General features: G+C 32.3%; 1 protein-coding gene across 1 annotated transcript; it reads right to left on the bottom strand.

Annotated features, from left to right (window-relative positions):
* Positions 1-49,239: 49,239 nt before the first annotated feature.
* On the bottom strand, positions 49,240-69,263 carry LOC147075249 (odorant receptor 67c-like). Its single transcript, XM_085942905.1, has 7 exons — positions 69,088-69,263; positions 66,425-66,924; positions 65,193-65,385; positions 62,135-62,231; positions 57,557-57,658; positions 51,840-51,998; positions 49,240-49,305 (listed from the first exon to the last, which is right to left on the bottom strand). Exons 1-7 carry the CDS (start codon positions 69,261-69,263, stop codon positions 49,240-49,242), a joined length of 1,293 nt encoding a protein of 430 aa, XP_085799031.1.
* Positions 69,264-72,089: the final 2,826 nt, after the last annotated feature.

Raw genomic sequence — 72,089 nt, 5'->3', positions numbered from 1 at the left:
ACTCAAATGGAATAGTACAAAACTTAAATCCATTAGCGGTCAATAGCATTAATATAATAATATAAATTTAGGATTTTATAAAGGCATAAGTATTGAGTAATAGTTAAACTATGCGCCGCGGCTACCAATAGCAAGAGGTTCCGCATACTGTATAACATAATTTGCAAAAAATAATAATTACTGATAACCCGCTCATACACGATTATAATGATAAATCTCATTTTTGCACCAGTTTGTGACTTCCAATACTTTATCTTACAATATTAAATATTTAAGAGGAAGATTGTATGAGAAAGTTTGTATAAATCGTGACCTTAGGGAAAAGATCGTTGCTAGAGTTACATCCCATGTGGTATTGATAATGCGTCGCTTGGAGACGGTTAACTAAGAAAATGATGTGAATGGTAAACTTTTTCAAGTAGATTCCGTCAAGATGGTCCATGTATGTTATAATTTAATGAAATCGGTAGCGCTTTTCCTAGTGGACTGTAATTTTGTGACGGAATAATTATGATGGTGAATGTGGATGCTGGAGGGACGTTACGTTAAGATGCCAGGTACTGATCTTTTGGCTGTTGAGGCTAGCGCCGTGGTCGGTTCACTCGCGCGGTATTGTTTGCTGGGTTACCCGGTGCGCGGCACTTGACGGTATACTTTTGATGAATGACAAGAGAAGTATTGCTTGGACGACGGTCTCACGATATCAAGCTGACCCAGCCGTGACCCACGAATAACTTTTGAATCATTACACGGTGGTTTAGCTGTAATAGGTCTACACGCATCCTTTGTATTGAGGTAACTTGACTTAACTGGCGTTATTTAATCACGGCCGACAGCTGACTTGTCTTCTTTTGACCATGTCCGATCCTAAAAGGATCAAATGGGCCTCCACAGAGTAGGTAGAGGTTTGTATTGACAGATTTTGTTTTTTACGAGAAATGGATGTCAGCCACTTGCTCAACCTATGAGATCCATCCCTGACACCCACAAATTGGAAAACAATATGTGTACTTGCCAGACCCAGGATTCGAACCTGGAACCCACGGCGTTATAGTCTTACGCTTAAGCTGCGCGGCCACCGTTGCTGCTGAATTGAATCAAATATCTGGGGATTTGAGGTAGGTGGGAAAAAGCGACCATAATTGGCCCAACCAGAAATCTTTGCAATTTTTTCTTTTGAAATTCTTTTTAAAATATCAAAATCATACACCTAGTGGAAGTTCTAGTCAATTTCACATACAATAAAGGCATACCTAATTATCGATGTCATGATTTAAGAAACTACGTGGAGAATAAATTAATAGCAAGCTCACCCATTCTATTAATTTATATTGTAAGTACATCACGAGACAAGAGATTTTATAAACCAGTCCTGTAGTTGTTGCCAATAGAATTCTATTGTGATGAAATTTTTGTCATGTTGAAAAATAAATAAATATCTACGTAGGTTGGTCGTAAATTCTGGTGCTGCATTTGCTGACATACCGAGCGGTCAAAGTAAAACCACATCGTTATCTGAAATAAGCGCTGTTTGTTGGTTTCGGTTAGCTTTACACCAGAGATTTAAAACTATGCGTTCAATGTTTACAACGATTAATTTTTAAATTATGTAAAAAAATACTTTGCATTAATGTTTTTCATGCCAATTTGGTTTTGCAAGCAATATTATGTACGCAATATTGACGTTTTAATAATGAAATCACCTTATCACCTTCCGGACACAGACGTTTCGTATCGTTTTCAAACCTTCAAAATCTTTTGAACAACATAAATAGTCAGTCGATAATACCTATATATAATATCATTCATTAATAATGTTCTTTTTTTTGACTGAGCTGAAAACTACAATACATATTCACAAAAGTTGTGCTGAGAGATAAAATGTATACAATTAATTCTTTACATACAAATACAATAATTATCAATCGTCGTCTTGGTTTATATTTAAAACACAAAAAAACTTAGCTTGACGTACCTAGACAGTTTCTGATTATAAAGCTATTAGATAACCGAACGTCGGTTCCGGTCTAATACCCAAAGGGGTCTTCGTTTGTTGGTGATGATGTAATGTGATGTGATGGTGTAATATAAGCGATATATTTTTCAATGACGTGTAAAATCTTAAGCTTTGTTTGAAGTATGCATAGGGTTGCGAGCTTTTGATTTAGATAGCCTGTCTAAAGCACGCAAGCCTTGTTGAAAACAGTCAACTTCAGTGTGAAGTGTTCGTCATTAGTAGTGGAATCCGTTGGGCACTTTAATACGGACTCGATTCACGAAAGATACCTATAAACTTTATTTGGCGTAATGTTTAAATTTTTTATAATAATGAATTGGAAACAGTTTTTTGTAACTAGGTATATGATATTTATTATTATGTTTATTTTAAGTTAACAGCTTTTTCTGGCGATACATTTTCCTTATCCTATCCGTAGAACGATGTGAAAACAACTCCTAGATGATTTATTATAATAAAATTAAAATATTCTTCTTCTAAGTAAAAAGTTAATATTTTTCAAATATGTAATGAACTACTAACTATGTATAATTTAATAACAACAAGGGCAATTATGTTCAATTACAAGGACTATTTCTTGGTTCTTGGATTTACAAAAATATTATATACAGTATTGTCCGATTGCGTTATAAATACCGAGAGCCAAAGAGTGCAACAATCTGTATCCTTGTGGCACAGTCTCAAGATTTTTTTCACCGTGGCTGATCTTCCTTGATCCTGCATCGGTGAGAGTAGTAGGTATACAAGAAAATTTTCTATACGCTACTGGTTGCACATAGCGTGAAGCGTAAGAAAATGCAATCTACCGAATGAAGTGGCCGCAACCTTTTACCTGAATGTTGAAGCACGATAGAGTGATGTAATACTCACTTATACTATGATGTATTATACAATAATGTCTTTTATAATTTACTGATAACATCGTAGCAATAGCAACTCTTTCCCATGCCTGTGCGTCGAACGTAACTTAATAATATTCGGCTTGCGGCATCGCCATTTTTAATTAGGTACTTCTTTCGCTGTCTCTGTACGATATGGTCAAGTACTTCCATGCATATATTGTGATTCTAAATAAAATACTTAATTTAAACGATGTAAGATGGAACCAAAATAAACTAGATCCATATAACTGGTGACCCCGACACGATCGAAGTTTATCTTATTGGTTGGGTTTATTGATTAATTTAATACACAGTTTATTGATTAATGTAATTAAACAGACTGCTAGCCCGAGTGACATCAAGAAAGCGGTCGCGTTGCGGGATCATTGTTATAACTGAGCCATCGTCAACTACCTAGTGACTCAAAACACATATGTTTGACTTACGTTGCACTAAATCTGTTACGGTTTGAGTGAACGTCGTGTCTATATCATCAGCTATCCTTATTCTGAACTTATCATCATTATTCATCAACCTCATAATATATCATCTATCAAAAGTGTAAAGTCCGTTTACCATACCAGTGCGTGAGTGCGTGAACACCAAACCACCCCCAGCACGCGCCAGCCTTCTCAACATAAAGGTCAGTGTCTGGCATCCTGTGTAACCCCTTCCCTAGGTCCGTAATCCACCAATCTAGCATCACCCTCAAATTATAGTCCACTGCTGAAAGCGCCACCACGTATATATTATTATTTTTTACAGTAGTTTATAAGATAAATATTTCCATAGCGCTATGGAAATATTTATCGCTCTTCCCTACAAAATTGTTCTGGAAAACTCCACTTTCGTACAATAGCGGTCAGAGTTCAGATTCTGTTTCCGGTGATTGTACATAAGAGGTTCGTCTGTCTGTTAGGCGAACGCAAAATATTTTGACTCTTGTTTCCGTCCCATGTAATTAAATGTCGTTAAAACAGGTATGGTATTGCTTCTAGTGGAATATTTGCGCAAACATTGTTAGTCAAACGTACGTGAACGATTATTTGATGTGAACTGTTTGTAAACTTGAACAGATTTGAAATAGGTAATCAATTGCACAGATGGATACTAATTAAAATACTAACTCCATGGTATGCACTATGATAATATTACATATTGACACTTCTATTACTGTAATGTCACTTTTGGTTAACCATCCCATTAAATTCCAAATATTTCAGTTATCTTCATACTCCGGATATTCGTAGAATCATCAATATAACATATAATTAACATGTTATTATTTCCAACATCGATAGCATTATTGAGTAAATACGTAATAGGTATAACTGAATAATATGCGTCAGATTTCATTAAATTTTTGATAATTATATAGATAAAGTAAATCACAATAATAATGATGATAAAACATTATGTATTGGACTTATTTATGTTGACAGAATAGGCATTTTCATTTTACCTACTGTAGTATTGTCAATTTTGTACGGTAGCCCAAAGTGAGATCACCGAAACGGACGGAATATATTAGCATCGTAAAAGGAAGGTTAAGAACTTTGACGTATCCATATATTGTTGATTTATTATATTATTGTATTTTTTTCAATGTAAAGTAAGCTAATACATATTATTTAAATATATTACCCACACATAATCCGTTGTTAATACTAAATAGCTAAATAATTATCAACATACCAACTTTTGGCAGCAACCCCACACACACATATATATATATATATATACATGAATAATATATTAAACATGAATAGGTATCAATTATATACATTTTTTTTGTCTTAAATGATTCTATTGAGATATCATAATTGGTACGTATTATTATAGATGTCAGATCTATTGTTGTTTGGTGTGTAGATACAACATTATATTAATTTATGTTACATACATAATATATTAAGGTTACTTTGTGTGTGTGCTTGATATTATGTTTCTTCAGGACACGGTTGAAATAAGACACAGCGTTGATATGGTTTGTTTTATATTGTGGTAAAACATTTAAGCTTATACACGGCATTAAAGAAAACTGTCACATTGATGTTGATGGTTGATTACATTATGATTTTAATTGTATTGGATATCACACGGAGTTGCGCGTGTATATTTTGACTGTACACTTCAAGGCCAAAAATGCAACTGATGTGTTGACTGCCATTTCCGCTTAGTATTATTGTCTATGTTACACAAATTAACATAGACAATAATACCTCGGTAGTAGAGTTGGGTAAACCTCTACACAGTATGCATATTAGTTTTTTTTAATTCTTCATTAAAACAAGTTTCTATGGGGTGTAAAAATGTATGTTTTAGCTAGCATCTCTGTGTTTCGTGAGATTCTAATTACAAAACATCAATAGTACACAATTTTAATTAAACAAAATATTAGGTATTATATTATATTTAAACTAATAATTATAAAAATAAAAAGATATTTATTGTAAGAAATTGAATCATCCGCCATTTTGGAATTTAGGCGCCGCTGGGAAATTTTTATAAAAGTTTGCTTCAAAGTTATATCATAATATCAATATCGATATTTACGTGTCAGTGCTTAGTCCGGCTAAATCAGGCATAATGCGTATTTCTTTGTCTTTTATTTGCATGTTCTATAATTAATTATATCGGCTGGCTTTGAATTTTCTTTTTAGCATACATATTTATATATTATATACACATAATCCATTAACTCTAAATACCAAAATATTATTGACTTACCAACGTTTGGAAGCAATCCTACGATTTATATATTTGAAATAACAGTAAGATAAAATTATAATATTATTTCTATAAAATGCATGCAGTGTTTTATGTTTTCCAAAAATACATAAAATTACGTAATTCTGCTGATATGCCAAAGGTCTTTTGCAGCATACCATATCAAGGTAATATAATCTATTGTATTTTGAAATTTCCATATTCAAAGATAAAACTGATAGCAGGGAAACCATCGAATGCAGCCTCTGTTTTGTATTGCGTTTTATCTTATCTGAAAATTGTGGAAAACCTTGTCCCATATTCGTACGTGTGGAATGCAATAACATTCATATGTATAACACAAATAATGCAAACTTGACAATTTCTACAAAGAAACAAAATTGCACTCGATTCATTATTGTTTGTGAAATTATATTTAAGTATATATTTTTTATCTAGTGCTTTTTTGTAGGTCATAATACGATAATATAAACCTACGTAGCTTTGCGAAATAATAGAAAAATACAAGCTTTGAGATTAAATATTATCTAGCTTGATGACTTTTTATATTAATTTGACTAATTACTACACATCGCTGCCTCAGTACAAGGGTACACTATTTTTTGACAAAACGGTTGTCATATTTTCTTTCTTTCTACAAAATGATTTTTTCTAGTCTGTATTTGCATGAGATGTTTTCAAATTATCTATATATGTGGGAGCCATCACTGTGGGAGTCTTGGTGTTGTGGATGAAGAGGTCGTCAGAAAAAGAGATGAGAAGTCGAGATTTGGTGGTTGTTCCAATAGATGGAGGAGCGAGTTTTATTTGCAGCGTAAACAGTCGGTACAAGAGTATGTTACAGTAGTTATGTTACAATACTTATGATACGGTTCCGTGGTCCAAATCTCGGTAAGATGAGATGTTGTGCGGAGCGCTATAGAGACTGAGATTCTAAGAGGCCGGGAACTTATATTCGAGTGACATGTCCAATCAATTATGATCCGCTATTTATTGATGTACTGACAATCGAAATAATATCTTGAAAAGAATATTAAATAATTGAGTCAGCGACTATATAGAGTTTGCGTCATCGGATATAGCTGACTATGTGAACAAATGGATATTGCGGAAATAATAATTGCAGTAAGCTATTTACTGAGTTTGCCATAATTGGAAACTACGGGAAATGGGTATTTAATATCGCCGATCAATATGCTGACACTGATTGAGTTAGTATAACCATATACATACATTTTCCTCAAAATCAAGGCTTTCAAATTAAAATGAGAGATTCTGCAAAAGGTTCAAACGCCGTTGTCTTGGAGAAAGGTGTTTTGAGCTGTTTTTCTATTAAAAAGTGGTATTGGCATTGTTCGACAGAATATTGGAATTTTGCAATGATATCTATCCATCAAATCTAAATGAAAACCCCTTCGCGAAATGATTTTCCCGCAGGGTGTAATTCAATTTAGTTTTTTTTTATATTTACCGCCATCAGAGAGACACGTTTCACACTTCAGTTTAGTTCAAACGTAGTAGTAGCACTTTACTTGAACGGTTGAACATTGCTATAATATTGCAGACATATTTTATAAGCGTTGGGGTTATTTAATTTACCGAAATAATTTTCATGAAAATTTTCCACTATTCCAAAAGGGTAGTAAAACAAAGAGAGTTAATTGAAAAAAACTTTTCCTTTCTTTATATAAAAAAAACTTAAAGATTACCTACATAACTAAAGTAGGAAAACTTTTCTTTTGAAATGTTATAAATTTATTTATTTTATGGTAATTACTGAACATTATAAATTATTAAGATTTCTGTGTAAAGTGTAAACATTTATGAATTGAAAACGTAGAGACAGATTCCTGATCATACTTAACTGCCTCTAAATCAGCGATTTCTAAACTGGGAAGCGCGGAGTGTTGCAAAGGGAGGCGCGAAAAATTTTACACAAATGTAGCTACAGGTTTTCAGTTTGCAAATGCATATTTTATAAAGAGCCTGGGGCCCGGGCATAACAGACATCACAAATTTAATCCAATAGTTTAAAAAAAGTCGCCTGCGGCGCTACTTTGTTTCAAGACTATTAAGTATTTTAAATCTGTAGTTGTACATTGCAATTTGATGATTGCTATTGGTACCTACTTCAATGATAACTTCCGTTTATAATTTAGGAAACACTACTTTAGAGCGCCACACTGCCCTTAACCTCAGTGATAGGTAGGTGGGCGCCCGCCAAAGATTTTGGCTTGGGAGCCCGCTTCATGATGTGGGGTCCATGATAGAATCCATTTGTCAATGAACGATGATGAATTTGGATCGACTACTATTGAAAAAGAAAAAGAAAATAAAAACCCTAGTTCAATTTTGATTGAATCGAAGTGAAGAAAAAACAGTGTCTGTATTATTTAAAGAAATAAAGGGGGGGGGAGGCGCCAATATTAGATTTTTTTTAAAGGGAGGCGTAGTAACATAAAGTTTGGAAACCACTGCTCCACCACTGCTACTGGGCAGCTGGAATTCGCCATTAAATAGCGACAACACTAATTAGTAGTAGAATTGAGAAATGCAAGTAAAAGCTGTCAGAATACAGGTGAAGACAGTGTTGTATTTTATGCATTTCGAAATTCAGATAGATTTACAAGTGAAAATAAAATTGTATTAGGTTTAGTATAATACAAAGTTATTTAATTGAAATCTTTTATTTTATTACTAATAATTATTATTATCTCTTTTTTATGTTTTTTCATTTACGAAACCAAGAATTGATATCTTATTTAAATTATTTATCTAGAAAAAAATGTGTTTATATCGAAAATTTAGTATGGTCACAATTATTACATGTTTTTATATTAGTGTACTATTCTTCTTATTTTGTCTCTTCTTATTATTCGTGGCTGATGTATTTAATAATATGATTATAAATTACATACAATATAACATAATATACTATATTATTTATGTGTATTTAGCATTTATATTTATGTGTGTATATGATATATTATGTGGATATGTAGGTATGTGTATTTATGTATGAGAATGTCTAATATACATTTTTTTAAATGTAGGTACTTAACATATAATCAGTATATGTGTTTCTATTATAAAATTTAACGCCTGAAATTTTGGTATAGCGATTCAGTTTACCGATTATGGATTATTAAGACCCATTGTTATTTATTATTAGTTGGTACTTATATTATTGACATTTCTCATTAGTTAACTCCATTAAATTCCCAATACGTTACCCATTGCCATTGCTTTCCAGTAATGACAATTAATATACCTATTGATTGTATTATTATTGATTAGGTATCTGATTATCTATTAGGTAGGGTTTTTACAAACACTTATTTATTTACAACAACTATTTATCAGTTGTTTGTTATATATTTTTTTATACTTGATTCTAGACTTAATATGACTGTATTTACCTACTTTATTGTATTTTATTTTATTATATACGTTAGAATGAACTATATCAGTGTGCATTTACCATTGGTGAGTGCGCACAGTGCCTGATGATGTCGAAAAGCGAAACCTGGGGCACAAAATACGTCTCAAATAGAATAGTACAAGGCTTAAATCCATTAGAATTAAAATTAGTATAGTAAAGTACCTATTATTAATATAATAATAATAATATGTCATGTATGTAGAGTCTAGTTTTTGTACCCACTCTTTAAAGTGTAAACCTGCTTTTCATAAAAATGGTGGCGCAAAATATATTCACCGCTGCAACTTTAAAAGTATTGAAAGCTCCTAAATGCTGAACGAAATGCAATAAAATCGTCGCTAAACTAAATAGTGGTTTCTAGGAGAGAGCTTTTAGGGCTTTCAAGCTCTATCGCAGTGACGCATCTAGGCTTTGAGTGAAATTTATAGTTAATATAACAGGTGATTTATTTATAAATTATATGTAGTTTAAATGAAAATGATAGTGGTCTCATATAATGAGGATTGTAGATTACGTAATGATTTGTGACATGAATATAAATGATGAAAAGAACCATTGAACTGAGATCACTGTACAGGTTATAATTTATTTGATTTATTTTATATTTAAAAGTGGGGCGACTTCGATGAAGAGGCGCAATGATATGATATCTCAAGATTACATGACACCCAACTGCCCAATAGAGTTTTGGTAAATATCGGCGTCATTGATTTGGATACACTATCTGGATGCTATAGCGTATAGCATCTGACTATCGGCAACCTAATAATAATTATTGTTATCTTGCTATATTGGAAAGGTTTAATATAATAAACGTTATACTTTGAAGCAAGTATTTCCTAAAGTGATCTAGTATGATACGCCTAATGAAGAATATGAATATTTACTAGAATATAAGTATAATATAAAGACGAAATAATATTGTCGAGTTTTTAAGAATTTGCATAGCTTAATATTCGTTCTAAAAACATATATAAGTGCATATCAAGTGAATTTTGTACACTTTTCTGGAGTTTAGTTGTTGAAAGGACGTGACCATTGTGATTGGGGATGACCAGGAGGTGTAGATGGAGAGTCGTCAGGAGGAGAGATGAGTAGTCCAGATTTGGTGGTTGCTCCGATGGATGAAGGAGCGAGTTTTATTTGCAGCGTAAACAGTTAGTACAGGAGTATGTTACAAGAGCGTTATGTTACAATACTTATGATACTGTTCCGAGGTCCGAGCTCGGTGGAATAGAATGCTGTGCGGAGCGACTGACACTAAGCTTACTGATCGGACGGAAATTATGATTGATACTGATAGGTATTTAGACTGACTAACTCATCAAATATGACCTGCTAATTATATGCATGAATATTCGGTAAATTGCGAGTCATTGTTGATGAAGTTTGCATTTGAGAAATCTGCTGACTTCTGCATTATTGAACTTCGAACGTTTCGATCCCATAGAATAATGTCGCGCGTGTAGAATATGCTGACTGTAGATGCGACGATTTTGCGATAGTTTAAATGACTTGCTAATTCTTACGGTGTCAAAATAATACTGACAAGGCCCGAAGTCATTGACCACTACACACTTTTTATACACAAGTGAATTTTGTGACATTTCCGCTTTGTCCCTAATATGCAACTTTTTTGCGGTGTTAAACAACTAGTAATTTTTGTATTTCTCTTATATTAATGACGCCTGTACACGTGCATGGAATTACTGTCGGCAATTGTGCTTATTTTAAACTTTCATGACAATCACTGTTTACACGTAAAAGTTCTGACTGTCTCTCCAATCTCATTCTTCAAGACTAAGCGAGACGCGAGGTTGTCATTTTATATTACTATCTGACAGGTCGTATTGAAAATCTGAGCTCAAAATGAGTAGTTCGTTTTTTTACCGGCATGCTCTCCCCTACCGTTCTACTGCGCATTCGCAGATCGAAAATAATTTTACTTGCGCGCAATAAATTATCACAATTTGGAATCTTCCAATCTTGTTTGATTTATGCACGCAATCTTGCCAACACTGCAGGATAACACATGCTGCTCCATACATTTTCTTACTGTGCACAGCACATCCATGCACGTGTAAACGGGGTATAAGTTTTCATGTTTCACACGCAAATGTGAGCATTGGTAGCGCACATCGGTTGAACACTTCGCGCTTAAAACACAGTGTGAGGTCATTTTTGAAGATACTGCACTCGATATACATTTTTTACTATCCACAAAGGATTTTAGTATAATGTGTAATAATTCTAGTCGTTTTGGTACCATAATATCATTTTAATAATATAGTATACCTACATACAATTTTATTCTTATGTGAAAAAATACGTTGAAAAATTTTCACTATGCATAATATAATATATTCCTATAAGCTTATTTTAGAACGCGTCCAGAAGAAATTTATTCGATGTCTTTATCTTAAGACATTTTACTATTTTCCTTTCAATAATTCATCCAATGATTATTTTCCGACTGCCTTTATATAAGGCATGCTTACTTTTCACTCTCTTGAATCTCGTCGGTCTCATTTTCTCATGAGACACATTAGCTTGTTAGCGCGAGGGATGGTTTCCAATCCTGGTGTCCTTATAAATTTGAATTTACATGTGCCTGCCAATTACCTACGTGGTCGCAGCCATGATTTATTCTGGATCGGAACCGTTTCTTCGTGTCAAGCCTATCAGGCACGATTAGCGAGGGGTGCAATATTATTAAATGCGCTCCCTAAAGACATAGACATTTTCAGTGATGTACTTTGCATTTTGTTTTTGAAACTTTATTTTTCTGTATTAAATTGTACTAGGTACTACTAAGTATGTTTTGATTTAATTTGTTTTTCTGTTATTATTATATTCTATATTGTAATATTTGTTGTAATGTAAAGCTCATGTTGTGTACGTCTTGAATTTAGATTTGTTATGTCCACAATGTTTTGTATTCTTAAATAAATAAATATAATATAATATATATAATTCATGAGTGGTATATATTTTTAATTTGGTCAAGTCTGGCCTCCATCCCACTCTGTACTCTACAACGCAATATGAATAACAACACGACTCGCGAAGTAATCTCATTTTGCTAGGCTGTCTGGGGACCTTTAAACTCATTTGTGTCTCAAGGCTAGATAAAGTTACAAAAAGTCGCTGATATTATGTTTTATTTATTTTGGATCTATTTTCGAGAAAGCTTAGCGTCACGCAGAAAGTATTTATTTCAAGTATGTTATAAGTAAACATGACGTGTTACGGAGACATTTTATATGTCATGCTACATGAATACTCAGTAAGGGCTGTTTCAGACGGGACACCGGTGTCGCGCTCGTATATAATAAGTAGGCCTTTGTATTCGAATAAAGGGGCCGTTGTATTATGTTTGTGAACGCCACAAAGCTTATAAGTCAACGCGTGTCCGGTACAATTTTCCGTCAGCCGCTACATTCTCAAGCCGCCGATACACTTTTTATTACCGCAGCTTTAATTTATAATGCGAAAATATGGGTTGAATCATTAGCTCTGGGGCGTTCATAAACATAATACAAAGGCTCTTTTATTCGAACACAAATACCTCCTATATTATATCGTCTATGTTCTGGCAGAACACACTAACTGGAGAATACTAGTTTTGAGTCATTTGACTTTGAAGTTGTTAAAATGTTTGAAATGGTTTATCATATTGTGAGTTTATTAAGTAATCGTTAAAAGGATGACTTTAAAATAAAGACTGTTTATTTATTAAGAAGTTTTCCAGACGGTAAAGTTTGAAATAAGGAATATTTTGGTATAACTAACTCAATATGTCATTTTTTCGAATTAGTGTCTTCTGCCAGAACAGTGACGATATACGAGCGCGCCACCGGTGACCCATCTGAAACAGCTCTAAATGCACGGTGTGGCTTCTTGATAAAAAAATATTGGTTTTAACTCAAGTTAGGAGCATAGATCGATTGAAAGCGATATTGTATACAGCAATGGCGCACCCAGGGGGGGGCCAAGGGGCCTTGCCCCCCCCCAAAAACATTGAAACTAAAAGCCAATAGATTAGACAAATAAAAACACGGCAAAAAAATGATTTGAAATTCTCCAGCACCCTCTAGAAAAATTTCTTAGATTTTAATTTCTAACACAAAAATTTCGAAACACTAATGTCAGGTTTTTTTAGAAACCCAATTCCTAATGGAACTGTCAAAAAATTCTCGGTGTCCACCCGAATTCCGGAGTGGTGTAGGTCATGGCTGGGGAGGGCTGACAGGGCTCTAGCCTGGGGGCCCGGGCTGTGGAGGGCCCCGCGTGTCGGGTTGACCAGATAAGTGAGATAAACACACCTCATAAATTAGCTTTAATAGTAAAAAAGTCGCCTGCGGCGCTATTATACTTCATGGCCATGAACATTTTCAATAATTGTGCAATATATTTTTTGATTATTATGTGTCGATACTCGACAGCTCCATTATTAAAGTGGATGTATTGAAAATCGCCAATAATTCACAGTAAAAGTACCCTTAATTTGAACTAAAACACAATTTGAAAAACGTTAATGTAGTATTTCACACTGCCTTTAATCTAAGTGGTAGGTAGGGGGCCCGCCAAATATCCTAGCTTGAGGGCCCGTTTCAGGATGTGGGGACCATGGTGTAGGTACACCGAGTGCAATAGAGAAAATGGCGATAAACGAGAAATTAGGCTGTGAAGAATAAAAAGAGCCTATGGGACTAATTTTCATTCTCCTCCTTGGGCCCCCCCCAATATTAAAACCTGGGTGCGCCACTGGTATACAGAGTAGTGTGACAAATTGATCGATTAGAAAGATTTATTAAATATAAATTAATTATAAATTAAAAAAAAGCATGATGGATTCTATCTAATGTGTTTTGTATTTACCGTACTCAGAATAGGATTTGATTTTTACGTAAACTATTTCGTAGCATTTTTATGTGGAAACGATAAAATTCATCTGTTTATTCAAATATTTTGATTATTACTCATTCATAATTAATTACAAGATAAAAAGAACTTTTTATATACCACGTTTTTAAATTTTCTGTTGAATCATATAAACTTGACAATTATATGTATTAATAATTTAGGACAAATAAGGCAATTCTAAACAAATCATATTTTTGCTATTTTGCAACAAACAAACAAATATAGAATACTGAAATGTCATTTTAATTTCCATAGTAATGCACGTATATATTAATAATTTAGTTGCTAGAACCACCCCCTTAGCAACCAATAATAGTGGATTGGATTACGGATTTCTTCCTAAATAACTTTTCATACAAAATAGAATTAACTAAAAATGAATTCAATTCTACTTAAAAATGGCTAAAAGTATTAAAAGATTGCATTGGCACCGTGTTCTGATATATTCTAAAAGTTTCAAATGTCTAGCTAGTCGGGAAGCTAGTTAAAAATCGATTGCAAGGTTTGTACTGGATAAACAACCACCGGACAAACAAGAATCTCTCTTCTCGGTCATGCACTCATGGCTGAGGATCGTGACCACGTTTAAATTTCGCCATCCTTTGAGCGACCAAGACTTTCCATCCTTCTCGATCTTCTGCTTCTCTCAGGGCCCCCAGTCAGCTCTTTCACTTGGTCGTTCCATCGCGCAGACGCTCTTTCTCTGCTTCGCCTTCCCTAACAAAAATACGAGCTAAGAAAAACGTTGTAATAAAATACAAAAGCCGACTGCAAAAAAGTGAACGCAATTTTATTTAGAAAGCACTCCAGAGAGTATTGTCAAAATTACTTGTTAATTTTGTCGCAATTAGATAGGACGCACAAAGCTTAGTTGTTAGAGGTTTGCATCCCACTGAGCGTCGAATTTTTCATAATATTATTTCTATGACTTGTTTTTAAATTATGTTGGTATGTTCAATAAAAATATTATTTGTCTTATAACACTGATATGACACGAGAGAAATGAAATCTGAACATTAAAAATAATCATTACATTATGGAATGTCTCATAGAGTCAATTACCTTTTAATCATTAAGGTTCATTCGGCACGTCGTATTTTTCAGTCAATTCTGCAAATTATAAGTACTGTTCATTAATGACACCACGTTTTTTCAATCATAATTATTCTCTGAGTATTATTTTTTGCCTGAAACACTTTTGTATGAATATGACAATAGTTATGGCTGAACTATGTTATACGAACGTCAAAAAGAAGTCAAGAAGAAGAAGATTCTACTCAAGATCACATAAAAATATAAGCCGAAATGTTACCGCTCGGCTACTGTGAGCGTATTTAAAAGTGAACAAATAATCAGGTGGCAGCGTCACCTGTCAATATTCTTTTCGGTGCGTTCGAAGATACTAAGTATCCACTTATAATAATAATTTACGTAATATATTTTCTCTCATCTTACCCTTTTTAATACGTCTTATCCCTATCTCTCTTTTTCTTATATGTTTACATATATATTCTGTATTACCATACCACAATATTAAAATACTCTTTCACAGGCGGCTCTCGTGGCGCAGTGCGTAAAACGCTGGCCTTCTATCCGCGAGCTTCGGATTCGACTCCTGGTGAGGAAACAATATATTTATGGAATTTTCTCAAAGCCTGGGTGTTTGTGATTGTTTAAATTACTTACATCCACCTTGTACGAGAAGGCAAGGGCATGGTTAATAAAAAAATACTCTTTCGCTTTCTTACTTATATTTACGTATGTTTTCATCACGAAAACAAATGGCGTTAGTTGTATTAGATCAATAACGCCCTGCATGTATTATAATCGTGCCATTTTGAAACTGATGTAAAGTGTTAAGCCAAAACAACATTTTTTTACTATATTTATAAAGTTCACATATCGTTAATATTATTTATATACTGTGCTAATTAACTAATTTTAAAATTATCATAAATTATCACCAAGTGATCGCCAAACATCTATAAAATACACACTATTTTATTATATGTTTTAAATTTACCAAATTATGATCTTGATGTGGTATTACAATTAATACCCTTCAATCGTTACCTTTTCTCCTCAAAAGCTCGTTGTGGTCTGCCAACTTTTAGATCTTGGCACTTAATATATTTGAAAGTGCATCCAGACATGGGCTATTAGTATGCAGAATAAGCGATCCACGCTGTGTCACTCACTGTGTAGTGAACCGACCTGAGTAAAATAACATTACTTCTTACAATATCAGAAGTTCATGATAGTGTATTATTATATAGTGATATAAAACACTGAAAGTTGTACAATAATAATTGTTAAAAGCTCAAGTACAAAGTTAAAGTTTGTAGGAGAGAATAGATGACACATGTCAGTGGCTCTAGCCAGCATTTTTAAAAAATATACTTTTAATTTAATTTAATTCAATTTATTTATTTTTAACATATTGTGGACATTACAAATTATAAGTTGAAGACGTTTACAACATGACATTTAGAAACAAAGAAATATAAAACAGTGTTGCATAAAAAAAGAGATAGATCAGTATAGAGATAGATAGTAAGTTATTAAACAGTAGAAATGTGTAAATATAAAAAAAAATATTAATTTGTACAAGGAAGTACACCGGATGAGTTAAGCAGGCCGTATTTTAAGAATTTATAAAATAACGTGCACCTATAATACACATCCTCACGTAGGTGGAATATATCAACACCCGAAGCAATTTCGTTGAATATAGTTATCGCCCTCCCAATTGGCATTACCAGTGACAGGTTAGTTCTGCACCTTGGGAGAATAAACAACTGATGCTCTCTATTTCTAAGATAGTTATCAAGGACACACATATCAACACTGCCCAGAATGGCAGAGTTCTCATTTATGCCTTGTATAAGTCGAAAAGAATACGTAGCTAAATAAATATGTCTTCTAAATTGCAGACTGCAGTATATAAGCATGCCTAAGAGAAAGTCAGTTGGATAAAGCCACGAATAGTATCCATACAACCTCAAGAAAGGAGTCTCAAGAATTTCTTCTGAATCCTCTCCACGATAAGGCCATACTTAAACTAAACTTTGTAAATTCATGCGTTATATATTTAATTTAATTGTTATTTAACAGAATGCAGTAAAATATACTAACGCCCTAGAAAGGCAGTATGGGATTGAAAAGTAAAGATAAACCTTAATAATATATTTCGTAAACTAGTGCAGATTATTGCATATACGATTGACATGTACATAATTGCCAGATAGAGATTTGGGTTTCTAAAAGCTTTCACTACTCTGGAGAAATCTGCAAAAATATCGGATCGATAATCAATGAGACGTAAACAAAATATATGCCTATTCTGATCAACAAGTATGTCATAATTCCTCCTACCTCCGAATCAACGACTAAATTATTATAGTTTTGTTTACCTTCGTTCCCAGGTAACTAAGAAGAATGTCATAAGCAAGGAAATCAAATGGAGAATCATATAAACGAATGGGTGCTATTTTACTACAACACATCTCAAATCCTCTCCCATCGTATAAATATTCAGATGTACAAGACATTTATATAGGATCTCCACAGCCTACACCCACCCTTTTCTACTGCATACATGGTGCATGATCAAGAGGAGTTTTAGAAATAATAAGAAAGCTGTACTGCCCTCATAAGGAAAAGGCAGCTTTTCGACAAAAATCACAAATTGAATTAATATACAGATAATGCTCTACGTGAAATTCTGAACCATTTGAAATAAAGCCAAAAGCAGTAGAAAATTTATTTCAAAATAAAAATCGACATACTATTTTTTATTTTTTCGCAAAAACGGCAGTTATTCTAAGCAAGAAAATAGGATAAAGAGATTCATAAGCAAAACAAAGCATCGATTGAAAATATACTGGTTCTTACCATAAATCAACAGCAGCCCACATGCTCAGCGTAGGTCAAAATGGAGCTTTTATGGTATTTTCAGAGTATAACCCTGGACATTCCTTAAACGTTGTAGATAACACCACTGCACATGGATGTACTGAAATATGAGTACCTATATTCTAAAACATTAGATCGAGAAATTTTTCATTGTAACTTTGAAAATTATACTGTATTGGTAATAAAACAAGTTAAACATTAACAAAAAGTTCATTTTTTGAAATAATGTTGTATAAGGACTCTAAGTTTGGAGAAGTAGGAACCTTCACCAATACCAATGGCGAAGGATGGAGGTAGGCTATTAAGATCCGCCTTAAATAGTACACACTAAACATTGTCACTCATACGTATTTGTTTTCATTGAAATATGACTACAATTTTGCAGATGGTGTTGGTTAGTTTTTAAAATTCAATTAAGCCCTGCGAAAACAGAGCCATAATAGATATTTATTGTCAAAAAATACTAGTCTATCTTAAAATAATTAAAAAAATAGCATAAGCTATTAATCATACATAACTTTGGATATTTTATTGATAGAATAGTAATTTTTATCCATTATACTTTGATTAGGCAGGGCTTAATGAATTTAAAAAAATGAACCAACAATATATTATGTAATAATATATTATTGTATTCTTAATCCAACGAAAATAAATAAGTATGAATGAAAAAGTGTGCACAATTTTGTCGAATTCCCCAAAATATACCAAAACTATTATGGTTTTGCTTAGGCAGGGTTTAATTGATTTTTAAAAACAAACCAATACCGTCTGTCTTATTTCAAGAATAACAAATACGTATGACTAACGAAATTTAATGTGCACTGTGTATGGCGTATCTTAACAGCCTACCTCCACCCTTAGGTACTGTAATATAGTTACTATATAACCTTCCACTGTGCCTAAAGTGCAAAGTGTTCAACCAGTGTGTGCTTCCCGTGATCACATATGCGTGTGAAACATGGACCCTAAGTAAAAGAGAGATCCAGAGTAGCACAACGTGGTATGGAGAGGTGCATGCTGGGCATAACGCGAAACGAGTAGATAAGGAAGCAGACAAGGGTTTGCTATGTAATAGAGTTTATTAAAAGCCTTGACACATAGCTCGAAGAAGAGACAATCGTTGGACAAATCTAGTCATCCAGTGGTATCCAAGAAGTACAAAACGTCCGCAAGGTAGACCTAGAGGCCACTGGATCGATGAAATGACAAAGTTCTGCAGAAGTACGTGGCAACGCAATGCACATGACGAAGAGAAGTGGAAGCAGCTTGAAGAGGACTTCATCCAGCAGTGGATAGATTCAGGCTGATGATGATTATGATGATATTACTATAATTTATTATTACTAGATACTCACCAAATTATATAATATGCACGTATCATAAAATGAATACGTGTATTAAATAAGGCTCTAAGTACCAAAAAGTAGTATTGCCTGTAGTTACAAAATACCAAGTCATTGCAGTAAAATTTCATGAAGCAGACCTTTTGAAAAATGTAGTTTTACAGTGTGAAGCAATTACGGCAGCTTCTATAATTTTATGTATTAAGAACTCGCAAGTGTCAACACACCATCGTCAGCTATTTTATATTGAATGCCGTTGACCACTGCAGTGCTACTTACACCATTATAAATAATACACGCCAACGGACTTACAACGTCGACAGGTTTAATTATTTTGCTGTATTTTTTTGATTTGCTTGAGGCACTTAGACTATAGTTGAAGTTATTGGCGTTGGTATGTAGAACATTTTTCTATAAAAATGTCAGTTTTTATTATTTTGGTACTTAGTGTCTTAATTAATTCACGTATTCAAATGATTATTATTAATTACTATAATTCTTGCAGTGTTCGATACAAGTCACGGCAACACTATGATTATATTGTTTTATGTTTCCACTTTAAAATATAGTTTTGCGCAGCCAACCTGTACAGAGTTTGGGCTTACATATTTGGAAAATTATAAATTATAATATGTATAATAGTAACAAACCTGCGACGAGGTTAAATAAGTTAGTGAATCCATCGCAGTAAAGTATCTTTTGTACAGAATTGTATAATAGGGAACTGCGCCATTTTCCTGTACACATCTGCCTGTTCAAGAGAAATATAAGTAACGTATAAAACTTTGAAAATCTCATTAAAAGTTGGTACGTGGCTGACTTTCGGAGCCACTTTGGAGATAGCTTCTCCCATGTCCATTGAATAAATAACGTGATTTTAATTGAATAGGTAATTTAGATGTTTTAAAATAACGACCACGTCATGAGTAGGGATTGCAATACCGGTATTTAAAAACCGGTATTCCAGTATTTATCAATACCAAAATACCGGTTTTAAAAATCAAAAAATACCGGAATTCTCGGTATTAAGAAAGCACACTCGTTTATGTTTTGAAAATGAATTATAAGCTATGTGCTGCTAAAATGCAAATATATTGAGTGACTCCAACAGAGGTGGAAAAATAAAGCAAATTTCATCAAATATATTATTTAAATAAGTAATGGTTGCGATGAATTATCACAATATTATTTCTAAATAGAAAACATCCGTGACGAAAATGTTCAATTATTCTATAATAATAATTATTGATGACTGTACAAGCGTTGAATTTAAGAAGCTTTTCCTGCAGCCGGACTTATTTGCACTTTTATTATTTGAACTTTTGAGGGTTTTAGTGAAAATGATTATCAATGTATTCAAATTATTTGTATATAAAATTGTAATAAAATATTTATTGATAAGTATCTACTTCTGTTTTTTTAAATGTTTAAAGAAATGCCTGTTTTATTACCGGTATTGAATAATAAATACCGACAAACCGGTGTTGTCATTTTCATTCGGAATTGTAATCTCTAGTCATGGGTATGGAATCTAATCCCGAGCCAAAAGTCTGATCCCGGGATTTCGGGATTACAATTTGACAATCCCGGGATTGGAATTTTTTACATTGTTAATATAACATTTTTATATTTACAAAAATAACATTGATAAAACTGGTCAAAAATAAATCTAGTATAATTTATACTATTTAAGACATTTATTGTTAATATTGTATTTATCTACGTTCAATCTTGGAAATACATAAGTTTAATTGAGTAAATAATTTAGTAATATAAATAATAATGTGAATTTAATATGAGATTGCTGTTTCTGATAGTAAATACTTAATGAATGGGTTAGCGATATTTAAAATAGTAAAGCATATTATAATCATGGTGTACTTATGGCCTTTCCGCTTCATAAATCTAATTAGTCAGCCAAATATGAAACTGCCGTAAAACGTATGAGATCATGGTGAAATTACTTTGTTAAAAGTGCGAAGCATTGTTTTTTCCAATCTTTCTCATTTTTATTAATTTATGTGAAAATATAAAATGAATCTGCAACTTACACATGGGTATAAATCAAACTTCATTCAAACTCAGTTTATTTCTAATGTAGTTATTTGTTATTATTGTAATACTATGTATTTTTTCTGTTATATTTTCGTTTTTATTTTATTTTCCATAAAAATTGATAAAAAAATCAATCCCGAAAGTTTCGGGATTATGTTTATCAATCCCGGGATTCATAGGTATCGAAAATAGCTCGGGATCCCGGGATTGGAATCCCTAGTCATGGGTATATGCTTCACTGAGAATTTCTACGGGACATCAAAGAAAAATAAAATTATATTTTCTTTTATCATTACAGTTAAAAATATCAGTTAACGTTTGAGGACATGATATAGCTAAATATTTAATCATATTTATACAGAAAATTTGCAGGGAATATTGTAGAAAATATTAAAAGGTGTTTGAAATTACTTGCGCATTTTAAATAATATTTTTAATTGTTTATTTTGTAATCTGCGAATCATGCGTATTATATTTCTCTGTATCATAGTTTACCGTGAGCTATCGTACCGGAAAGAAATGGCTGTATGACATTGAGATAAACAAAATAACGCATTCTTAGCGGATTAGCGGATTATATTCGATTAAATTATAACATTATTTTCATATTTTATTATTAATAATTAGTAATAATTAATATCTTATAATAACGCTGTCGTTATTACTTACTTACGTACAAATACCTACATACTTTCGAATCAATATGAACATAATATGAGGGTTGTCCAAGAATTAAAGACCTTTATTATTTAAAACATCATTCAATCACAATAAAAATGATTTTTGATGTGTATATATAAATATATTTAGGAAAATACATAATTGAAACTCATCGCCCAGTTTTATGTCGTCAGTGAGCAATTGAAGTTTCATCGAATCGGTGTGTCGTTGTCATTAGCGTGCACCTACTTATTCATCAGTAGTATTATCCCATTCTCTTCTTATTTCCCGTAAGTATACCTGATAAGTGTGCTCTTTTTATTTGATCTCCATAGCTTTTTTCTTTCCAAAAGTTACCGTTCGCCACTGGATTGTAGTCACTTAGTTATTGATATTATATTAATTATTGCTCTTCCAAATTATTTGCAGTTTTGACATAACATGTTTTATTATGGCTATTGTCCATTCGGTTTAACTACACTAGTATTAAAGGCCCACATGCTCAGCGTAGGTCAAATTGGAGCTTTTATGGTATTTTCAAAGCATAACCCTGGACATTCCTTAAACGTTGTAGATAATCTATTTAAAGCCTTATTATCCTTTATATTTATTTTAGGGAGTAAGATCATGGTAACGCGCGTGTTTGAACATATACCGTTTAAAAAAAAATCGGTTACGTACATATTCAAACACGCGCGTTAACATGATCTTACTCCTTACTTCGTGTATCGTTTGTCAATTTATGAAATTTAGGAAATTCCAATAGAAATGGCGTATTTTAAAAAAATACTACCTTATTCTTAGGTCGATAATTATTATAAAGCAAACTTTATTGGTAGAATGTTGATTACATTTGAATGGTAAAAGTTATAGCTTATAAAAAGTATCTTTAGAATTAGCTTCAAATGTGTTAATCGTGCCCATTTTTGAATAATAAAATGCCTAATTCTTGTCAAATTTGGGATCACAAAGATTATAAAATATAATTTTTTATCGTAAATATGTCACTATAAAAATATGTTAACATTAATTTTACTAATGGTTTTGTTAATGCGTTTAAAAATTATTTAATCTCACAAATCTTAACACCACTGCACATGGACGTACTGAAATATGATTATATTCTAAAACATTAAATCGAGAGGTTTAAAAGAATACTATTTTATCTAATAAAAATACTCTATACAGTCATCAAATGTTTAAAATAAATATAAAAGATAATAAGGCTTCAAAATTATATAAATAAATTATCTACATCGTTTAAGGAATGTCCAGGGTTATGCTCTGAAATTACCATAAAAGCTCCATTTTGACATACACTGAGCATGTGGGCCGTTAAATGCAAGATTTTTCGAAACACACTCTGTATTTAGTTTGAATTAAATATTTTATTTTGTTTTGCTCTAACGGCGAAAATAAAAATTTAAATTGTAAGCGAATACATATTTCGTAAGAGATTTTTTATCCACCATTATTATTGGCAATGGTAGGTATCAATAATTCAAACATAAATATTGCCACGTGCAAGTTAAATATTTATTCGGAAAATTGAAATCTGGTACGATGTTCTATATTTCTGGTCAACATTTTAAATGTAAAGCGTTGAATAAATCTTATTTCCAATAATAAATATTAAGTTGTTTTTTAAATAATTAATAAAAATCTATTAAGGGTTTTGTACTTAACTGAAAACAGATGTTTGCGACGAATACTAGGTGTGTGGTGGGTATGACTTTAGAAGCAACGAGGAGATAAGAGAACGCACCAAGCAGCCTCTCATTACGCTGAATGTGAAGAGGCGAGGCTGAACCTGGCTCGGCCACGTGCTGCAGATGCCAGAAGAGAACTTCAACCTGGCTTGCCTGTTCTTCAAGCCGACCGGATTCCGGCGTCCTGGAAGGCCGCTAAATACGATCTACAGAGTGTATACGGCAGAGCTACGGGATGTTGGTTTGACCTGGAATGAAGCAAAAAAACTGGCGAGTGACAGAAATTCTTGAAGGCGCCGCGTGGTGTCCATATGCTCCAGTTAAGGGGCGGCTATGGCCAAAGAAAGAAGAAAAAACTTAACTGATTGTAGTATTGCAAAATTTTCATATACAGATTTCTGTATGCCATTTAGCTTCGTTCTGAAGAAATAGTTCAACTATTTTGTATATGCGTTTAAGTTTGACCTACGTTATTATAACTTTATGTAGAAATTTAGTATGATATTTCATATAGAAAGGTAGATATTTTCTCCTACAGGAGGAGGCTATGTGCAAGTTTTCTGTATTATAATTTCTCTTTAGTTGCTATAAAATATCACTGAGATTTAAAAAGCATTTTTTTCTCGACCAATAAAAATATTATAAACAGACATTATATTATTAACTTTTCAGACTAGATACACTTCTTCTTCTTCTTTGCCCATATCCGCCCCTTAACTGGAGCATATGGACACCACGCGGCGCCTCCAAGAATCCCTGTCGCTCGCCAGTCTTCTTGCTTCGTTCCAGGTCAAACCAGCATCCCGTAGCTCCGCCGTATACACTCTGTAGATTGTATTTAGCGGCCTTCCAGGACGCCGGAATCCGGTCGGCTTGAAGAACAGGCAAGCCAGGTTAAAGTTCTCTTCTGGCATCCGCAGCACGTGGCCGAGCTAGGTCCAACGTCGCCTCTTTACTTTCAGCGTGATGAGAGGCTGCTTGGTGCGTTCTCTTATCTCCTCGTTGCTCCTAAAGTCATACCACCGCACACCCAGTATTCGTCGCAAACATCTGTTTTCGAAGCTCAGTATACGGTTGCTCTGAGCCTTCGTAAGGTGCCATGATTCGCTACCGTAAAGCAGCACCGTCAGAATGCAAGCGTCGAATAGGCGGCATTTGGTTTTGACCGAGTACAATCGTGAGTCCCAGACCACCCGACCGAGGCATACCTGTTACCCCCACGGTGAAGCTATGCGACCTGGAATACGCCGATGATGCTGTCCTATTCGACAACTCAATCGAGGGCATTCAAGAGACAATCGACAGGTTGCATAACAACTCCTCTCGCGTTGGTTTGAAAATCAACGCGAAGAAAACCAACGTCTTGTGCAATAGCACCTGTCTTGATCCAGATTTCCCTCTGATTAGCGATGGACAGAGCATCGAGAGCGTCGACAGCTTCAAGTACCTGGGGGTACACATCACGGGAGATGGCATTTTGCAGAAAGAGCTCGCTATCCGAATGGGAATGGCTGGAGCAACATTCAACTCGATGCGAAATGTCTGGGACTCACGATTGTACTCAGATACACACTAAGTGCAAAATGGTCCATAAATTACTGACGGCCAAACGTACTGCCTAGACACACTATAACTCTGTAGTAAGATGGAAATCTTCAATATGTCGCTTTTTCTAAATTATTCAGGAGAGCAATTTAAAACTTTGACGGGCTTGGAAAAATCAGAGTTTTAATTCTGAAAGCCTTACTTTATTGTTAAATGTGAATAAAATAGTTGTTTACAGAGGGATGTTTTTTTTAAATTAATGTATCTATAGAAAAAATGCTGAAATTTTCTAAATATCTCCAGGCTTTCATGACATATCATATTTTACCATCTAATCCAGGTGGAAAAACATGATATGTCGTGGCAATTGATCAAATTACATGTATTTTTAAGTTATTTTTTAAAAAGAAAGAAGACTGCATGTTCTAACAAACATATAATTTTATTTTAATAAAAAAAATCACATTGCATAACGCGAAAGACACAAAGTTTACAATTGTTTTACATTTAACATCACCACTGGTTAGATCTAAATATTCTAACTCATTAAGCTCTGGAGCCTCTTCCGTTGTGGGTAGCTTTACAGGGTAATGAGTACTGGCTAAGAGACATATCGTATTCTGCCAAATTAAGAATTACAAAAATGGTGACCAAATATGATAATATATTATTTATTATCTTACATGTCATTAATTACCTTTTTATCTGGGATAAAAGTGTAAAAATGTAAGAAGATAAAATAAGCCACGTCATGACATATCATAGTATTCCATCATAAGAAATTCAAATAATGGACAAATCACATATTGGCACAGCTTATTTCTCCGAATATATTATAAGACCTAGATATACCAAATTTTGACAGCTTGCAGATCTCACCTAGAAGAGTCTGGTGGTATACATAACTCAATTTGCCAAAAAAACGGACATATTGGGTATTGCCATCTTACTACAGAACTGTAATTTTAATTATTTGTAATACATAATATTCATTGGGATGCTCTCTTGATAATTTTATATTACTATACTAATGATAGGCGTGATCATAGTATTTAGTGCGGCCAAGCATCCAATATCTTTGCTGTACAAAGCGCCAATATATCAATATTTAAACGATATAGAAGCTATAAAAAACAAACGATTCTCGCTTTTATTTCTTCTATATTTTAACGCAAATCTATGATTGTTTATAAAAATCGTATGAAAATTGAATAACTATTTATTGATTTAGACATCATGATCATAAACCTGGGCATTGCCGACTCAAGTAGAAAGCCGATAAATTCACAACGACTGGTCCTACTTTTTCCGCCCCTCCCGTTGTTTGTTGAATGACTAGTCATTGTTAAATAGAGTGTTCATACTAACGCGTCTGTCGTGTTCACACAGGGAAAAGTTTGAATTGGATAGATGAGTTACATGATATATAATACACTAGCATTAACACATCTTCTACAAATGCAATGCATAGAACAATGCTACATATTTTTTTGAAATCCATATTACCACCGGTTTTTGTGTGAAAGACTAGTCTGACTTTGACAGCTGATGAATAACGGGAATGTATATTATTTATAAATAATACTGAGAGTTTATATTTGATTTGAGAATTTTATATAATTCAATTTGAAACGAGAAAGCGCGAATCAATATGCCAAGCAATCTGGGATCTGATTTTGATAGCTGAATAGTGGACCACTCGTTGCTTGTGCAAAAAGATAAGGCTTTATTAATCTTAATATGGTGCTGGCCTGGGTCAATAAACTGCTGGATGAAAGCCTCTTCTAGCTATTTACACTCTTCTTGGTCCCTAATTATTTGCTGCCACGTACATTCACCGAACTTTATGAGCTCGTCTATCCAGTGGGATTTAGGGCGTTTCTGTAGGCGTTTAGTACCTCTTAAGTACCACTGCATGATAGCATTTATCCAGCCATTGTCTACTCATTGAGAACTTGTCAATATTCATAGTAATATCTTTTGAATGAATAATATTTCGTTTTATTTATCTGGTGTTTATTATGAAAAATATTGTGTCAAAAAAGCACAAGTGAAAATTTTATGGTTGAGTTATCAGTAAAGTTGTTTAATAGAATAAATTCCCACAACACAGGTATGCACCTTTAAATAACATTATATGATAATATTATGTCGCTATTAATTGCTGACATTTTAAAAATGAGTACACATGATGACAAAGAATAAATGAAAAAAGTTCCAACTGAATTATTTACACCCTCTCCTTTGCCGCTTCAAATAAACAAATTTTTGTGTATTCATTTTATTTTGACATATCTTCTAACGATTGACACGCTTAACTTAGGCAACGGAAAACGTCAGCTCAGATTGCCTCGCCTTCTATATCGACATAATAATATTCGTCATACAGTGGTAAATTTATGACAAATCTAGACGGCAGTGGGTCACTGACAGCTCTGGTGTCAAAATAATACCGATATATAAAAAATAATATTCCCTAAAAGGTGTAATATTAATGAAAATAATTTTATATACAGATTCAAAATAATTTTCCAGAGTTTTTGCAAGCCGTTTTCATTGGCCCTGGCCGAATTCAAATTAGTAATACCCGATGCGGGTAGAAGAATAGTTTTCAATAAGGGCATATTCTCTCAGCCAGCACAGTTTTCATTTGACTAGCATCAAGTAGAGTAGTTTGCGTGCCGAAGTCCTTTAAGAAACCACGATAGTAAATACGAGGTATCCATAAAGGCATCTAGAAAAAAAAACACAAACACGCCCTCTAAACCAAATCCGCCCCGCACCACATTCGGCCTTAATCGAGCATAACACGAGGCACTACGTTTGATGTGAAGCATCTGTACATTTGTTTACGCCCGGCAATGTCCCAGAAGCAGTTACCCGAGACTGAGGTCGCCGCGCTCTCAAGTGAGCTTTGACTAAGTTTACTGATGTACTCTAATGCAAAGTGCCGGGGAGAGAAAAAGCACAAGGAAATTAACAAAAAAGAAAGGAATTTAATAAATATAACAAAAAACGAAGCTAATCATACGGACAGCAAAAGTAATGTAAAGAGATCTTCACGCCCGCAGTAAGACGCCGCAAAATTTTTAAATGTAAGATAATTGGCCTTTGTGGAGACCAAGTCGGACGGCCAGTAACTCTTCTCTCTCCGAGTGAATTCTCGGACATTCTCAGAGGATGTGATTCGCATCCTGTTTTTCTCCACCAAATGGACATGTCGGTCGGGTAACAAGTCCAAGCTCAAAGAGCTTGGCAGCGATCCCACAGTGGCCTGTCAAAAATTGACTGGTGTAATAGTCAGGAGTCAACATGGTTATCTCCAATCGCTATTTAATATCCGGAAAGAACAAATATGTGTGCCGGCCCATGCAGATAATAATATTATTACGGATGCCGTATTCACCATCAAAACTCACCTCATTCATACTGCAAAAAAAAATCTAATTTAAAACAAACTGTCACTCTACGATAAGCATAAATTATACCCTTGAATGAGGATTCCATACCACGATAGTCACAATTACTGAGTATACAATAATTTATATAAATTGCAAATTTAATTTAAACTTAAATCAGTTTGCACATTAACACTCCCAGTTTCATAGATTCGAAAGCTCTACACTATGCGCCTAGCGATGTTTACAAAACTTTTCGCAATTAGGAGCTTTTCCCAAATGAATAAATAATCATGCAACCAGAAACGTACTAGCTATCTTTTCGTCAAGAGATTTCAAATAGCGAAAATATTATACTGACATTTATCATTATCATCATTGGTTTAATAACACTGGGTAGGTCCTAGCTTCTTCCAAGTATATTTTTCATATACCAGTATTTAAGGAGAGTATTCTTCAGGTATCTCTACCGGTCTTTATTGCATCTTTGTTGACACCGTTAAAACACCAAAGTTCGGGCTTGCCAGTTGACCTCCAACCACCCGGTTTGGTATTCAGGATATCCTTTGATATTTGGGCACTATTCTAACGCACCACTAAAGCTTCAGTCTACGTCATATAAACCATCTGTTGCCCTCTACTATGGAGCTTAATATTTTATTCACCACTTTTCTCTCGAAGTATAATATTGTTGAATATAATATTATTATTGAGGGCACACTTATCGGCCTTCGTGAGAATCTAACACTTCAACCGGTAAGTCAATATTGGTTGGTTCAGTGCCTTGTTACCAGATTGTTTTAGACGATGAAACTAGACTAATTAATCTATCGACTACAATCAGTAGGTACCCATAAGTTGTTTTATTAAACTGGCATTAATACCTATTTTTACAACGTTTTTATTAGGTCGTATTCTTATTTGTCCAGTGGTTGTTTATCCAGTACAAATCTTGCAATCGACTTGTAACTAACTTCCCGACTAGCTAAACATTTGAAACTTTAAGAATATATCAGAACACGATGCCAATGCTATTTTTTAATACTTTTAGCCATCTTTAAGTAGAATTGAAATCATTTTCAGTTTATTCTGTTTTGTATGAAAAGTTATTTCGAAAAAAAATCAGTTATCCAATCCACTATTATTGGTTGCTAGGGGTCCGGGTCCTAACAACTAAATTATTAATATATACGTGCGGTACTATGGAAATCATTATGAAATGTTAAAATGACATTTCAGTATTATTTCTATCAAGAACAATTTTTTTTGATCGTTTAAGCTAGTAAAGTCAAGTTTATATGATTCAACAGAAAATTTTAAAACGTTGTACATAAAAAGTTCTTTTTATCTTGTAATTATTTCATACTACGTTTGATCCTAAGAAAATCATTATATGGGCCTCTACAGAGTTGAGGTTGTATTATTTGCCAGACCCGGAGTTAAAATCGGGGAGTAAAATGGCCAACACGTTACCGCTCGGAGATCGTAAATGAAGTTTATTATTATTAATAATAAAAAAACTAGTTTTGCTGATGGTGTGAAACTAATTTGTTGGGATCGTTCATATTTTCTCCTACTTTTCTCGACGTTTCGAGTAAATTACAGAAGCTATTCTCAAAATGTACCTATAGTGTATCATTACGCTATTCATTATAATTAAGTATATTTTATTTTTTTTAACATTCAATTTGGCGAAGTATATTTATTTCGAAGACATGAAATTACTTTCTTTGCCACCTCCTCCCTGTTTAATATTTTATTAATTATGTTAGTCAAACTACGTTAAAGTTCCCACCACCACCCGTCATATATGCACAGCCGTCGATATGCACGGCCGCTTTCCATGACGCTTTAAATGTGTCTGAAAGAAGTGATCTTAAGTGCTTATTCCGTCCCGAAACGGCGCCGTCAGTCCCATATGTTACAACCATACACCCTTGTGATTACAGAAGGAAGTTAAGAAAGATTTTTTTTTGACAAGCTCTGCTGTCCGCTGACGTTCAGCGCCCCGTATACCCGCATACTGAGTGTCACGAATTGAAATGGATAAGTCTACAGATGAGTCGGGACTATCCCGCCCCTCATATGACGCTGCAAATTTGCAGTGCCGCAGAGTTGGCCTCGGTTGTAACCAGATCTCCATGTCCAAATGGGCCCCTGTGAGGAGGGACCCTGGCAAACAGCTCCGCGGGCTCCCATAAGCGGGCAATCCCAGAGGATGTGTTCAACATCTTGGTGGTCATGCCCGCAGGTACAATCTGGCCCATCTACTATCAAGCAAAACTCGTGGAGTCTGGCGGCAAAGTTGCAATGTCCGGCGAGGAACTGGCTAATCCAGTGCGAAGGTTGGAGTCTTCTAGTTTGGTGCCTGCAGCATGTATGCCTTTTTACTCTTATGAGTCCATACAAAAACCACCTCAGTTAAAATTATCGTCTGGTTATAATTTCATCATTATTATGGAACATAACTGGAGAGAAGGCATATTATAATAGTAGGTACCTATTCATATATTATATATTATTTTAGGGGCTATATCGTAGAGTGCTGCCAAAAATTGATAAGACGATAATTTAAGTATTCAGAGTTAACAACGGATTATGTGTCTATATTATAAAGTTAATCTTATATATAATAGAACATGCACATAAAGCACAAAAAATTTAGGATTATGCCTAAAAGGGCATGTCAAACTTCAACTCAAACTCCTTAATATGATTGCGAGACTTACCAATTATTGGCTGTAACCCCACGATATTATTATTGATAGATAAAATAATATGATAACAAAATATATTTTATGTTACCAAGTAAACTTATGTGTCACGATTAATGCCAAACCAGAATTATTCTATGCCAAAAACAGATTTATCAGAAGTAAATATTATTGAAGCATATGATCGGTTTATTTATAAAAAAAACAGTTAGAAATAATATTACTCGTATCCCATATCTGTCAGATTATACTAAGCGTGATATATTTATTGTGTCTCTCAGAATAAGGTATAACTACAAAAAGCTTTAGTTACCTACGATATTATACAGTTATGTGATATAAAAATATTGCGAATAAAAAAGCTTTCGGTTAGAAAATACGTTAAATACAGGCAGAAAAATATCTTGAGCGAATTACAAAAGAATCGCGTAGGTACCTAATGATACTGTATTTATAAAAATTATAACTCTAAGATTTTTTTATGTTAAACCATTTTTCCGAATCAGGAAATAAAAATTTTTCCTTTCTTTTTTTTCTTGTAAATGTTTTTATACAAAATTATTGTCATAATTTTACTAACCATATAACGACCTGTAATAAAGTTTTTATGACATTTTATTCAAAATTCAACATTTACGATACAGAGTTTGGATTTTTATAAACATATTAAGTACACTATTAATTTTGTTTCACGATCATAATAATTGTAGGTATGATTTATCATAACCACTAGATAGTTTTTGATTGTTTTTATAAAAAGATTCAATGGCGTTTCATGGTAATTGACTCATCGTAAGAGTAGGGAAACCACTGCACTTTGTGATGAGAGCAGCAAACTTAGATTATTATTTCATGTCCATATTTATTATAAATGTTTAGGTAGGATAGCCACTTAAAATTGATCTTTACAAAAAATGTCGGCTTTATTTTTGGTGATTTGATGTCTCTAAAATGTTGTTGTAAGCCCATAGGACGAGATATCCATAACGAAAACGTGACCACCATAAATTATATAAATAATCATGCTTATTCAAAAAAATAATTAATTTTGTTGTACTTGGGGCTGGAGTTCGATGCTTGGAAGTTTAAGTCCTGACCGGCGACATTTTTTTTTTCAATTTTTTTCTGAGGCTTGTTATTTAATAATTCTACACTCTTTCCACGCTGTCTTTTTTGTGATCTAAGTCTTATTATTATTTAGTTGAAAATATTACTCTGAGGGGGACGAAACTGGTCCAGATTTATTTATTAAAACTAGAAAAAGTTCTAGGTATAACATTTTTGCAAACAATTCATTTCCACTATGAATTGACAGTTAATATAATAAAAGAAGTTATATAATATAATCATACTTGTTATTCACTCATCTGCCATACATTTATTTTTATATCTACGGTCAATTAAATAACAACAGTGCATTGCGAGTTGTCATTATTCTCTTGTGACACACAAGTTAACCAGTACACACTGTTTCACTTCTCATGATCATCCGATACAAACCTAAAAAATATTGATGATTCTAGGAATCTTCTTCTTTTTCTTCCACGGCGCTACATCCCGGGGTGCGATTTGGCCTCCTCCACAACCGTTCTCCACTCACTCCGGTCTCTCGCCACACTTCTCCAGTTACCGGGTCTTTCTATATAAAGCCAGTCCACTTCTACGGCGTCAGCCCATCTCCTTCTTGGACGGCCTTTGGGTCTCTTTCGTTCGGGTAGCCACTTCGTCATGATCCATGGATTATTTTAGGAATAGCCTAAATACTAAGATGGCGAAATGCATATTAACTGAAATATTTTCAGTTTAATTGGCTAGGTTTATAATTTAAGGTGATATTATAGTAACATTAGTAACACTAGTGTTAGCTAAACCATTAGCGAGGTAAGCTGTGCCGCGGCTTGCGAGTTCCTTTCACCTCGTTACGCTAAACTCGTAGGCTCTGCGGTATTAAATCACTTTGTATTTTCATTGTGTGGTCGCAACTTTGTGCGCTTTGGACTTTAGAGTAGACTTACGGGTAGTAAGATGTATGGGAAGTGAGGTATCATGACATGATTTACCTATATAATATGCTGCGAGGCTAGAAAGTAATAGAATGAAGTGGTTAGATAAGTAAAAAATCAAATTTTAAACCATTCCTGCGCATTTATTCTATAGACAAGACTGCTTTTGGCGGCTTCTGCAGCTGTCTAGGGTAGGTATGTATGGAAATATTACTTATTGTAATAATTCATTTTATATTCCTAAGGTGGCTCTTCATCCAAAAAGTTTGCCTAGGTCTGATTTAGATTGTAGGGGAGATGGGGTTAGTTGCAATAGGGGTAAGTTGCAACAATTGATTTAAAATGGCCACCAATCACAATTTTAACGGAATTTATTAATTATACGTCAGATGGTAGTATAACACACATAGTGGTCCAAAAATCAGTTAAATATATTGCGTCAGACAGGAGATATTATTAAAAGTTTGTTTTCGTTTACTCGGAGTGTTTTTTTTTTAAAAGGTAAATATTTTCTGTTACTTTTATTAATTTGGATATCTGTGTCATAACATGTTTTCTTGCCAAAGTATTATAAAATATATGCACGGATCTTAAATTCACTCAATATTACAGCAATCGCAAAATTTTGAGACTGGAATTCAATTTTAGATGATGGGGTTGGTTGCAACAAATGTTACGAGGTTAGTTGTAACATATCGAAACTGACCCGAAGTAAAAAAATAAATGTTATATATATTATTTAATAATAATAGTGATACGGAAACATAATTAATAAGCCGTGGTTGTGTAAAAGACTGTTAGGTATTAGCGGATGAAAATTGAGAGATTTCATACAACGAATTTTGTATGGATTCTTAATTTTGTGTGGTTTTACACCAATGGAAATAAGGAAAATGAAACATGTGGGCATACTTTATCTGTAACAATAAAATGCTTTTTACATAATATGTGTCAACTGCAAATCAGATGTCCCTGATGCCGCCGAGTAGATGTTGCAATTTTTCCCAGAGGTATTGCAAGTACCCCGCTGTCGGGGCAGGTTGCAACGATTCTCCATTTTTATATAAACATACGTATATGTATTTTTTTCTATATAATAACTAGTTTATTCATAATAATGTATACTTTAATTATCAATTAGTATTTCTTCATTGGAATACATTGCGTAAGTTTGAAAATAAAAAATATAAAAATAAAAACATCAAAAGTGTTATAACTAACCCAATCTCCCCCTACATATATGTCTTATAAATGGCTTCTCCAAATAACTTTAAAATTTGAGGATGAAAAGACAATAAATAATTCATGGTGACAGCTCAAATAACATGAAAGAAAACAATGATTATTATTTATACAATGTTTTATAAAATGTTGCCTTAATAATAAAATATTTATATAGAAAACGGATTGATCATACATTTTTTAGAAATAAATTCGGCCTACAGAAAAAAATGGATCGGTACTAACAACATCATCAATATTATTCCCTTTGAACGGTTAAATACAACGGTAAAGAAGATTAGATGCTAAAAAAAAAGCTTTGTTAAATGAAATGTTCCCGTTGGGATATTGTATTATTTATTATCTTGAAAAACGTGATGTTTATAAACATTGAATACCAAAATATAAGTGTTGTAACCTACAGCAGTGTTTAACAACTTTTTTATTCCTGCGGACCAGTATAAATAGAAAAAAATACTTCGTGGACCGCTGACGCAAAATAAAAACTTATATTCATTTTAAACTGTGAATTCATTAATTATCAATATTAATAATAAGCGACGAAATAAATCACCAGATCACCCTCGCCAACAGGTACTATTTTGATCTCCAAAGGCTTCTTAATAACAAGGCACTCTCAAAGAAAACCAAAACGCTTTTGCGCCCATTATGAACATATGGATCAGAATAATAGGCACTCAGCAAATGGGATGAGAGAAATATATATATCTTTGAGAGGATAGTTTTGAGAAGAACCTTTGTGAGTGTTCAATAAAATGGCATTTGGAGATCAAAGTATACTTAGGGGCTGTATAGGTATATGTAACTGATATACCAGCAAGGCGGATTATGCACCCAACTCCCGATAGCAAGAGAAGACCTGATCGACCGAAATTGAGATAGCTGGACTGCGCCACATGAGTTTAAGCCCGTCCCGTCGAGCATGGTATTTTTTTCAAATGTGATTTTTTTTAGTGGGTATATATTGTGTTTTCAAATAATATATTATGTTCAATATATGGAATATGACATTCTAAAATCTTGTTAATTATTTGTTGAATAAAAGAGATTGTTTATTAATAATCGTTATGTTATGATTTTTGCCTGGTGTAGGAATAAAAAACACCCATTATTTCTGTAGTTTCGGGGTGAAAGTGCTTAAGTCAGTTTGGTTGCAGCTGAGATAATCATTTTTAAAATAAATTAGTTTTCAAAATACTCTTGCTTATAAGTATTAATGGGTGTATCTTTTTAAAAAATATTATACATTATTTATCTATGTATAATGAAGTTTTTGAAATTGTGTTATGAATAAGTAATTTTACTAATAGTTAAAAATGAATTTCTTAAATTAAACTATTTTTACAAATAATTAAAATATCTATTTATTTAGCTTAGATGTGACAAAATATATTATATGATATACAAAAATAAAGAGCACAATAATTATTCTTTATATACATTGGCATTTAAATTTAATTTTGTAAAAATGCGACTCAAGGACTTTTACCCTGCAACCACAGATTTTTGTGCACTAACAGTTATCGTTGAACAATATAAGAATGACTATATTATTATTAATTTTAACAAATATTATTATTCTTTTCTTATTTCTTTTGACCATTTCCGATCCTAATAGAATCATAATATTATGGGCCTCCACTGAGTGCAGGTTTGTATTAACATATATTTATGTTTACGAGAAAAATGTTAGCCGCTTGCTCAACCTATTATAGTCCAGGCTCCCATTGACTTTTCGTAAACATAATATGCGGAACGATTCTAACAATTTATATAAGTTCTAGGGTTCACATATAATATCGATGTTTCCAGGAAATATTATTTGTCAATTTTTTTTAATTGAGGTTTTAAAAAAAAATAAAAAAAACCAACCACCCAAGTTCTTCAATAAAAGTAAGACCGAAGCACGGATCGATTGGAAATGCGATAATTTTTACCATGCCACCAGCACGGTCATAGAACGGTTCGTCCTCTTTGGAAAAATGAAAATAGTCGGTAGTACAATATGTTCAAAATAATCGATTCTTGGGATCATTATCGGATTCGATTGCCTAATTTAGTATCATGTGTATATAAATCACTATATGTGATATTTTATACCACATCTATAAAAATGACATTAGTTTTAGTAAAATTGTTAACCCAGAAACAGTGTAGTTTGCATTATAGGTATATGAGTAAATGAAACAACGATAACTACACTAAGTACACAATTAATTATTTAAAAAAAGTCTATGGGAGCCAGATCCATTAGGTCGATCTCGGACTCGAACTCAGTCAAATTAAAAAAAACAATATTTGTATTTTCCAGACCTATTTAGTTATTATTACTTACTTTCCATTAAAAAATACAAAAAACTCTTCAAAAGATTTACAATAATATTATTTTAAATAAAATACTGAAATAACTAATTTTAAATTAATGAATAATCTCACTGCTGTCGATAATTCTCTGATTTAAATTAATTACATTTTTCAGAAGGCGCCGTTTTTACATAGCATTTTTTTTTTAAATCGGTACGTAATGTTTTTTTATCATTATAAGCTTTTAATCACATAAAAAGCTATAAGTACAGAATTGTATCCACCTTTTTTCACAAACAGTGGCAGGGGAGACAATTTAATTTGTTGAAGAAAATCTAATTAAGTAAGTATAATATTTTATATATAGTAACGAATCGTAATATATATAATTACTATGTTTAATAATTACACTACAATAAATACTTATAATAAACTATAATTTCTATAATTACTATGCAGATCTCTAATAATATAATATCACGTGAATTATATTGAGTAATGCTTACCATAATAAATTTGGCTGACATCAAAACCAGTTCATTTCAATGCCCATCATCATTATCAAATATACAGATAATATTGTATCTAAGTTATCCTATTTTACAACGTTTTTCTCAGCTCGTATTCTTGTTTGTCCGGTACAAATCTTGCAATCGATTTTTAACTAACTTTCCGACTAGCTAGACATTTTAAACTTTTAGAACATATTAGAACACGATGCCAATGCATTTTTTAAATAATTTTAGCCATCTTTAAGTAGAATTGAATTCATTTTCAGTTAATTCTGTTTTGTATGAAAAGTTATTTCGACACCATTATCGGTTGCTAGGGGTCTGGGGTTCTAGCAACTAAATTATTAATATATACGTGCGTTACTATGGAAATCAATATGACATGTCAAAATGACATTTCAGTATTATTTCTATCAAGTACAAATTGTTTTGATCATTTAAGCTAGTCAAGTCAAGTTTATATGATTCAACAGAAAAATTAAAAAATTAAAATTAAATTAAAAAATTATATTCCTTACATTATAAAGCCGTAAATTTATAAAAAAAATAAAGAAAAAATCTGAAAAATTGTTTTCCCAAGTATTCCTTTTGACTAAAGATACGCAGGCTTTCAGGTTAATTTTTTTACAATATTTATGTCATTCTTCTTTTTTCTTCCATTGTCGCGTCAATCAACTTTTCCACTCCATCCTAGTTTATATTTCCATATACTAGTTGCTGGTAATTCTCAGCTTTTGTAAGTCTCATGAGACTCCATTCATCTATCAAAATCACGGTCCCCGAGCTTTTACCTATTTTTTTAACTTGTCCACACATAAGGGAGTGTTCTGTTATAAATCAATTTTATTGGCCTAACAAAGTTTCTATAAATCTGATAATGGCTTGCTCACTACACATATATATTTAGTAAATATAGAATAATATAATATATTATATTATAAAATCATGTAAAATATTAAACAAATACAATATTGAATGGGTTAATCACGGTTAGTGCTTTCACATGGTACTCACACAAATCGAATGAAAGTTGAAGTTAATGCAAACATATATTATAATGTATTTAATTAGACAATAATATTTTATCAAATATGCATTCGTAATATGATGCAAAAATGCGTTTTATGTTCAATGAGTAATTGTATTTCTGTAAAAACTGTACATTCAAAGTCTGTGCACTAATATATCATATATTATTTTTGGTTCTTGTATATTTAGTCATTAGTAGAAACCAGCAGTAAATAAATTTTGAAAATAGCCGATATACTGGATTATTTGTTAGGTTAGGTTAGATTATAAATTTTGAAGTCATTAATTTCGTCAAAATCTGCCATGAAAATTGCCGCTGTTCTCGCCTGGTTTCCAGTAAACAGACTTATACTTTATTTTTTATATAATTAAAAAGAAATTTTAAATAATTATACAATATGTAATTGCATAACAACAATCATAATATTGTGTATTATTTAGTGCGCTACTGATTTAAGGTTTTAGTTTTTTTTTACCCCTTGATTTGTATTCAAAGGGCGGAGTTTACATCGCGTTATAGCCTTCTTTGGAGGCAGTATTAAAGACATACTGCCATTTATTTTGTTGGATCGATCCATCACGATAGTCTTAGGGGTGGGTGAGGGCAAAAAAGTGCTTCGTTCTTTTTTTTGTAGAGCTTTCCAAAATAAGTACATTGGATGAGTAAACACTCTGTCGTTAGCTATGTAGGTAAACACAGGGTATTAAAAGGTTTAGCATTATTAATGATTTATAGAAAATAATGTTAACTATATACTTGAATGGCATATTCATAAACTGTAAGAATATAATATATTATGAATTTACGCTCTACGTGATGATATATGGTTTTATTTCAAATCAAAAGTACGATGATTACACACCGTTGATTAATGTGCACTCGTTAACCGCTCACGTTATGAACAAAATCAGTTTCCGTTTCCGTGTACTATTGTAGACAACGTGTGAGTCACCTGACCAAACATTCATTATCACTCGATTGCGTTATTTTTTCATTACACTCACCAATAACCAGATATATTACCAGGTGCAAAACTAGCCTACCATTGTAATAGTAATAACTGTGTTCAAACAATTAGAATGGTCATCAATATCGTCCTCTTTTGCGATAGCAGGTTTGAGAGAAGGTTGTTTATTTTTTTACAACGTTTCATTAGCTCGTATTCTTGGTTTTTCGGTGGTTGTTTGTCCAGTACAAATTTTGCAATCGATTTTTAGCTTGTTCCCCGACTAGCTAGACATTTGAAACTTTTAGAATATATCAGAACACGATGCCAATGCATTATTTTAATACTTTTAACCATCTTTAAGTAGAATTGAATTAATTTTTAGTTAATTCTATTTTGTATGGAAAGTTATTTCAGAAAAATCCGTAAAAGGTAAGACCATTATTGATTGCTATGGGGATGGTCCTAGCAACTAAATTATTAATATATACGTGCGTTACTATGGAAATCTAAATGAAATGTAAAAATGATATTTCAGTGTTATATATTTGTTTTTTATTTACTTCATATTATCAATTACAAGTTTGAGCATATTGAGCATAATAATTCGATAGAAAATTTAAAAATGTGGTCTATAAAAAGTTCTTTTTATCTTGTAATAATTTATATGTAATTTCTTACCAGTTTCCCTGTGCTAATTATTTTTCTTACTATTTTATGTACTATTCATAATATTCCTTGATTTAATATACAAAAACCAATGGTCAATAATAACATAATTTGATAAGCATTTCATGTATGACCTACTAGTTTAAATTGTCACAATTAGACAGGACGCTCGTAGCATTATTGGTTAAGGCAACAGTTGGCGCAATACTAGTGGTTATACGGGTTCACATCCTGTTGAGCTTCGTATTTTTTTTTTCAAATATTATGATTTTTTCTAGTGGGATGTTTTCCAGTTATGTATGTTCAATATATGGAATGTTACATTCTCAAAATTTTGTGAATTATACGTTAAATATAAGAAATAGTTTATAAAATATATAAGATTAGTCAGTCGCCAGAAACTAAGACTTCAACAAAAGTTTTGGTTTATATGGTGGGAATATAAACATTAGTTAAGCTAGTTAAGATAAGTAATAGTAAATGATAATACAATATAATATTACAGTTTGTATTGTTAACTGGATATTTTTGGAACATAGAAGACTGTAGATAGGCATTATTTAGCTAAATTTAACGTTGGCAGCGCAGTATTTCAGTTTAGTGCACCGGAAGCCATATCGGTTTCTACACTAACTCTGTGCTAGTTCCACCATCTTCTAGTGCAATATATCACGGTAAACTTTTTTCGGACTTGACATTTGCGGATTTTGTCCTTCCGCTTGTACGAAATGAGAGAATGAATTTTGCTTTGAAGGAAGAAATATCAGCCTATAGCTATTCTGAGATTATGTTGTGAAATATGTTTTAAATGAAATCTTATTAACGACAGGAAGTAATATTACACCACGTTTTTCTTAGTTCGTATTCTTGTTTGTCCAGTGGTTGTTTATCAAGTAAAAATCTTTTAATCGATTTTTAACTAACTTTCCGACTAGTTAGACATTTGAAACTATTTGAATATAACAGAATACAATGCCAATGCATTCTTTTAATACTTTTAGCCATCTTTAAGAAGAGTTGAATTCATTGTCAGTTAATTCTGTTTTGTATGAAAAGTTATTTCGGAAGAAATTCGTAATCCAATCCACTATTATTGGTTGCTAATGGGGTGGTCCTAGCAACTAAATTATCAATATATACGTGCGTTATAACGGAAATTAAAATGACATTTCAGTATTCTATATTGTTTGTTTGTTGCAAAATAGTAAAAAAAAAAATGATTTGTTGATAATTGCTTTATTTGTCCTAAATTATTAATACATAGAATAGTCAAGTGTATATGATTCAACAGAAAATTTAAAAAACGTGGTATATAAAAAGTTCTTTTTATCTTGTAATTATTTATGAATGAGTAGGTAATAATCAAAATATTTAAATAAACAAATGAATTTTATCGTTTCTACATAAAAATACTACGAAATAGTTTACGTAAAAATCAAATCCAATTTTGAGAATGGTAAATACAAAACATGTTAGAATCCGTCATATTTCAAATTTTTCTAATCGATCGATTTTATACACTACTCTGTCCATGCAATGTCGTTTTCAATCGATCTATGCTCCTTACTTCAGTTAAAACAAATATTTTCTATCAAGAAGCCACACCGTGCATTTAGAGCCGTTTCAGATTGGACACCGGTGTCGCGCTTACTTATTTACAAAATAATACTTCCTGTCGCTATCCGCTTATCTGAGATATTTAAGGGTAATATTAATATATTTCGTAATAAGTATAATATAAACATTATGGATTAGGAAGAACCACCAGATATTTGTAACGTTAAAAAATTTTACGTAACTACCGAGTTAAAAACAGCATAACATTTTTTCTCTGAAAACCAGAAATTCTTGTACGTAAATAAAGACGCAATCAATTTATTCCATTACAAGCAGCGGTACTTATTCCAATGTTTACATTTCTTTTTAAGTCACTTCCGAGATGTAAGAATTGTAAAGATAACCCTGGCGGCTACTTCTCCTCTTTTTTCCAACAGGACCTATTTCAACCGTCGGAAAAAGTGACGTCACATCTCGCGGGAAGGGTTGTTTTATTTACCCCAGGTGTCCGTCCCTGTTCAGAAAAAGACCCAAGGCATTTGTTTACGTTTTCTTTGTATTCCAAATACATTCTTGTTATTTGGGGGATTGCTTTTAATTGTTTGACAGTTGTACTTTCGTAAAGTGGACGGAATCGTGAATGTAGGTCATAAGGAAATTAAAAATGATCGCTGTTATTTTGTCATTTGATAATCTTATATCCGGGGTCCATATTTTTAGGGATAATATTTTTGCCACCCCATTACAAATTAAAAGTTAAGTATAAACAAGAAAATAATATTTTCTGCCAGTTTTTATTCACGATTTTGCATCAACAAAGTGATTATTATCTAATAATCGAAAGTGCATACAAACTTGCCAATCTGTTGAGCATATTGTTGTCAAATGATTTCTTGATAATTTAAAAATATTGTTATGATCTTACAAGTCTCCTTAAAAAATCATGTGAAAATAACATCTGATTCATATTAAATTGTGTTCTTTCCTATCCAAAATTCCAGTAGACAAGTAGTCAACACTGCTGGGACAATTCATAGATCAAATTTCAAGGAGCTTGGAGAGTCTTTCATCTAGAAATTGATAGATACAGGTTGATAATGAAGAAAGTTGATAGTATATTATATTAGGAAGGTACATATTAATACATATTTTATTTAATTTATTATAACACTCCCGTTACTGTAATGTCACCATCGATTACCCAGACCTTTAAACTGCAAATGTTTCAGTTAATATATACATTGTCATTTTTATATTTCAGATATTCCTAGAATCATCAATATTGTAAGTCAGTATATAATTATATTATATAGTAACATTTATCAACATAAAATAAAACTAATTAATTATTCGTCACTCTAACTCATCATAGTATATTATTAATATTAAATAATATAATGATTAGTCGATATCAAACCGTTCAATCAAGCAGTTCACAAATAATCTCTTAATTAAATAATCGTTTCTCCGTAATACAGAAAACTATCAAAACAATTAATAGAGCCTCACTATATTGAATATTAAAATATATATACAACAATAAACAACCGTTAAAACAGTTATATTGTATTTATTAATCAAATAAAATTTATCCATATAAAATTAAACAGCTTAGGAGTTGAACATCATAACTAATTAAAATACCAAACAACTATAAATGGTGATCCCGATGGAAAGTGATAAACAACTACAGATACTGATTCACAATATTTGTGAATAATTTCTACAAAACTTGTGGATTATTCTATTTGACAATATTCGGAAATTAGAGAGGTTAACTTACGCTCATGTTACTGTAATATCAACGTAGGTTACCCATCCCATTAAACTACAAATATTTCAATTGATATTATGCACTTTGCCATCTTCATATTTCGGCTATTCCTAGAATCATTAGTATAATAATATCATCTAATTAAAATGTTATTATTTTTTTAAATCGACAAATCGACGAAATTTTCCAGTATATTCGTATAATTGATAGATATCTGACAGATTACATATATCTGTCATCAATTATAAATTCAAATAGCATACAGAGCGTCGCATTCCATTACTAATAAAAGAGAAAGATCTAAAAGTATATTCGACAAAGAGAGACATACTCAATTATGAGATAGAGATATAAAATAGGCCTGCAATCAAGATAGTATTATAACTTGTTGTCTGTAAGAAGGCATAGACATACTAACATGATTATAAGCATTGGGTCGTGATGCTTTTTTTTTAATCATTTTGTAGAATAATGATGATGACATCTTATTAGGCTTATTTATGTTGCCAGAATAGGTATTTTCCTTTTATCTACTGCAATATTGTCAATATTGTATGGTAACCCAAGGTGACGTCACCGGAATGGACGGAATTTATTAGCATCGTACAAGAAAGGTTAAGGATGCGCGAGTGAACTGAATTTCGGATTGTAGAAGATAGCCCGGGCTGGAGATGACGGTTTGAAAATACCGTGGCATATTGTGGAACGTGTGATGTGAATATTTTTACAGTTAAAACTATTCACACAATTCAATTGATTTCTAAAAACCTATATAATTAATTGAATGAATTTAATCTAAGGTTATCTCTTTATCAATCGCATATTGTTAGCCTAGTTATACTATACAATTTAACAACAAAACGAATCACGTGATATCAGATAGATCTTCTTCAAGGACGCCGTTAGGTTAATGAAGTATACAACTTTTTCGATCAAATTCAAACGATGGAACTTCGCGATTCTTATCACGAGGTTAAACATACGCGTTGCAAGTTTAGCAATTTACCACACGTGTTCAATTTTGAAAATAGAATATAATAATATATAAGTACGTTTATCTTATTGTGATCGTTTATCTTATAAGTGAAGCTATAAAAAAATTTAAGTCAATAATTAAATGAACATACATAATAATTTTGAAAACACTTCTGATAAAATATAATATTATAACCAATACAAACAATCTTTTTGAAAAAAGTAAGACGTCCCGCAGGAATCGAACCTGCATCTCTCGGGTATCGCGCCCATGCACATATAACCACTATGCTAAAGGATTCATACTTAATTTGACATATTTTAAATAATACCTTTTTCAATACTCACTGAAGTGCTTTCCAAATTGAGCCACTATTGGCGATTGGCTTTTGTATTTTAAATCAAATTAGGTATTACTTTAATTACTCACCGACGTCACGAATCACTCCAAGATTTTTCGTTGTAACTTACTTGAACTTGCTAATAATTTTTAATCATTTTTTTTTTTATTTAATTTCAATAATAATTATTTTAATAATAATAATAATAATTTATTATAATTCACAAGATTTGAGAATGTAACATTCTAATTATTGAACGTTACATAATTTTGAAAACACTTATGAGAAAATATATTATAACCAATAAAAATTGTGTTACCTACATTATTTTTTAAAAAGATTTATTCGTTGAATAAAAAAAATAGTAAAATAAGTAACAAATCATTTTAGTTTAATTGTATTTAACTTTACAAAAAAGTAAATTACAATAATATTCACCGGTAAATCAAACATATGGGCCTATAATTCAGAATAGATGTTATATTAAAAGATTTTTTACGATGGTTGTTAGCCATTCGGCTTAACCCAGTGAGATCGTAGATTAAACACATATTTGAAATGAACAGATAATCGTTCTATCAAAGAGGTCATCGTGGGTAGCTTAAAATTGCTGTCAAAAACGCTACATAAATTTTGATTTACTCAAACAGTCAATTTCATAAAACTGTGTTGCCACGGTAAACACGAAAACATAAATTTGATTGTTAGGTATAATTGTAAAAAAATATATTTCAAACGTACAAAAGAAGTCACTACGCCATGATAATAAATCTCTATGTGTAATAATTAGAAAATTGCTAAACATTATGGAATAACCACCAAGTGTTTTAATAAGAAAATTTCATAAATTCGTCTCTCCAGTTATAGTTTAAATTTAATTAGTGGTTAAATTAAATCCGTAAGTCGTCTGATTGCTATTGCATAAATTCCGTGGTAAACTTTTTGCATCCTGAGATGATACTATAAGAATGATCTATGCGCTACAAGTTTGATAAGAAAATATACTCGTCTTATGGCACAAAAGTAAGGGATAAGTAAATTGTATCAATTATTATCGAGACTGTGTAGGTTACAAAGCCTAATACAATTTCTTCTGGATTATTGCCGCATCTCAGGCTTGCTTGGGTAATATAATAAATGACCCTAGGTGTCTGTGCGGAAGTGAGATTGATGCCATTAATCACGTTTTTTGGCAATGTTTTCTGTATGATTTCCAGAGACAAAGGCTTCTTGAGGAACTAAGTAAACAAAAATACCAATTGCCACTGTATCGTACGATATTTTTAGCTCGGCCGAATATCAAGGCGTTCCAGTATATCCAAGTTTTTCTGAGGGAGTGTGGCTTTCAAGTGTAAATTTGTAAGTTTAAATTGTAATACTACATGATTAATTGTAATAATAATACTGTAATAACAGAATAATATGCTGTATAATTATGTAAACGTTAAGCTTAATAAGTCTCAGGTAAGACTTCGTAGCTTAATAGAAAAAAGCCTAATATAGGCGTACATGCGTGAGCCCATAAACAAATAAATGATAGACTATTTATTTTATTTTATTCAACGAATAATTCACAAGATTTGAGAGTGTAACATTCTTTATAATAAATATATACAATTTGAAAACACCTTATATAAATATACTTACCTGACGTCTGTCGGCGCTTTCGCTTATAACCACTAGATTCACGTCAATGTGCTTTACCAATTAAGCTATGAGCATCCGAATTAGTTATGATTTGATTAAACAGTAAAACTAATAAAATTACTATCTAATCGTATTTGGATAGTGAGGTGTCTTTACGGAGTGATATCTCCCGTGATATGCATTTCCACGTATTTAAGACTGTTAACAATCTCTCTATTTTGTCCATCGCCTCAGGTGGAAATCTGGATTAGGACAGGTGATATTTAAAGTAACTATTATATTTATTCAATGATAATAATAAAACAAACTTTATTATTTTGTGTTATATGATAATATATTAATTAGAGTATAATATATTTGCACATTTTTAAAAGCGTGGACTATAAATATTATACGTAGAACATTGAAAGCTAAATTTTGGAAATATACACAACACGTCATTATAAATACTATTTTGAACATTTCAATCAGATAACAATAGATTATTGGAACAATGGATAAATTAATAACATTTCATATCAGGCCATCGCTCTCTATGCAATTAATATTCACTGGAATAGTCAAATACACTGTAGACTGTAATAATAGTATTTATTTAATAAAACCAAACATTGTGGACATAATAAATCTAAATAGACGTGCACAATATGAGATTTCCATTATAAAATAATAAAAATATTTAAAAAAAATATTTAAGTTTTTATACAGAAAAAAAAAATTTCGAGTAAAAAATACATAGCACGTCACTGAAACTGTCTACGTCTTTGGGGACCATCCAGAATAAATCATGGCTGCGACCACGTACGTAATTGACACGCGGATGTTAATTCCAATTCATTGTGACACCGGGATTGGAAATCATCCCTCGCGATAACAGGCAAAAGTGTTTCAAGAGCAGAATAGACATTTGAGATTCAAAAGAGTGAAAAGTAAGCAAGCCTTGTAGAAAAACAGTCGGAAAATAATCATTTGGAGAATTATCGAAGGAAATTCGAAAAATTACCTCATAAGCAACGTTCCCTCTAATTTTTCTATTGTGTGTGCGGATCATCTACGCATCTGAGCAGGATTAGTGTCACCCGGTGCGGTAAATTTACACCCCCTCCCCCCCACAAAAACACACGCATCCAATTTTTCATTAAAACATATATTTTTAAGGTATTTATTAATTTCAGTGATTTTATATAATAATAACTAACAACGAAAATTTTTGAAGTAAAATAATTGTATGTTAGGTTATTTTTGTTCAATATAAACACTTTTAATCAAAATAACCATTTATAAAATGTGTTTTTTTTTCACCCTGACGAATGGGGTGATGAAATAAATATTTTTCTTATTTATTTTTCAACTACGTAAAAAATTCTTTCTCCGAATATGTGATGGTTTCGTGCATTCGAGAAAAACCTCAGAGAATTGATATATAGAGAGGGCCTGTTTTTCGGTAAAATGAAGCCGTGTTACTAGCGTATAACGCACAGTAGAACAACATTATTATTATCAACTTAACGAAGAAACGTTTATACTATCGTGTTGCTTTTCAGTACGACTGCCAAATTTAAACATAACATTGTTAACCATATTATATTCTATTAAAATAACTAAACATGATTACCACTAACTGTATATTTAACACAAAAACAATAAACTTCAGAAACACGTGCCCGTAGTTTTAAATGCATGTATCAACCAAATCATTTTTTTCCGGCGACGTTTTCAATTTTTTAAAATTCAACAGTAGAAATTCTATCTTCCACTAACACATAGAGCGGAGATATAAAGATATAAGCGTGCCGAATGCTTACTCACTCAAATTTATGGTTCGTTTTTGTTCAGACCTTGAGCAAAACTAAAATCTGGCAAAGGAAACTTTCTTTTACAATATTTTTGTGTTAGGACTGTGCGGGGGATGAAAACGTGTGTGCGGACATATTTTGGTACACGCGCACACCTTAGAGGTAACATTGCTCATAAGGACATCAGATTAAATAATTTGAGCAACTTTTTTCAAAATCTAACTAAGACCATTTTTCTTTCAAATTTTGATACCAAACTGTTATCTAATTCAAACCTTCATTTTATTTTGTAACCGCTCTAAATACAGACATACCGAATGTTAAAAATCGTAATTAGTTTCGAAATCTAATCAAGTCTAACATTATAAACATTTGTACGAGACATCCATACAACCAATGATATCAGACACAAAAATGGCCGTTTTATTTTTTCGACCAACTATGGCCATAGAAAAAAGGTAATTGTATGCATGATACAAAATTTTCTTTAAAAACATCTTATATCCATTTATAAAAATTAATTTCAAAACCTACTTAAATCCAAATCAAGTTTTATAACGTATACTAGTGTATTAACTTTTTAAAAATATTCCTTTCACATTAAAAACCTGACGAGAGTTTTTCTTATTAAATCATTTTAACAAGTTTTATGCACAAAGCAATTCTTTGTGTATTTGTCAAAAAAAAAATATAAATAATCAGGCATGTGGTCATGTATGTGAAATTATCAAAAGTACTTAACAATTTGTTTAATATTATTATAAAGCAGGTTTCAGATTGAAATTTGTAAATACAGACATTACAATAATATATTATATTATCATTCCAACTTTTTCAGCTGATGCATTGATGCGATAATGACTATCAACTACCATCGTTCTAATAAAAATGAATATTTTAGTTTTAGGGTGACTGATAGCACCAAATGACATTTACAGCCAACAAAATATGTTTTTGTATAATAACGTGCAGCTAACTATAGGACAGCATGAAGCTTCTTCTGTGGCCTAATCTCTGAAGAGGGGTCTTTTATATTACGTCGGTGTAATAGTGAACAGATGTGTGAAGATATCAATAAATAATATATATTATTATGTTTTTGTTTTTAATATCCTGTTCCTTCGTAAACATTATGCATCAGTGTGAAGTATGACCACGAAGCACTCATAATCTGAAAACGGTAGATAAAAAAATACATTAGCTATGTATTAAGAGATCGTGTTTTTTACTCGAAGGATTCACGGAGATTTATATAGTGAAATCCGTAGTGAAAGATCTTTAGTTTTCTATAAAAGAAACATAGCGGACGTAATGTAAATTTAATCTAATACATCGAAGAAAAACCTTTTCCTGAAAGTATCCAGAAAATTAAATTTATAACTTCAAACTTTAATTACATTAAAATAAGTTTGATAGTTATGACCAGGCTTAGGATTTTTAGGTGCTAAAAAATTAATAATAGGTACCTAAAATATGTAGATATTATTGGAAAATATGTTATTAAAATTTCATAAATATGTGCTAAAAAACAAAAATAGGTGCAAAAAATTTATGTAAGTATTAGAATAAATTATATATATTTCAAGTTTAATTTATTATTTATTCACAAACAGAAACCGCTTTATTACAATAATGCTTCAAATTTTCGAAAGTGAATCTTTGACGACTTAATCTTTGCAATTTTTTATACATGAAAAAACTTCTTTCCACTTCTACAGATATTATTTCGTAAGTAAATAAAACTATTTCTGAAGTAGAAAAAATTGGACCATCTGAGGCATCTGATGGATTTTCCAAAAAAGCTTTAATATTATGTAGCGTGTGAAGTCCAATATTTTTATTTAAAACACTAGGTATTTAATTTTATACTTATTTTTATTCCAATTGGTCCAGGAACATTTAAATTTTTATGTAAATATGCTCAGCGTAGGTCAAAATGGAGCTTTTGTTCTATTTTCAAAGCATGATCCTGGACATTCTTTAAACGTTGTAGATAATCTAATTATATAATTTTGAAGCCTTATTATCTTTTATATTTATTTTAAACATTTGATGACTGCATAAAATATTTTTATTACATAAAATAGTATTCTTTTAAACCTCTCGCTCTAATGTTTTAGAATATAGTCATATTTCAGTACATAAATGTGCAATGGTGTTAAGATTTTTTACATTTATTAATTTTCAAACGCATTTATAAAACCATCAGTATAATTTATGTCGACATTATTATAGTGAAATATTTACGATAAAAATTATATTGATAATCTCTGTGATCCCAAATTTGACAAGAATTAGGTATTTTATTATTCAAAAAATGGTTTGGAAAATGGAAATTCAAAAAATTTAAAAAAAAAAAATTCGGTTAGGTACATGTAGGTACACAGTGTAATATTTCACTATAATAATGTCAACATAAATTATACTAATGGTTTTATAAATGCGTTTAAAAGTTAATAAATGTAAAAAATTTTAACACCACTGCACATTTATGTACTGAAATATGACTATATTCTAAAACATTCGAGCAAGAGAATTAAAAGAATACTATTTTATGTAATAAAAATACTTTATGTAGTCATCAAATAAATGTTTAAAATAAATATAAAGGATAAAAAGGCTTCAAAGTTATATAAATAGATTGTCTACCACGTTTAAGGAATGTCCAGGATCATGCTTTGAAAATAGAAAAAAGCTCCATTTTGACCCACGCTGAGCACGTCCGCCCTTAAGAAAAAGGAACGAATAATAATTATAGTGGCGGCGCGGGTGTTGGGGGTGGTGAAATATTGAATCAAAACTAACCGCCGCTGTCAAATAATTTTTTAAAAATAAATAATTGTAAGATACCAATTTTATTATCTAAGCAAACTCCAACTGAACATAGAATAGTTAATATTTATTTGCAAACATTTGCTCTATTAATTGACATACAATTTTCTGACTTTGACTTTGACAGTGACTTGAAAATGGAGAGCGTGTTGCGATGGCAATAATAAAATATAATAAATAATTTATAAAATACCCACTTTTTATTAGCGTTTCGCCTTTGTACAAATTTATCAATACACTGGTAAAGTAGTAATGCTTAAATTATTAAAAGTATTATAGTGACTTAAATACATTTTAACTTTTGAAAAATATTGAAAAGAAAAATTTATAAATGGCAACAATTTTTATCGCGGAAAGCGATATAAAATGCTATCTATGCACATGGTTGTAATTAGACAGTTATGAGTAGATAACGTTGAAATTCTATGCAATAAGACCCAATCAGTATGTTATTTAACATTTTGTTTACTTTGTAAGTAATATTTATAGAATGACAAATGTTTATTGTTGAATAATTAAATTATTTCATATTAAAAGGAGACAGACAAGGGTTTGCGATGTAATAGAGTTTGCATAAAATCTCAAATGGAAATGAGTTGGACACATAACTCGAAGAAGGGACAATCGTTGGACAAAGTTAGTCATCCAGTGGTATCCAAGAGGTACAAAACGTTCACAAGGTAGACCTAGAGGCCGCTGAATTGATGCAATGATAAAGTTCTGCAGAAGTACGTGGCAACGCAAAACACAGGACCAAGAGAAGTGAAATCAGCTTGGAAAGGCTTTCATCCAGCAGTGTATAGATTTAGGTTGATGATGATGATTTAAATTATTTGTTTAAACTGATAGAAATAAATAGACAAAAATTATTACCGATGAGAAGGTGGCGAAAGAAGGTTGTGTGAATCCCTTTAAAGAGATGACAGCCGGTTTCCTTGCTCTGGTCATCAGCATGAGAACCCCGTGGCGTAGAGATGCATCGTCAGTATCTGTCCAGTTGATGTTATAGGCGGCATCACCTACTTTTTCACTCTAAAAAAATAAACACGACTTAATATTTGGTCAATTTAGTAGGTAATTAATTATATTTTATTAATGTAAATAGAATAATTTCTCTTTGTAAATCAAGGAAAGAGACTGAGAAGGTAAATTTTATAAAACTAAGCATTCAATACTAACATTAAATCAACAGTTTGTAATGACTGAACAAAGGAACCCACAAAACTTTATAAATACATAGTCGAGGCGAAGACGGATATGTAACAATGAGCTTTTACTTAGGCCTATATACAATAAAAACTGTACCCAAAGTTTTGCGTCAAAACTCTATATAACTATTTCATTGCCATAAATATTTAAATGTTCCGAATTTAGATTGAAAATTATTGTTTTTATTAGTTTTTTTTTTGTGTTATTATTAAACCGCAAGTCATAACGTATGAATTGTAACTTTTGTAAAAACTATTTCATTGAAATTGTTTCTCAAAATGTGTAAAGAGTGAAATGATTTCGTGTAACTTTTAGGTGGATTATTTAAATTATAATACAAAAAAATCGAGTCTCTTAAGAATATATGAATAAAAATATAACCAATTAGAATCAGACATCATTAATGTTGTAGTGGGCGTTCACGACAAGAGAGAAGTATTATAGCCCCGCAATTTGAGCCTATCCTTATCAAACATTAATAAGCAGCATGTCTGTAAATGCGTTTGATAAAGATTTGATTTATCGCATTATCGTTCAATCAATATTAAACGTTCGAAATGCAATGCATCTTTATCTCTCATTTTTTCAAACTTCTGGAACCAACTAATGGATATTGTTTTATATTTATCCACTTTCCTTATTAAACTCGTGACGCCATGAATAATATTTGTTTTTATCTAGAATTAAAATAGCTTTTTACTTCAGTCTATATTCAACATTAGAGAAAGATGCATCGATTGCAACCACTGTATCAAATCAGACTGTAACAATTTATTGTCTAAAGTACAGGTTCTCAAACTTATTTCCACCACCGTCCACTTCGAGATTTAAAAAAAATCTAGTGCCCCCCATATTTTATAACTTACCTTCTTACATTACCATCTGTTGCATGCATTATATAAATATGGATAGGATAGATAGGGTGTGACCCATATCATATTTCTGAGATCAAAGAATGTTTCAACGAGAGGAAATAAAACCCATACTTTATCATAATATTCAGAAGTATTTTTATTAACATTAAAAGAAGGCTTTGAATTTAAAACTTAACTTATGTGAAGGATGAACTGATGCATTTCGACGAGTTTGTTACTATCAGGCTCGAATTCGCTTAAAACAGCCGATAATCGCCGCGTTAAGTAACTTGCAGCCGATTTCTCTTTTTAGTTACAACGTTGCTACAGCACTAATGATACAGACGATTTTATTTAGTTAACTCAGGGCTTTTTTTTCCATTTAACGCGGTGGAACGGCGTTCCGGCACCTTTTTTCACGGTTTTATTTCAAAATCAATTAAACGAAAAAATATTTGCGCTTAAGTAATTACAATAATAATTCGTTAAAATGATAAAATAAGGTACAGGTGGAAGCCATTTTGAATGTTGGCGTGTTAGTGTTAGTGAAGTAACCGTATAGTTTAAATAGCAAACATGCGTATGTAACTAGCTTCATACGTATGCTGCGTATTATGATTTTGACAGTTTGACGTTTATCGCATGGCAGCATCTGCGTATATTGTTATTTACGTTTGTTTAGTCAGTTTGTGTTACGATTACGTGTTGTGCAACTATTTTATATATTATTTAGTGCAACCCCAAGTTTCCTTCAATTATAGTTTGGCATTGTACTAATCACAGATTAGAATTATCAGTAAGTGATGTTGTAAAAAAAATTTCAGGGATCAATAGATTCAAATCATTTATTGATAAACTTTATGTTTTATACCACGCGTCGCCGAAAAATAATAGAGAGTTGCATTTATGTGCAGAATCACTAGGCGTTGAGGTACTGAAAATCGGAAGAGTTTTAAGTACCCGATGGGTGGCATCTAGTTTTCGTTCAGTTTCGGCTGTGTGGAATAATTATGAATCCCTTGTGCGTCATTTTGAAGAAGCGATGAATGACCCTACAAGAGATAAAAATGACAAGTGTACTTACAGTGGCTTAAAGAACAAAATAACATCAACAGCATTTTTATTGGATCTAGCATTGATGTGCGACGCTCTCCAAGAATTGTCGGAACTTAGTTTGGACCTACAAAATCGCAATGTGAACCTTTACATTGCAAATCGAAAAATAAATGAACTCGTTCAAGTTTTTGAAGAAAGAAAACAGAATTTTGGACCCTATTATAAATGTGCTGCAGCTGCTATAAGCAATCTGCATTTTCGTGGAGTTTTACTTCACGAAAAAGTTTCTAAAAATGATCCTCCTATTGATCCGAAAATATTTTATTCCACGTTGAAAACGTCAATTGAAAAAAGGCTGCTAGATAATAAAGATGTTGAGTTTGCACTTTGGGCTCGCGTACTTGACCAAAAATATTGGCCTGAAGACATTGATAATCGGTTGACATTTGGAGAGATGGAAATTAGAAACATTTCGATCAGGCTACAACTAGATGAACGAGAAATGATTCGTGGATTTCGCGAATACATTCTCGAAAAGACATATTCTGAAAAACTCTTGCGTTTGGTATATGCTCTGAATTCTATTCCCATTTCTTCAAGTGAATGTGAACGGGGGTTTTCGCAAATGAATCTTATTATTACCCCAACAAGAGCTTCGTTAAACACTAAAACAGTTTCGGCACTCTTGTTCATCAAACTCGTGGGACCACCCTTGACACTTTTCGATCCTTCAAAATATGTTGATAGGTGGTTACTTAAAGGAAGACATTCGGCCTTAGACTCTAACACTAAGAAAAGGAATCGAGATGATGTATCAGACGAGAATTGGAAAAAACTTTGGAAATCACTCTAAACTTTTATTCAAGTTCATAAATAAATACATTACATATGTATTTACAATTATATTTTAAAGTTAGTCTTATTTAGTCTTATTTGTACAATATATTTCAAATATAATGTATGTATTTTATTGTTTCTGTAGCTTTGTTTTGACTAAAATAAAAAATTATCGTAAAAATCAACCTTTTTTTGTTCGCTTCGTGGCATAGCTCCTTTAAATTTCATTTAAGTGACATTTGAATATAATTTTATTTAGTAAAAAGCTTGACATGAAGTGAGTTCCGGCACCTTTTTTTTTTTAAAAAAAAGCCCTGAGTTAACTTAACCACGGACTACGTACATGCAACATAAAGCTGCATCCACATTATTATATTCGTAAGTGATAGTAATTTAACCGTCTATACGGGACTTCAAGCATTGGAGTAGTAAATCGTGTCGTGTCCAGATTCCGTCGGATTTTTATAGATAGAATTTACCTGCCTGGGGGGCGACCCCCCTAATTTTCTTTGATCCTTCGACTGCCCCCCTGAAAGCCTCCAGCGGCCACAAGAGGGCGTTATTGCCCATTTTGAGAAAGACTGGTTAGAAGTATAATCTACTATAAATATGTTATATTAATTAGCTTCTAATAAAATCAGTTTAAATATAAAAGGTGTTTATATAAAAATTATCTCGCCGTTTCATAACAAAAATAACTTTGGACAGTCCTGAATGGAGGCAGGAGAATTCCAATAACCACATAAGGTCGTATCGCTAGGTAAAATAATTGGTAATTAATATACGTGTCCATTTGTTGATGCTTCTAACTAAACAATATTGGTATAACTCAAAACAATGAGGGGTGGACATCGAACAAGCCATGAACACAATGAGATATCTCTAGTGAGTATAGTCGAGGTTTTATAGAGTAGGTACTAAATATTTTACATCCAACATGGACAATTATATTTTGCACCTCATACGTCCAACATTGAAAAGAATATTTTTCAGATTGAATCAAAACGTATAAAATTTATATGGCAACGTTGTCAAATGAGTTTAAACACTTTTTTACCATGTCTGATCCTAATAAGATTTATTAATTTAATAGTAATTGTTCCACTGTTATTAAACTATATTTGGACCGGTTTCGTCCGCCTCAAAGGGGTATTTTCAACTAAATCATCTTTAACACAACAGGCATTTATCAAAAAAAAAAATCAAAAAGTGACATAATAATCAAACAGTACATTAAATTATCCTCTCCAATATATTAATATATTATATCAATAACAAATAAAAATTAAAAAAAACAATTTGTATTTGCCAGAACCAGGATTCGAACCTGGGACCCACGACACCATCAGCCGACGCGTAAGCCGCCCAGCCACTGTGGGCGATTATTATAATGAATCATAATATCATATTCATACGTTTGCAAAGGCTTTGATACAATGGCCAATTTAATGTGCTACATTTTGCCATTCATTCCATTTAGTCAAGAGAAACTATAAAAAAGAATAATGGGAAGCTAGAAACTAGGGTGACTAAATTGTTTGCATTAAACGAATTTTTATATGTGTGTGGTGGCGCTTTTAGCAGTGGACTGTAATTTGAAGGTGATGGTGGTGGATTACGGATCTAAGGAAGGGGTTTCACAGTATGCCAGATACTGACATTTTATCTTGAGAGGGCTGGCGCACGGTGGAGCCGGTTTGGTGTTCACGCACTCATGCACTAGTCAATGGACGGTTTGCAATGTCACTCACGGTTTCACTTTTGGTTTTTAGATGAATGATAATGAAACATTTAGGATGGATGATAGACGCGACGTTCGCTCAAACCGTATCAGATTAAGCGCACCGAAGGTCAAACATATGCGTTTTGAACCACTCTGTGGTTAACGACGGGTAAGCTACAACAAGCCCACACTCGACCGCTTTCTTGATGTCACTCGAGTTAACACTTGAATCAGTCTGTATAATTGATTTAATCAATGGACGGTGGTTTAGCGGTGACAGGCCAACACGCACCCGTTGTCTTGAGCTAACTAAATATTATTCACAATCAAGGTCGTCTCATGACTAATATATGCCAGGTTGCCTTGACTTATGACAATAACAAATAAGGATATGAAGTAGGTGGGGAAATAAGCGATGACGGCCACCACAATTAACCCAACCAGTGTAATTTCAAAATTAAATTACTGTTTTTATTAAAAACATAGTTGATTGTTCACTTCAAATGTGAGATAATCATATAATATAATAGCCATCTTTATGTGTTTTTGGTCAAATTTTATGTTCAGTCAATAGCATCCAATTTTTTATTACCATACTAGCTAAACTTACCCTGTATGACCCATAAGTAATATAAGGTATTATAGAAAAATAAAAAGCAACAGAATTTAGAAATGATCATAAATAATTATATATTTTATAAAGCCTGTGTTCATAATATTATACAGTAGTGTAACATAATAATATTATAAAGGCACAAAAATAATATAATAATCAAATTAACGTACATAGTTAAAAACAATTATAAAACTAGGCTAATGGTAATAATACAATAAATACGAATTAAAAATACAAAAAAGCTACATACTTGCAGTGATAAATACAAAATAAACGAACGTCATAAAAATAATACCTCTTCGATTAGCTTGTCTCCATAGGCACATATCAGCAAAATTTGTATTACTGACGATCCTAAGAACAGTGCATATTTGAAAGCGAGAGTCATTGGAGCAATCTGAAATACACAAATAAAATTTAATTTTATTTACTTATTGTTACATATATAATAATAATAATTATAATAAAGTATATGTGTGGTAGTTACATTAATAAGTATAATAGATACATAATACGTATAGTCGTAAGAATCAGGGTAAACTGCATAAGCCAACCAGTAGAGGCCAAACATGATATCTTTAAACGAGAGTGCATACATGAACCACCGAACACAGCGTTCAGCCCCCCGCTTGCCTGTTGACCCTTCCGTCGTACGACATAGGGAAATCGTGTGGCACGATATACCTATCTACGCAGGACTAAAATTTATTTATGTTACATATAATAATATATTAAGCAGGGCTCGAAATGGACCGGAGCGCACCAGAGCGCCGTTACGGTTCATAAAATTCCCAAAATTATCGCTCCGTCTCGTGAAAAAATAATTTGACCGTCTGAGCTAGACAGGTAACAAAAAATCTAACACACTTTTTTTGGAAAATACACATAAAATTAGATAACTACCTATGTTAATATTTTCGTAAAATTATCGAGCGCTCCGGTTCGTAAAATTTTCCATTTCGAGCGCTGATTTTATTGAACATGAGAAACTATAAATCGAAGTTTTAGTGTGAAGATATTCTTAAGAAGTTCAGTTTTGTATGTTTTGATAAAATCGAATATTAAGATTTGGGATGAATGGAAAATATCATGTCCGGAAACTCGTATGCAGTTCGCCGTATCACACTTCACCGTGAAATTTTGTATCGGAAATATATGGCCGTATATTAAAGACCATCCAACCTTTGGGTCGCATAGTACCGACATAAAAGTTATATCGTACCTACTGACATAAAAATCATTATTAAAAAAAACACTGTTCTTGGTGGTTTACACTTTACAAGAAGCTAGCAGCAAATAAATTTTGAAAATAACCGATATACCGGATTATTTGTTAGATAAAGTTAGGTTAGGTTAGGTTTCCATTCTTGAATTCATGAATTTTCACAAAATCAGCTATGAAAATTGAATTAATGTTCATATTGAATTTAATAAAATTGGAGACGGTATAGTATTATACGCCATACGATTATCTCTTTCTGATAAGAAAGCTCAGGACGAACTGTGCCGCGGTGAAATATTTTAAGTACAATTTATATGTTACCGAGAAATATACATATAATGTATTTAAATGGTACAATATTTCTCCTCAAATATCCTATTTGGATGTACAATATTTTTACATCATTAAGATACGAGTCAAATGAACGTTTTGTATATGTTACCTAACTCAATTTCAAGAAAAACTGGGCATACGATACCTTTATGTGTAATAATAATAGTTATAAAAGTACATGGAAGCACACCGATTGTACTTATATTAAATAATTACAAGATAAAAATAACTTTTCATATACAACGTTTTTAAATTTTCTGTTGAATTATTATGCTCAATATGCTCAAACTTGTACTTGATATGAAGTAAATAAAAAACAAGTAAACAAACAAATATAGAATACTGAAATGTCATTTTGATTTCCATAGTAACGCACGTATATATTAATAATTTAGTTACTAGGACCACCCCTTTAGCAACCAATAATAGTCTTTTACTTTTTACGGATTTTTCTGAAATAACTTTCCATACAAAACAGAATTAACTGAAATTAATTCAATTCTGCTTAAAGATGGCTAAACGTATTAAAAGAATGCATCGGCATCGTGTTCTGATATATTCTTAAAGTTTCAAATGTCTAGCTAGTCGGTAAGTTAGTTCAAAATCGATTGCAAGGTTTTTTTTTTCAATTTCAATTCATTTATTTTTACATATTGTGGACATTACAAATTATAAGTTTAAGACGTTCACAACATGACATTTAGAAACAAAGAAATATTATTAAAACAGTTTTATGTACATAACATAAGAGATAGATCAGTATTAAGTTATTCTACAGTATAAATGTGTAAATACAAAAAATATTAAGTATATAGGTACAATGAAGTACACCGGATGAGTTAAGCAGACCCTATTTTAAGAATTTAAAAAACAACGTCCACCTAAAATCACCCTCACGTAAGTGGAATATATCAATATCCGAAGCGATTTCATTAAACATGGTATTGCCCTCCCAATTGGCATTACTAATGGCAGGTTAGTTCTGCACCGTGGGAGAACAAACAACGGATGCCCTCGATTCCTAAGGTAATTATCAGAGACACACAGGCCAACACCACCAAGAATAGCAGAGTTCACATTTACGCCACGTCTGAAAAAATATGTAGCTAAATAAAGATCCCTTCTAAATTTTAAGCTACAGTATGTAAGCATCCCTAAGAGAAAATCAGTCGGATAGAGCCACGGATAATATCCATACAGCCGAAAATAAAGGAGTCTTAAAAATTTCTTTTGGACTCTCTCCACCATAAGGCCGTACTTCAACTGATGCGAGGCCCAAACGACAGACCCACTCTCAAGTCTGCTTCTAACTAAGGAGTTATAGAGAATTTTTAGTACCGTAACATCCGAAAAGACCCGGGAAGTACGCAAGACAAAGCCCAACATCTTTAGCGCCTGTACTGGACAAACAACCACAGGACAAATAAGAATACGAGCTAATAAAAACGTTGTAAAATAGCGTCCATATAAGGTACCCTCGTAAGTGGAATATATCAATATCCGAAATAATTTGATTGAACATAGTTAATGCCGTCCCAATTAGCAATACTACTGGCAGGTAGTTATGTACCTTGGGAGAACAATCAATGAATGCTCCCGATTTCTAAATTAAAGAAATACTAGTCAAAATTACTACGAATGGCAGAGTTTCAATTTACCCCACATATAAGTTGGAAAATGTGTAGCTAAATAAAGATCTCTTATAAACTTTAAAATATAATATGAAAGCATACATAAGAGAAAATCAGTCCGATAAAGCTATAATAGATCCATCCTAAAAGACCCGGGAAGTATGAAAAACGATTCTTAACAGCTATAGCGCCCTTTATCTATTTTTTACAAAGTTTTTATTAGGTCGTATTCTTATTTTGTCCAGTTGTTTATCCAGTACAAATCTTGAAATCGATTTTTAACTAACTTCCCGACTAGATAGACATTTGAAACTTTTAGAATATATCAGAGCACAATGCCAATGCATTCTTTTAATACTTTTAGCCATCTTTAAATAGAATTGAATTTATTTTCAGTTAATTCTGTTTTGTATGAAAAGTTATTTTGGAAGAAATCCGTAATCCAATCTACTATTATTGGTTGCTAAGTGGGTGGTCCTAGTAATTAAATTATTAATAATATATACGTACGTTACTATGGAAATCAAAATGACATTTCATTATTCTATATTTGTTTGTTTGTTTGTTTTTTATTTACTTCATATCAAGTACAAGTTTGAGGATATCCAGCATAATAATTGAACAGAAAATTAAAAAAATGTTGTATGTAAAAAGTTCTTTTTATCTTGTATTATTTTCTTGAAAACCATTAAAACCAACATCGATTATGTAAACTTGAACGTCTAATAGAACACATTATTTTTTTTATCAAGTAAGTCAATTTTTTTGCACGTCTTAAAATGTTATGCAGTTAGTAAATAAGTTAAACTAACTAAAGTGGTCAAATAGCAGCTGCAGAGTGGTGAAGTGGGGTACAGTTAGTATAGAATAATGAACGCACTTGCTATAATATACAATTTGGTTAAATAGCTGCAGTGGAATGGTGAGTGGAGATGCCAGTAGAGAACACGACGTGTTTCTTCTTTTCTTTCTTTCGACCATGCCCGATCCTAATAGGATCATATTATAAGCCTCCACAGAGTAGATATTTGTATTGACAGATATTGTTTTTTACGAGAAATGGATGTCAGCCACTTGCTCAACCCATAAGGTCCATACCCCGACTCACAAATTGAAAAACAATATGTGTACTTGCCAGAACCAGGATTCGAACCTGAAACCCACGACGTTATAGTCCAACGCTTAAGCCGCGCGGCCACCGTGTTTGAAACGGACCAAAAATTATTATTAAATTATTTCCTCAATATTTATTGAGACGATATTTAATAATTAGAGATACCTATCTAAAATATATACACATCCATGCCCACGATAGCCGAGCAGCTTACGCGTCGGCTTATAAAGTCGTGGGACCCAGGTTCGAATTCTGGGTCTGGAAAAAACACATAATATTTTTCAATTTGTGCTTGGAGTCAGAGTTTGGATCTAATAGATTAAGCAAGTGGCTAACATCCATTTCTCGTAAAAACATTTTTTCTTTATACAAACTTCCACTCTGTGGAGGCCCACATGATCTTATTAGGGTCGAACATGGATATCAAAATAAAAAAAAGAAGAATGATCCAAAATCAAAATATTAAAATGATATGAATACATATTAGGTAACATGAGACTTACTGTTATGAACACATATTAGGTAACATGAGACTTACTGTTATGAACACATATTAGGTAACATGAGACTTACTGTTATACAAAATATCTCCATGCAGATTAGTAATGAGCTCGAAGCAAAGTTCACAAGCAACGTCATTGAAAATACATTCTCAATTCTATGACTCCACCTGAAATGAAAAAAAAATGAAAGTACGTAACACACGCGATAGCAGTAAAACTTTTTCATTTTTATAATCTTCAGCATCGCCATTGACAATGTGTGTCAACTTGGCAAAAACATAATATTGAAATCTTCTTAAACTATCTATTTTCATCATACTTATGAAGTAACTCATCAGTTACATGGTGGCCTGGTATTATATTCACAGATATATAATAATATATACTAGCAACTATTAGTAGGTAGCAGTACCAGCTGTCAAGATTCTCACGCGTCTTCAACTCTCTCATACGTTTACGTGTATGCTCTGTCTTACTGTCTTTGTTCTGGTGTTTCAAACTCATTTATTAATTGTATCTGAGCTGCTGCATCAGCCTTGCGGAATCTTTATTGTCTCCTGACTTCACCGAGCACACCATTACCACCACTCGATCATCTGTCAAGCGGCGACGCTTCCTTTTCACCGATAATCTTTCTATTTTTTGATTAATTGTTTATCTTGCTTAATACCCCGTTTACACTTTGCTGACAGTACGTATTATTGCGGATATAACAAGAAAATGCACTTTTAACATGTATTATCATGCAAGTTGCAAGATTGCATGCATGAATCAAAAAAGTTCGGAAGCTTCTGAATTTTCACGCGACGCTTGAGATTCATTCTATATTTGCGCTTGCGCAGTATAAGAATACTAGCGAACCTGCTGGTAAAAAACGAACTACACCATGTTGACTCATTTTGAGGTTAACTGATTTTCATGACCTGTCAAATAGTGCTATAAAATGACAACATCGCGTCTCGCAAACTCTTTTGAAGAATAAGATTGGCGAGATAGTCAGCACTTTTAATTAGTGTAAACAGTCATTAACGAAATAATTTAAAATACACACCATTTCTGCAAGTAAATCCACACACATGTAAACAGATGCTATAAGGGTACATTAGGTTACAGTACCCTATACCTATTATAATTACCCTGAAATATCTTGGATATCACACTATTTTATAGATACTAGAATCACTCGATATTCTATAGCCGCACTAAACGTACCTGTCAAACTATTGTGAGAGTGTCATTTGTTTTCTTCCTCGTGCCAATTTTCCGTCAATAAAATAATATGATCCTGCGTTTATACGTGAATAATGTGTAATGTTTAAAACTTTTTCTTCCTGCCTCGTTCTCCCTTACACATTTCCATACGTGTAATAGGGACAATAAAATTATGCGTTACAGATAATATAAATGCGGTAATACATATAAAAGGTTTTTTATCAATTAATATACCAACCATTTAATTCAATTTATTAAAAACTCTTCACCCGTAGGTTCTTTCATTGTTATAGTTAATAGTAGAAGGTAGCCGAATAACAGGAGGTTTTATACACTGTTAAATATAATAAAAATTGAGTTTAACCTTAAATAAAGTAAAGACCGAATTTGGTTGATATATTAACCACTCACATTATGGTCTATAATTTTAATTCTGGCTATAGTAATGTTTCGCGTAGTATTTCAAAACATTGTCGAGAATACTCTTTGATTAATACAGACTGGAAATTGGTGTGTATGTCAAAATATTGTCCATTGCCCGTGTAGTCTCACAGCTAGCAGTACCTAATCGACCATAATTTCATATTAATTGTTTCAGAAAACATGAATTATCTATGGTATAAATCAGGATGTTCTTTTTAAATTGATTGATTCCCTAATAATATTATATAGTTAAACATCAAAGCCATTATGTATTTTTTGTTTTGAACCATTTCATAAAAATGGATATATGATATTGTAAATAGTATTTTTTAAATTTGCCGAAAAAACATGATTTTTACAACATTTTCCATTGGTTTTATTTGGCATAAATATATTCGTTACTGTTCGGTTATGAGGAATACAGCGGAAAACACATTTTGAAAATACCCGATATACTGGATTATTTGTTAGATTAACCTAACCAAACCTAACCTAACTTAACCTAACCCAACCTAACCTAACCTAACCCAAACTAACAAATAATCCAGTATATCGGGTATTTTCGAAATGTGTTTTCCGCTGTATTCCTCATAACCGAACTGTACCATATATTTTTACATGTCCATTGCTCAAAGTACTGACAAATTTAAATTTTGGTTTTTTCTGAATTGCATACTCGTATTAATAAATATTTTTTAGTTTTATTATCAAATATCTTTAAGTCTATCATAAGAAATTCAAAATATTATGGTATAGATCTGAAAATCTATATTAAAAATTTATTTGCCCTATAAAAGGTTAAACTAATATTCGAGACAGCGTAATGTATATTAATATATCTGTTAATATAAATCTCCACTCGATGGTGGACCATAATAATTCGTCGCCCTTAAAGCAAAAGGGCACTTGTGACATTTTGATGATTTTGAATTATGTAGTTGTGTTCGTATTTTTTGTTCTCTACATTATAGGCAAAATGGAATCTGTGTAGCTAAATCCATCAAATCACAATTTACGAATGAAAATAAAGGTCACATGTGTGTTTGTAAATGAATCATCAATTATTAACGTATAACAAAAACGTAACATGTACACGACTTTGACAGTCTATGTGCAGTGGTTACAAAAATAACATGAGAAAAAGGTACTATGTGTAATTATTTTAAAACGTGTAAAGACTTTGTACAAAGAAAAAAAAGATTTTGTTGCAAAAAAAGGTGACGAGAATCTTAACAAGATATGAAAAATAAAAATAAACATAAATTACATTTCAATATTTGAGTAATAACTCACTTATGCTCTGAATTTAAATTCAAAATATTAAGAAATAACCTCAACACGATTTTTTTTCACTCAAAAAAACTTTAAATGCGTTTTTATAAAAACTCTATTTTTACACAGTTAGTGCCTTTTTGCTTTTGGGGCGTCGATATAACCTTCTTATGATCGGTCATGGTCAAAAAATGATGCACTTATATAAAATATTGTCTTACTCATATATGAGGTTATGGTATTCCACAATTTTCTTCAAGTCTGCATTATGGCTATTGGTTCTTTCTTGACCATCATGATTATTGTTTAGGTTCCCGATTTCCATGTAGAGAAGTTGGTAGTGCATGCACAGCTGGGCGATGAGAACGCAAACAAAGCAGTCAGCACAACAGACGCAACTTGTTACAAAAAGACCTGGAAGAAGTTTTAATATTAAATTTACTAATTGAGCCACGTGCGCCCGATCTAGTTACGATTAAATTAGCTAATACTATGTACATTCGAAGGGTTTGACAATCGGCTCTAGTTGTTTGAATCAATATGCCTATAATTCTTACTTGCCATCAGGATCTCTCCAAATTTTAGTAATAACGTACTTGCACCTGCCAATATTTTAAAATCATTGTTGTCAATCACAAATATTGACTATACATATTTTGAAAATACTTTCGATGTAAACCCACCAGAAAAAAATCATTGACAAAAAAATACGACACCTAACGGGTCTCGAACCCGCATCTACTGAATTTACGCCGTTGTGCAATAAGTATAAGTAGAATTAGTAATGTATCATACCCATCATGACTAAATGGGTAATTTATCTACTTATAATGCCGTGGGTCCGGGGTTTGAATCCCGGGTCTAGCGAAAAATTCAAATGTTATTTTGTGTTTGGACCCAGAGTATGGATCTTATAGGTTGAGTAAGTGGCAAACATCAATTTCTCGTTAAAACAAAAATCTGTTAGCCGGTTCTTGTGATGCCGTGATTGACAGGCCGTACCTACATACAAATTATGCGAGTTATCTTGTCCGACTTTAAACTCAAATTATTAGCCAATATCGATTGATTTGCATAATCTAAAAAAATAAACATATAGTGACATCTGTTTGAATAATTATGAAATACTAAGCCACAAATTATTATCGATATTGCTGCAATTTTAGTAAGAGCTTTGCTCTGCATTCAACGCGTGTCGTTAAAAATCTGCCGCCTGTCAGATAGTTCCATAGTAGGTAATATCGTGAGGCATAAAAAAGGTTAATGTAATATTCGCTCTATGGAGGCCCATATTATGATCTTATTAGAATCGGACAATGTAATATTATGTTATACTTCTACAACAATTTCAGTTTGATTGAACTCTGCTATAATGTGTAAAATAAACAAATTCAATAATAAAATAAAATAAAATAAATAGTAGCAATTTCATTATTATAAAAAATATAATAACCTGCAAAGACTTGCGATATATAAGTCGGAATATAAATTGCCACGGATGTCCATTCAAAAGGGTACCAAATAACGTAAGGCATCGATAAATTGTCATCCCATTTATTACCACCGTTAAAAATAGAACCCATCACACAGTTGTACAAGATTACCGCCAGTGGTAAAAGGGGATATGTGCACGACACTGCACTGGTCAAGTTCATATAAAGAACGCAGAAGTTCTTTGTAGCCGACATGCTTTCGTGTATAATTTTCTTTACTTTTTTGTCATCAGATTTAGGCCAATGGCTTTCCAGATCTGCTACCAGTGACTTCACTTCTTTTCTCTTGAAAATTAAGTTGATAGTCTTAGCGCATCCAAAGACGCTTAAAATGAAACACGGTAACATGTCTGCCGTCTCCAGGAACCTATCCTCATCGACCAGGAATGAAACTACCAGAAATGTAAACTCGCCCACCATAAGTGGGGCTAGATTTGCAATACCACATGTGTAGAAAATCCTGAAACAGACAATGTATATTTTAGTGTGCAGAATTTTTTTTTGTCAATTATGCAAGAGAGTGGTTTTAAATTTAGACGTTGCGTAAGTCTTTCTGTAAAATATGTTTTTTTTTGATAAACCATTTTTTTTATTTAACGAATAAGACACACGATTCAGAATGTAACATTCTAGAAAAAAATACGACGCCCGATGGGACTTGAACCTGTATCTGCTGGATTTGCGCGGGTATGTTTTACTATTAAACTACGGACACATTAGATAATTACGACGATTTTAACTAGAAGTCGTTACATGGAATGCTTATCGAATTTCGTTATAAGGTTGGCTATCGGTTTTGGTATATTAAATTAAAGTAGGTATCAATAATTAATCCCTTAATTACTAACTGACGTCACGGATTACTCCATTATTTAATTTTTATAACGTAATTATACTTGATAATAATTTTAATAAACTATTTTTTTTTATTCAAAGAAATTTTATTGGTAAAACATACTGGCGCGAATCCAGCAGATACAGGTTCAAGTCCCATCGGGCATCGAATTTTTTTCTACAAAAACGATTTTTCTATAGTGTGTAATATGCATGAGATGTTTTCAAATTATGTATATTCAGTATATATAATGTTACATTCTGAAATCTTGTGTCTTATTTCTTATTGCAGGACCCGGGAGTCAGAAGAGCGCCCCAAGAGCCAGCATTCCGGACCAGCTTAATATCAAACGTCAGTGCTTGGATACACCCCTGCTTCCGCTGTCCCTCACCAACATACAAATCCCCAACCCCCCTTCATACAGTCCACAAAATCGCAGCCTTAAATCGAATAAATTTATTTTGAACACGCCTTAAAATGTACGAGACATTATTAAATAAGTGCCGATGAGTTCATATCACTATCGCTATTATACAAAAATTAATATAAGTATGTGGATAATGTTATTTATTCACAATATGTGTAAATATTTTCTACAAAACTTTGTTGTAGATTATTACCACGATTTTCTTAGCTCGTATTCTTGTTTGTCCGGTGGTTGTTTATCCAGTAAAAATCTTGCAATCGATTTTTAACTAACTTCCCGACTAGCTAGACATTTTAAATAGAATATATCAGACCACGATGCCAATGCATTTGTTTATTACTCTTAACCATCTTTACGCAGAATTGAATTCATTTTCAGTTAATTCTGTTTCGTGTGAAAAGTTATTTCGGAAGAAATCCGTAATCCAATCCACTATTATTGGTTGCCAAGAGGGTGGTCCTATCAATTAAATTATTAATATTTACGTGCGTTACTATGGAAATTGAAATGACATTTCAGTATTCTATATTTGTTAAAAAAATAATTTAATACGAAAAAATTTTAAAATAATTTTACGAAATAGCAAAAAAATGATTTGTTGACAAATGCCTTATTTGTCCTAAATTATTAATACATAGAATTGTCAAGTTTATATGATTCAACAGAAAATTTAAAAACGTGGTATATAAAAAGTTATTTTTATCTTGTTATTATTTTTATTAATTGCTATTTGGGAAATAGAGAGATTAATAATTAGTAAGTTTTATTCAAATAATATAATAAAATAAATGTTGTTTATTGTGCACTGAACAATGTCTTCAAAAGTGACCTTCCACTGAGCCTAAAGCGTAAAGTGTTCAACCAGTGTGTGCTTCCCGTGATCACATATGCGTGTGAAACATGGACCCTAAGTAAAAGAGAGATCCAGAAACTTAGAGAAGCACAATGTGATATGGAGAGGTGCATGCTGGGCACAACGCGAAAGGACAAAAAAAAGAATGAGTGGATAAGGAAGCAGACAAGGGTGTGCGATGTAATAGAGTTTATTAAAACCCTTAAATGGAGATGGGCTGGATACATAGCTCGAAGAAGTGACAATCGTTGGACAAATCTAGTCATCCAGTGGTATCCAAGAAGTACAAAACGTCCGCAAGGTAGACCTAGAGGCCACTGGATCGATGAAATGATAAAGTTCTGCGGAAGTACGTGGCAACGTAATGCACAGGACCAAGAGAAGTGGAAGTAGCTTGAAGAGGCCTTCATCCATTAGTGGATAGATTCAGGCTGATGATGATATATATTTTGTGCTTAGGATACAACGGTATTTGTGCATGTCGATTTTGGCAATATTTTGTACCTACATTTGAAATAACTGATAACCTTTGGATCTGTTAGACTTAACTTTGTAGATATCGCAAAGACCAGCGAAATTGAAAAACCTATTGACTGCATCAAAGGCGTCGTGAAATTTTACTTCCGCTACCTTTGTATTGTTGTTTCCGGAAACGGAAACTACAGTTTCTTCAGTGACCGACATGGTATTATTATCGGAGAAGCAAACAATGAATTATCACTTTGAATGCAATACTGTCGGCCGAAGAAATCGCACGCAAATGCTGAATTAAAAATAATGTTTTGATTTTTATTTGAAATATTACGTAGGCTGGAACTCTAGAGCTAGAGCTTCTCAACCGATATTTAAATGGCATACCGGTATGTAATATCATATTATAATACACAATATATAATAAATCATTAAATTTCTTCTATTGAACGAATAATTCACAAGATTTTGAGAATATAACATTCCATAATATATTGAACATACATTACTTAAAAACACCTCAGATATGGAATGTTACATTTTAAAAATGTTGTGAATTATTCGTTCAATAAATGGTTTGGTTCATGGTTTCATGGTTTATGGTTTATTAAAAATTGTTATGATGTTCAGGTAGACGTTATAACTATAATATTTGGAGAGCCGGGCGTCAGTTAGTAATTATGGTAATTAATATTCGTTGATTTATTACACAACAACCGATAGTCAATATTAACGCAATTTGATAGTATTTCATGTATGACTTATTAGTTTAAATTGTCGCAATTAGATAAAAGGCTCGTAGCATAATTGGTTAATGCAGAGATACCAGTTCGGGTACGGGTTCAAATGCCGTCGAGCATCGTATTTTTTCAAATGTAATATGTACCTAATTATTGCCTTTCTATCGTATTTATCATCAATAATAGTTAATAATTATAAAAAGTCAATGTTCAGGTGTATTTACTATAAATTAGAAGAAGCTCTTTTACGCGTAGCAGAACACATTTTAAACATTTTAAAAACATTCTACATGACGTTTGATGGTCAAAAATAAAAAAAAATGTCATTTTGGGTATCTTTAGTAGCCCAGTGTATAAGGTGCTGGTCTTTCACCCGAGGGTCACGAGTTGAAACTTGCTGAGGTCACAATATAATTATTATTTATGATTGATTTTCTCAAGGCCTGCGTGTCTGTGATTGTTTATCTTGTATTACTAAATACACTAATGCTTCACTACACTACTGTCATTGCCCCTCAAGGCCTGTTGTGTTAGTGTTAAAAATGAGATAGAAGAAAAGAAATAAATCTGTAGATTTTGAAGGAAAGTTTTACATAATGACATTTTTATGAATTAATTACCCTTTCTTATCATATTGGTTGGGCCATTTATATTCCCATTCCATTCCTTTATTTCCATCCTCCTAATCACCAGTGTTATTGTCACCAGACAATCAATAAGCAATTACGGGTCAGTGTTACAAAGAACATTGAGTTGCATCTCGATAGCGGACGCGTGTAGGCTTCTAATAGCTTTCCGTCGCTTAAGTGATTGACTCAATAGATATAGACTTAGAGCGGAATGCACAATCTAAGATTTCGTTCCTAAGGATAAGTCGCCGAAAAGCATGACTTAACTATAGACAATCCTGAGTATAGAGTTAAGGAATCCTTAACCATAGACTACTTTTGTTATGAACACGCCCCCTTCTGTATTACCATTTACCACTGACAGCTGCTGTCAAAATAAATTCGCATGTCTATAACACAGTCCATACACTCAAATTCATTAAACAATGTATCTCAATATGGATATTGATAGTGTTAATTCGTTTGGCATGTACTTGCAGAGTATTATTTTATTTTTATACGCCAGCCCGCAGAAATACAAAATACCAGATGAAGAATGACACTTGATGCTAGTGTTACCATGTTTAAAAAAAATCTTGTGGTGCCTGTGGAATCACGTATAATGACTTATAACGGAAACATAAGAGTATTATAATTACATATTATTATGTATTTATAGTTATTGCATTTATAAAATGCAGTTGTCATATTTTCGTCATCGCTTAACAATTATAAAATAATTTACCTAATTTACCTATCGAGAATTTTTAAATATGGTATTATTTTCAATAAAAATGATCTTAACTAAGGACAGTGTTTCTGCATAGTGTTTTCTGCTAAGGAAATTTTAGTTATGACAAATGTTTCTGCATTCCGCTCTTATTCATAATCTATCATCATCATTCATACACCCTCACATATAATCCATAAAACTGTGTCACAAAGTGCGTGAGTGTATGAACCAGGTGACCCAAAACAACGATACCGCCCGAGTGACATTTGAAACCAGACCACGAAGCAATCATACATCATCATAAAGGTCAGTGTCTGGCATTCTGTTCCATCGCTCTCGCCACTAGATCCGAACTCCTCATCATCCCTTAAAATAATTACAGTCCACTTAAAAAGCTCAACCACATATAAAGAAATATCATAATAATTATGTAAACTATTAATACAATGAAAGGATGTTATTGTACATGACATCACTATTGATTTGAGAATAAAGTCAAATATTTGTAAGTATCTTTCTTCCGTACTTATAATATGTCCTTATCAAATTAAGTATTCTACGTCATGGATTCATTTTTATAATTGAATATTTTAAGTTTCATTGGATTTTACAAATGACTCTATCTAAAATGACTCTTGAATTTTTTAGAAATTGTGTACCTATTTGTTTTAATATATGAGGCGTCTAATTAGAAAAATGGATAGTTCCACAATTCGATATTTGCGGAAAACAACGTTTCAAGCTTCAATTATTTGTATTAACGTGAGTTTATTTTTTCCGTTGTATTCTACGTCGGAATTAGAACCAAATGGCAATTTGTTTCAGCTGATAAACTCTTAAATGTTATTAATATAGGCAAAACAAAATTGGACGTAGCGCTACTTGTACCTCACTTTTTAATTTATTCGGCATAAGGCACATATTTCCGTGGCACTGTCATGAGTTTACCGGATGCTAC

Source organism: Rhyacophila brunnea, unplaced genomic scaffold (genome assembly GCF_057557595.1).
Source record: "Rhyacophila brunnea isolate RB1 unplaced genomic scaffold, BYU_Rbru_1.0 scaffold_15, whole genome shotgun sequence".
In the NCBI taxonomy this organism is placed as follows: Eukaryota; Metazoa; Arthropoda; class Insecta; order Trichoptera; family Rhyacophilidae; genus Rhyacophila; species Rhyacophila brunnea.
Note: the sequence above shows the minus strand (reverse complement) of the source record. Positions and strands in the feature narration are given on the sequence as shown.

What these genes read in the sequence shown, in the direction of transcription:
- LOC147075249 (XM_085942905.1), bottom strand. Translation starts at nt 69,263, where the DNA reads ATGTCGGTCACTGAAGAAACTGTAGTTTCCGTTTCCGGAAACAACAAT. An exon ending in GGTTATCAGTTATTTCAAAT is followed by an intron (nt 66,925 to 69,087) that starts GTAGGTACAAAA and finishes TGTCTGTTTCAG; the next exon opens with GATTTTCTACACATGTGGTA. An exon ending in TGGAGATATTTTGTATAACA is followed by an intron (nt 57,659 to 62,134) that starts GTAAGTCTCATG and finishes TGTGTATTTCAG; the next exon opens with ATTGCTCCAATGACTCTCGC.